Source organism: Grampus griseus (genome assembly GCF_964374135.1).
Source record: "Grampus griseus genome assembly, chromosome: 16".
Taxonomy (NCBI): Eukaryota; Metazoa; Chordata; class Mammalia; order Artiodactyla; family Delphinidae; genus Grampus; species Grampus griseus.
In genome coordinates, this window is record NC_139010.1 from 66,311,090 (window position 1) to 66,383,178 (window position 72,089).

Sequence of the window (72,089 nt, forward strand, 5' to 3'; positions counted from 1 at the left end):
CACTCTGGCTCGTAACCAGGCTCCTGATGTTCCTGGAGCTCTTCATCTCACACCTCCATCCAATGGGCATACGCATTTGCTTTCTAATTCATCTTTCTTTATTTCTATTACTCTGTGATCCCCACGAAAAAAGCCCATTCGGAAAATAAAAGTGTTTTAAAATTCCTCACCACACAAAAAGTGTAAGACTGCACAATACAAAGAAACTTCAGTCACCAACCTAGGAGTATTGATCTATTTGATAACACTGAAAAAAAATTAAAGTCTTTTCAAATGGCCAAAGGAGCAAAAATCATACCATCGAGGGAAAGAAGTAAGAAATTTGTTTGGAAGATGATGGAATAAGAAGGGACTGTGAATATAAAAATGATGGCAGTATATCGATCAATATTTCTATAAAAATATAAACATTTACTACCTATATGATGGTGTGACTTACAGGATCTATAAGAGTGTCTCTGCATAAAAACTCCTCTGATTTCACTTGGAGAGGGCTGTATATATTAATTATAATATTGAGAAAATACTATATTTTTAAAATATATTGCCATAATAATACCTAATTGTAAAAATCATTGGACAGGGCTTTTAGATATGAGTTAAGCCAGCCCACTCTCTCCACACATGACAGTCCACAAACTATTCCAATAATCATGTCCCTTGTGAACATTAACATGTCCACGTAGCCTGGGATAAGTTGTGTCTAAAAGGCAACGTGACACACAACTTACCAGATTTCAATCACCATCATCAGGATGTCCCATGGTTACTAGCTTCTGAGGCTCTGTGACGTTATTATGACATCAAGCCGTCTCTATCTGGTAATCAACATTACTCAGGAAAAGTCATCCTCTTGTGCATAAAAATGTGTCCAGCATCACTTATCCTCTTTTGCTCTCTTTGTTTCTTTCCTATCACTTTTTTGTCCACTCTGTCAAGAAGCCCTTGGATTTGCATGACACCAAAAAGAGGTTGGAAATTTATTACATGTGCATCTCGAAGAGTTCAAAACATAAAACCACGCATATATTCATTGCTCTCTTGTTCTAAATCCATAAATCTCTAGCCCCAGCGTGCCTTTGTGATTTTCCAGTGTTGGTTCTCTTTAAATCACTTGCTTTCTCTCTAGGGTTTCTTTATTCCAAAAGATGTAGCCCTTCACTTCTATTTTTACATCTTGCTATCTCTTAGATCACCAGCTAGTAGATAACATGGCAAAAATTCAAATGTGGCTCCCTCTTTCATTGAAGGGAGAAGAGGTTGGAGCTTTAGCTACATTACTCTAAACGTAGCCCCAATTCTAGTTGTCCCGAAAGGGTCTCTGTTACTGCATGTCCCATTTCCTCTGGGAATGCTATTTTGTTCATAGTAAATAAAAGGAAATGTATATGAGTGTCTCTGCTGATCTTCAGAAGTCAAAGCAGCCCTCATGGATAAAGGATGCATATTTATAAATCTGAGCCTGGTGGAGGAAAGGAGGAAGCCATGTGAGTTCTGAGTAGAGTGATTATGTCACAGTCCTCCAACCTCTCTTCCTAGCCACAATCATTTAAGTAAACCACTTCGGGAGTATGTTGCTGACGGTGGTCACCTCGACTACCCCTTGCAACCATGCCTGATGGGACAGTGGAAGCTCAATGCCTTTGGCATGGTGTTGTCTTATTATGTGAGGGATTAAATCAAATTTAAAAAACCAAAGCCACCAACTGCTGATCCTTTAATGCTACAACACTATTAGAGTCCAGTTCTTTCCAGGAGCTGGGGTGAGTGCTTTCATTAAATAGACTCTCTACCCCAAATACCTAGATATACACATGAACACCCTGGGTTCCAAAGGTCCATGGTGGCAGGGAGCTCTCACAGCGATGAATACTATGGTCTCCCAGCTCGACATATAACATCCAGAGTAAACTTTAAAAAGTAGGTAATGTAATTCCAGTGTCCTTGACTTGGAACGAGGTCAAAACTTCATGCTGTGTCCTGTATACTCCGTTTGATTTTTCTACTAGCTCTCAGAACAAAGGTAAGCGAATATGTTATCTGCCTGTGTGGCCCTGGTCTGACAGGTTTCTCCTGGAAAGTGATCAGCAAGTTTCAAGCATTAAACTCTGCAGTAACCTCTCCTCTCTTGCTGCTGCCCACTTGTGCTCCTTATCCATATCTAGAATAAACCTAATTCTTTCTTTGTCCTAACTTGAATTGTCCCTGACATCTGGAAAATGAGCAATATCTCTGGGGCTAAAATAAGACTTAGTTCACACTTGAATGAAGCATAATTTCTTTCTCTGGAAGATGCATAATTTTCACTCTGATAATCCGAGCATTTGATATTTTGCATCTTTTATCCAAGTTTCCAAATTTTTAACCAGCCTGGACCAGAGAGACACATAACATGGAAGCAAAACAAGTTCATTACAGATCTAAGCAACCATGCTGTGGATGGGGCTTAGAGCTGGACCTGAGCCCCTTGCTGCTGATTCAGCTGTGTTCCTTACACCCTGGCTCATCTGCGCCAGTCCCACAAGCTCTCTGATACTCAGTTTCTTCTTTGATAAGTGCCTTGGTCTGCTGATGAGAACCACAGTTATTTTATAGGTCTTGTGAAAGATGGGCTAGAAAGAGAACTCCTGGAAGAGGACTCACAATGGCCCAGTATAGGCCATCCACAAAGCTCTGAGGATCCAAGGCACCAGGGAAGATGCCCAGAGGGAGATTTTGAGCACTGGGGCACAACTGGGTCCTTCTGAGGAAGCCGTAGTAGTGATTGCTGGAGCATCAGTGCTCAGTGAACATTACATGGCATCTGCCCAGACCTGTTCATAAGCTCATATAAGACTCCCCCTAGGGACACCAAAATATTTTAGGGAACTTTCAGCAAACTTAAGTTTTATAGGAGAAGCAGGGATGAGAGACAGTGATATGTGTGGTTTTAACCCAACTCAACCTGTAGGCTGGTACAGTTTCAGGGGAGCCTGGGCTGCATGCAAGGTAGATTCCAACAGCCTGAGACACAGAATATCTTGAGCAGTGTTTGTAAAACGGCAAATGTCTAATACCCAACTCCAAAAATTCCAATTCAGTAGGTCCAGAAAGGATCCAGGCTTCTGTATCTTTATCAAGTTCCATAGATGACTCTAAAGGACAGCCAGGACTTGGATCCATTGGACTAGATGGTCTCAAAAGACCAGCACAGATATAAATTGAAGGATTTTTAAAAATATTCTACAAAATCATTTCTTTATTTTTATTTGCTGTTTGCTTATTTCTTTGTCTCTATTGAATCTTTTTCTGTGATCTAGTATCTATACTCAGGGCCCACCATTGCTCACTCCCATCTTTCTACCTCACACCCATTTTTGGAAAGTGCATTAAAAGAGTGAAAGCCCACTGTGAAAGTCCTGACCTATAATATCCTAAAATATGGAAAACCTCTTGAAGAAAAGTATGGACAAGTTCTTTCCTTCTCTCCTGCTTATTGTGATTTCCTTCCTTTCTTCTCTCCGTTCTCATTAGTCTGTGGCTTCCCAGGATTTAACCACTAGTATAAACTCCATGTCTCCTATCTGTCCAGATAAGAGGCTGTTTTGGTGAGACTGAAGGCTGCAAGGAGTAAGAAGGCAACCATGAGGCCAACCCCTTTGTGGGGTTCCACCCTGTCCCTCCCTTCACCCACAGCCCAATACAGGTCTGGTCATCACTTCAGCTCTCACGTAGAAATGCCCAAAGGAGAATAGATTCTAATTTTCCTCTGAAACTTAGAAATGTTCAGTACTGCCTAAATTCAAGAGCTCTCCATTGGCACTTAGTTACATCATTCTCTATCCTTACAGGGACTATGTGAAAATGAGGGAAAGTGGGGAGTATAAAATAGAGCCATTACAACCCACCAGTGTCTTAAGGTAACTAGCAATGTAAAAGTGTAAACACCCTTCAAAAACATCCAAAGTTAACGGGAAATATAAACCTTTCTGATTCAGTAATTGGTACTGGTGGGCACATGACCCAAGCAGGGTCAATAAGAGTCCCTTATTTGGACTGACATGGATTCTGGATGGCAAAAGAGTTGTACTCTTCCACTGAAATAATAAATTTGTAAGCCTATATATTCTAGGGATCATCTCACTGCATAGTAGGAAGCCTTCTCAAGAAGGAAACCAGCTTAGAAGGATGAAAATTCAAGAGATGAAGAAAGATAAGAACCTAAGGCCATTATCTGAAATAGCTGCACCTGAAGACAAATCCACCCGTTGGACTTCCCAGTTATGACAGCCAAAGCTAAAAATGACAGCCTTCTATTGCTGGCCCTAAATCGAATCCATTTGTTACAAAATCCTATCTGTACTACCTCTCAAGTGCTTCTTGACTGTGTCACATTACTCTCCATTCTAACTTCTAAAGCCTTAGTTCAGGTCTGTGTCCTCCCTGCGCAGACTCTTTCAACAACCTCCCCCTCCCCCCACCACATCTAGTTCTTTCTTTCTCCTCCAGGGTATCCTCCATCCTGTCACCAGTATTATCTTCTAAAACCCAAATTAAACCATTTGTTTCCTTCAAAAATACTTAGGGATCTTCATTGCTGACGGTTATAATTTTACCTCTTTCTCCAGCAGGGATCTTTTAAATTTTTTAAAATCAAATATTATGTAGACCTTCAGTGTATAAAACCAAAATATTATGCAAATCTCAAGGCATATAAATGAATGCAGGAAGAGAGAAAGAAGAAGGCAATAGAAAAGAGGGCAGTAAAACTGCACTCACTCAACTTCCCCATTTCCCAGGTAGTGAACCCAGAGATATCTCTAAGGATCCCTGGTTCTCTAAAGAATACAATTTCAAAACATTAAAATAAATAGATATTTTAAAATTTGCAGAAAAATCCAGTATACTCTTTCCCGCAATCCATCCCCAAATCACACATACCTACCTTCTCAGCTTCACTGATCATACTTTAAATTGACTCTCATTGAGCTGTCCTTAGGGGTGCAATGTTGGTACACTGGGTGCTGGACTCAGGCCTCAGTTAGTTGTTTTGCACCTGAGAAACTTCTACTCCAGAAGGAGAGAAGATTAAAGCCAAAACAGGAAATAAATACCAAAATTAAACCTGGGAAGGAATGGGAAAAAGCCTCTAAACTGAAAGAGCAAATCAGATAGGAAGCTGAATAAACGTAATAAAAAACATATCTGGAGAGCCAGCAATGAGATCTCTGTACCAGGAAACTGAACTCCAGTTTGAGAGCTTACTTCTTGATCACAACCATCTGCAGAATTCTTCCTCTTATGATGTATTCTTAAGATAGCCAAATTATAACAAACTATACCAGATACCATAACTTGTTCCCAAAAGGTACTCCAAGTTCTCAACTGATGAAAGTTCATTAAGCATCCTTGGAAATGTTATTGCCTCTGCCTGAAATTTCAAATCTCTTTCTCTAAATTCCCAGTCTTTTTTTTAATAAATTCTGTTTTTATATTTATTTATTTATTTAAATTTATTTTTGGCTGTGTTGGGTCTTCGTTGCTTTGCACAGTCTTTCTCTAGTTGTGGTGAGCGGGGGCTACTTGCTCTGAAGCATGTGGGATCTTCCCCGACCAGGGATTGAACCGGTGTCCCCTGCATTGGCAGGTGGATTCTTAACCACAGTGCCACCAGGGAAGTCCCCAGTCATTCTTCAAGATGTATTTACAAGAAAAAGCTTCCTGAATTCTCCAGGCAGCTACAGCTTTCCTTCTTTCTGAATATTGTAGATCACCTTCTTAACATACACTCATTGTTACTGTGATTATTATAATGTGTCCTTTCTCTTGATCTAAATGGCATTTAATCTCATTCTTCTTCCTAGCTCCTACAGCACCCAACTCAGTGCCTGACACTTTATCAAACTCTCAACAAGCAAATGTTGAAAGAAGGACCCATGGAATCATTTATTACGTGAGTTTCATTTCTTAGCACAGTGAACAATATCTCTATAACTTGATTTCTTTTTATCCTTCATTATTCTCAAACATTTTTGAGTTTAGCAATCCCATTCAGCTATTAATCTTAATATTATATTTTTAAAAATATACAAGAACATATTGAATAATGAAATCCCACTGTGGCAAAGTTAATTGGAAATATCTGTCAATGCTGGAATCTGATGCCCAGTCCAACACACTTCTCTCTTACAGACTTGATCTCATGGAATTCATCAGAAGACCTAAATCAACGGGAGTCCAAAGCTCAAAGAAAGAAGTCAAGTTGAGGGGAAAGGAGATCTAAACCACCCCTGATTCAAAGTAGACTAAACCCAAAGAATGCAAAAGGAAGGAAATAATGAAAACTAGAAGAGAAACAAACAAAATAGAGAGTAGAAAAATGACAGGAAAAATCAACAAAACCAAAAACTGGTTCATTGAAGACATCAACAAAATTCACAAACCTTTCAGGTAGACTGGAGAGAGAGAGACAGAGAGAGAGGGGTCAAACTACAAAATTCAGGAATCAAGAGAGGACATCACAACTGAGTACACAGAAGTAAAATATATAATAAGGGAATACTATGAACAACAGTATGTTAATAAATTAGGTAACTTGGATAAAACTGATAAATTCTTGACACAAATTACTGAATCTGACTCAAGAAGATTTAGACAATCTAAATTGACCTATAAAAGCAAAGAGATCAACTTAGTAATTTAAGAACTTATCACAAAGAAAGTCCAGGCCTAGATGACTTCACTGATGAATTATATCAGAGGTTCATAGAAAAATTGATGCCAGTACTTCACAAAGTGTTCCCAAAAAAAGAAAAAAGGAAGAAACACTTCCCGACTCATTCTATGAGGCCAGAATTATCTTCATACCAACACCGGACAAACATACCACAAGAAGAAAAAAAATATAAAACCAATATACCCTACAAACACAGAATCAAAAATTCTCAGCAAAGTACTAGAAAACCACATCCAGCAAGATATAAAAAGGATTATCGATCAGAAAACTTGCACAAGCCTATCAGATAGCCTCATACAACAGAGGGCAGACAGCAGAAGCAAGAAGAACAACAGTCCTGCAGCCTGTGGAACAAAAACCACATTCACAGAAAGATAGACAAGATGAAAAGGCAGAGGGCTAGGTACCAGATGAAGGAACAAGATAAAACCCCAGAAAAACAACTAAATGAAGTGGAGATAGGCAACCTTCCAGAAAAAGAATTCAGAATAATGATAGTGAAGATGATCCAGGACCTCAGAAAAAGAATGGAGGCAAAGATTGAGAAGATGCAAGAAATGTTTAACAAAGACGAAGAATTAAAGAACAGACATGAACAATACAGTAACTGAAATGAAAACTGCACTAGAAGGAATCAATAGCAGAATAACTGAGGCAGAAGAACGGATAAGTGACCTGTAAGACAGAATGGTGGAATTCACTGCTGCAGAACAGAATATAGAAAAAAGAATGAAAAGAAATGAAGACAGCCTAAGAGACCTCTGGCACAACATTAAATTCAACAACATTCACATTATATAGGTCCCAGAAGGAGAAAAGAAAGAGAAAGGACCAGAGAAAATATTTGAAGAGATTATAGTCGAAAACTTCCCTAACATGGGAAAGGAAATAGTCACCCAAGTCCAGGAAGCACAGAGAGTCCCATACAGGATAAACCCAAGGAGAAACATGCCGAGACACACAGTAATCAAATTGACAAAAAGTAAAGACAAAGAAAAATTATTGAAAGCAGCAAGGGAAAAACGACAAATAACATACAAGGGAACTCCCATAAGTATAACAGTTGATTTCTCAGCAGAAACTCTACAAGCCAGAAGGGAGTGGCATGATATACTTAGAGTGATAAAAGGGAAGAACCTACAACCAAGATTACTCTACCCTGCAAGGATCTCATTCAGATTTGATAGAGAAATCAAAAGCTTTACAGACAAGCAAGAGCTAAGAGAATTCAGCACTACCAACCCAGCTCTACAACAAATGCTAAAGGAACTTCTCTAACTGGGAAACACAAGAGAAGAAAAGGACGTACAAAAACAAACTCAACAAAATTAAGAAAATAGTCATAGGAACATACATATCGATAATTACCTTAAATGTGAACGGATTAAATACTCCAACCAAAAGACACAGGCTTGCTGAATGGAGAAAAAAACAAGACCCATATATATGCTTTCTACAAGAGACCCACTTCAGCCTTAGGGACACATACAGACTGAAAGTGAGGGGATGGAAAAAGATATTCCATGCAAATGGAAATCAAAAGAAAGCAGGAGTAGCAATACTCATATTAGATAAAATAGACTTTAAAATAAAGAATGTTACAAAAGACAAGGAAGGGAACTACATAATGATCAAGGAATCAATCCAATAAGAAGATATAACAATTATAAATATATATGCACCCAACATAGGAGCACCTCAATACATAAGGCAACTGCTAACAACAATAAAAGAGGAAATCGACAGTAACACAATAATAGTGGGGGACTTTTAACACCTCACTTACACCAATAGACAGATCATACAAAATGAAAATAAATAAGGAAACAGAAACTTTAAATGACACAATAGACCAGATAGATTTAATTGATATTTATAGGATATTCCACCCAAAAACAGCAGATTACACATTCTTCTCAAGTGCGCATGGAACATTCTCCAGGATAGATCACATCTGGGTCACAAATCAGGCCTCAGTAAATTTAAGAAAATTGAAATCATATCAAGCATCTTTTCCGATCACAACGCTATGAGATTAGGAATGAATTACAGGGAAAAAAACGTAAAAAACACAAACACCTGGTAGCTAAACAGTACGTTACTAAATAACCAAGAGATCACTGAAAATATCAAAGAGGAAATCAAAAAATACATAGAGACAAATGACAATGAAAACACGAGGACCCAAAACCTATGGGATGCATCAAAAGCAGTTCTAAGAGGGAAGTTTATACCTATACAAGCCTACCTCAAGAAACAAGAAAAATCTCAAATAAACAATCTAACCTTATACCTAAACGAACTAGAGAAAGAAGAACAAAAAAACCCCAAAGTTAGCACAAGGAAAGAAATCATAAATATTAGAGCAGAAATAAATGAAATAGAAACAAAGAAGACGATAGCAAAGATCAATAAAACTAAAAGCTGGTTCTTTGAGAAGATAAACAAAACTGATAAAACATTAGCCAGACTCATCAAGAAAAAGAGGGAGAGGACTCAAATCAATAAAATTAGAAATGAAAAAGGAGAAGTTACAACAGACACCGCAGAAATACAAAGCATCCTAAGAGACTACTAGAAGCAACTCTGCCAATAAAATGGACAACCTGGAAGAAATGGACAAAAACTTAGAAAGGTATAACCTTCCAAGACTGAACAAGGAAGAAATAGAAAATATGAATAAACCAATCACAAGCACTGAAACTGAAACTGTGATTTAAAATCTTCCAACAAACAAAAGTCCAGGACCAGATGGCTGCACATGTGAATTCTATAAAACATTTAGAGAAGAGCTAACACCCATCCTTCTCAAGCTCTTCCAAAAAATTGCAGAGGAAGGAGCATTCCCAAACTCTCTCTATGAGGCCACCATCACCCTGATACCAAAACCAGACAAATATACTACAAAAAAATAAAATTACACACCAACATCACTGATGAATATAGATGCAAAAATCCTCAACAAAATACTAGCAAACAGAATCCACCAGCACATTAAAAAGATCATACATCATGATCAAGTGGCATTTATCCCAGGGATGCAAGGATTCTTCAATATATGCAAATCGTGTGATAAACCATGTTAACAAACTGAAGAATAAAAACAATATGATCATCTCAATAGATGCAGAAGAAGCTTTTGACAAAATTCAACACCCATTAATGATAAAAACTCTCCAGAAAGTGGGCATAGAGGGAACCTACCTCAACATAATAAAGGTCATATACGACAAACCCACAGCAAACATCGTCTCAATGGTGAAAAACTGAAAGCATTTGCTCTAAGATCAGGAACAAGACAAGGATATCCACTCTCACCACTATTATTCAGCATAATTTTGGAAGCGCTAGCCATGGCAATCAAAGAAAAAGAAATAAAAGGAATACAAATTGGAAAAGAAGACATAAAACTGTCACTGTTTGTAGATGACATGATACTATACATAGAGAAGCCTAAAGATGCCACCAGAAAACTTCTAGAGCTAATCAATGAATTTGGTAAAGTTGCAGGATACAAAATTAATGCACAGAAATCTCTTGCATTCGTAGACACTAATGATGAAAAATCTGAAAGAGAGATTAAGGAAACACTCCCATTTACCATTGCAACAAAAAGAATAAAATATCTAGGAAAAAACCTACCTAGGGAGACAGAAGACCTGTATGCAGAAAACTATAACACACTGATGAAAGAAATTAAAGATGATACCAACAGATGGAGAGATATACCATGTTCTTTGATTGGAAGAATCAATATTATGAAAATGACTATACTACCCAAAGCAATCTACAGATTCATGGCAATCCCTATCAAATTACCAATGGCAATTTTTTACGGAACTAGAACAAAAAATCTTAAAATTTGTATGGAGACACAAAAGACCCCAAATAGCCAAAGCAGTCTTGAGGGAATAAAACGGAGCTGGAGGAATCAGACTCCCTTACTTCAGACTATACTACAAAGCTACAGTAATCAAGACAATATGGTACTGGCACAAAAATAGAAACATAGATCAATGGAACAAGATAGAAAGCCCAGAGGTAAACCCACGCACCTATGGTCAACTAATCTATGACAAAGGAGGCAAGGATATACAATGGAGAAAAGACAGTCTCTTCAATAAGTGGTGCTGGGAAAACGGGACAGCTACATGTAAAAGAATGAAATTAGAACATTCCCTAACACCATACACAAAAATAAACTCAAAATGGATTCGAGACCTAAATGTAAGACCGGACACTATAAAATTCTTAGAGGAAAACATAGGAGAACACTCTTTGACATAAATCACAGCAAGATCTTTTTTGATCCACCTCCTAGAGTAATGGAAATAAAAACAAAAATAAACAAATGGGACCTAATGAAATTTCAAAGCTTTTGCACAGCAAAGGAAACCATAAACAATACGAAAATACAACCCTCAGAATGGGAGAAAATATTTGCAAATGAAGCAACTGACACAGGATTAATCTCCAAAATATATAAAAAGCTCATGCAGCTCAATATTTAAAAAACAAACAACCCAACCCCAAAATGGGCAGAAGACCTAAATAGACATTTCTCCAAAGAAGACACACAGATGGCCAAGAAGCACATGTAAAGCTGCTCAGCATCACTAATTATTAGAGAAATGCAAATTAAAACTACAATGAGGTATCATCTTACACCAGTTAGAATGGGCATCATCAGAAAATCTACAAACAACAAATTCTGGAGAGTGTGTGGAGAAAAGGGAACCCTCTTGCACTATTGGTGGGAATGTAAATTGATATAGCCACTATGGAGAACAGTATGTAGGTTCCTTAAAGAACTAAAAGTAGAATTACCATATGACCCAGCAGTCCCACTACTGGGTATATTCCCCAAGAAAACCATAATTCAAAAAGACACATGCACCCCAATGTTCACTGCAGCACTATTTACAATAGCCAGGTCACGGAAGCAACTTAAATGCCCATCAACAGACGAATGGATAAAGAAGATGTGGTACATATATACAATGGAATATTACTCAGCCATAAAATGGAACGAAATTGGGTCATTTGTTGAGACATGGATGGATCTAGAGACTGTCATACAGAGTGAAGTAAGTCAGAAAGAAAAACAAATATCATATATTAACGCATGTATGTGGAACCTAGAAAGATGGTACAGATGTACCTGTTTGCAGGGCAGAAATTGAGACACAGATGCAGAGAACAAACGTATGGACACCTAGGGGTGAAAGTGGCAGGAGGTGGTGGTGGTGTGATGAATTGGGCAATTGGGAATGACATGTATACACTGATGTGTATAAAATTGATGACTAATAAGGACTTGCTGTATAAAAAAGTAAATAAAATAAAATTGAAGAATTACAAAGAAAATCAACTATCTAATAGAATAAATTAATTTTGTGCTATAGGTAGACTATATATAAAAAAAAAGGATTATCCACCATGACTAAATGGGATTTATCCCAGTAATGCATAGTTGGCTTAACATGTATAAATCAAATAATGTAATACACCTTATCGATAGTATAAATGACAAAAACTACATGACCATTATTAATTGATGCAAAAAAATTTTATAATATCTAACCCCATTTCACAATAATATTCAGTGAACTAGGAATATAAAGGAACTTCTTCTGCATGGCAAAGGAACACCTGTGTAAAACAATGACTATAGTATTTAATGGTTAATGACTTAATACTTTCTCCCTATGATCAAGAACTATTCAAGAATGTCAACTTTTACCATTTTTATTTAATATTGTGTTAGAGGTTCTACCAGGGAAATTACGCAATAAAAAGAGACGAGAAGACAGAAGTAAAACTATCCCTGTTTGCATATGATATGATCATATATGTATATATGTATAAACATATATGTTTAAATCAACTAAAAATTAATACTAATAATAGTAAAATAATTAATATAAGCTAAGTAATACTAATAAACTAATATGTCCAGAAAGGTTTCAGGATACAAGATCAATATATAAAAATCTACTGTATTTCTACACACTGTCAATGAACATTTTGAAAATGAATTTAAGAAAACAATTCCAGTTACAATAGTATCAGAAAGAATAAAATACTCAGGTATAAATTCAACAAAAGAAGTGCAAGACTTGTACACTAAACACTACAAAACATTGTTGAAAGTAATTTAGAAAGGTTTAAATAAAAGGAAAGACATTCCATATTCATGAATTGGAAGAAAGTATTGTTAAAATGTCAATACTCCCCAAACAGATCTATAGATTCAACACAATTCCTATCAAAATTTCAGCTGCGAAGTTTGCAAAACTTGACAAGCTGATCAAAACATTCATACACAAATACAAAAACAAAATACAGAAGAGCCAAATCAATCTTGAAAAAAGAATAAAGTTGGATGACTCACATTTCTTGATTTCAAAACCTACTACAAAACTACAGTAATCAACATAGTGTAATACCGACATAAAATAGACAGATAGATCAATGGAATAGAATTTAGAGTCCAGATGTAAACCCATGCATTTATGGTCAACTGATTTTTTTTACAAGGCTGCCAAAACAATTCAATGGGGAATGAATAGTCTTTTCAACAAATGGTGCTGGTACAACTGGTAGCCCCATTAAAGGAACAAAGGTGGACCTCTACCTCACAACATATTCAAAAACGAGCTCATAATAGTTCTGAGGCCTAAATGTAAGAGATAAAACTGAAAAACACTTAGGAGAAAGCAGACATAAATTTTCTTGACCTTGTTTGTGTAATAATTTCTTAGATACAATACAAATAGCATAAGCAACAAAAGAAAAAATATATTAGATTACCTCAAAAGTTAAATATTTTATACTGAAATCTATCATAAACAAAGTGAAAGTATAATCCACAGAATAGGAGAAAATATTTTCAAATTATATATCTGATAGAGACTTTTTTCCAGAATCTATAAACAACTCTCACAACTCAATAATAAGGAGGCACAGAACCCATTTAAAAAGTGAGCAAGGTGGTGGGAATGTGAATTGGTTCAGCCGCTATGGAGAACAGTATGGAGGTTCCTTAAAAAACTACAAATAGAACTACCATATGACCCAGCAATCCCACTACTGGGCATATACCCTGAGAAACCCAAAATTCAAAAAGAGTCATGTACCAAAATGTTCATTGCAGCTCTATTTACAATAGCCCGGAGATGGAAACAACTTAAGTGCCCATCATCAGATGAATGGATAAAGAAGATGTGGCACATATATACAATGGAATATTATTCAGCCATAAAAAGAAACAAAATTGAGCTATTTGTAATGAGGTGGATAGACCTAGAGTCTGTCATACAGAGTGAAGTAAGTCAGAAAGAAAAACACAAATACCGTATGCTAACACATATATATATGGAATTTAAGAAAAAAAATGTCATGAAGAACCTAGGGGTAAGACAGGAATAAAGACGCAGACCTACTGGAGAATGGACTTGAGGATATGGGGAGGGGGAAGGGTGAGCTGTGACAGGGCGAGAGAGAGTCATGGACATATACACACTAACAAACGTAAGGTAGATAGCTAGTGGGAAGCAGCCGCATGGCACAGGGATATTGGCTCGGTGCTTTGTGACAGCCTGGAGGGGTGGGATAGGGAGGGTGGGAGGGAGGGAGACGCAAGAGGGAAGAGATATGGGGACATATGTATATGTATAACTGATTCACTTTGTTATAAAGCAGAAACTAACACACCATTGTAAAGCAATTATACCCCAATAAAGATGTTTAAAAAAAAAAGTGAGCAAGGAATTTGAATAGATATTTCTCCAAAGAACATATACAAATGGCTAGTAAGTAAATGAAAAGAAATTAAACATCATTAATCATTAGAGAAATACAAATCAAAACCACAACACAATACCAGTTTACAACCACTAGGAAACTATAATAGAAAAGAGAGACAATAGCAAGTGCTGGTGAGGATACAGAGAAATTAGCACTTTCATGCATTACTTGTGGAAATGCAAAATGGTACAGTCATTTTGGAAAACAGTTTGACAGTTCCTCAAAATGTTAAACATAGAGTTACATATGGCCCAGCAACTCTACTCCTATGTATATACTCATAAGAAATGAAAACTTGTCCACACAGAAACCTGTACATGAATGTTCACAGCAGCATTATTCATAATTTCCAAAGAGTAGAAAAATCCAAATGTCCATCAATTGATGAATAGATAAACAAAATATGGCATAACCATGTAATATAATACTATTTGGCAATAAAAAGGAATGGAATACTGATATATGCTACAACATTGATGAACCTTGAAAGCATTATGCTAAATGAAAGTAAAAGAAGCCAATAACAGAAGACATTTTCTGTGATTCCATTTATATGAACTTGAATAGGCATATTTTAGAGCCACAAATTATGTCAGTGACTGCTTAGGGCCTGGGAGGCTGTTGGTAGAGGAGAATGGGGATTGATTGCTAATGGGTACAATGTTTATTTTAAAGGGGACAAAAATGTCTAAACTTACATTTTTGTGATGGTTATACAATCCTGTGAATATACCAAAAAGCACTGAATTTTATACTTTAAGTAGATAAATTGTATAGTATGTGATTTATATTCAATTCAATGTGGAGTATGTACTCTGGTATGGTTTCTCTATGAGAGGGCATTCATAGCCTTTATTCATATTTATAGTTATATTATTGAGTTTATGATTTTCTACACAATCACAGAACAAATGGAACCATGACAATTGCTATTTCATAACAGATGCAACTTGATTTAACATGTTTTTGACAGTCTACACCTATTTGAAAAAGTTAGTCTTATTTTAACCACTGAAATAAAAAGGGAGAAAAAGAAAAAACAAAAATTCCTGCTAACCCAGATTTTCTACCAGAAAAAAAACAGAGCAAATCTATTTGACTCAGTTCAGGGGATCTGAATTTGTGAGTCTTCTCAGCTGAAGGGTCTTCTATACTAACTTTCTTTCTGCCCTGGGTGCCAGGATTCATGCCAGATATTTTGTGTAGTATTTCTAAATTCAATATTTCTACAAAAGTTAAAACATTTGCTGTCTTACACAGACACAAAATTTGTTTCTCTTTTATACATTGGTTCCTTTAAAAATATATATATATATATATATATATATATGGCTTCCCTTGTGGCGCAGTGGTTGAGAGTCCGCCTGCCAATGCAGGGGACGCGGGTTCGTGTCCCGGTCCAGGAGGATCCCACGTGCCACGGAGCGGCTGGGCCCGTGAGCCATGGCCGCTGGGCCTGCGCGTCCGGAGCCTGCGCTCCGCAACGGGAGAGGCCACAGCGGTGAGAGGCCCGCGTAATGCAAAAAAAAAAATATATATATATATATATATATCTCAAAACCATATTTGATATTATATTTAAATCAACATAGTGATGCCATTGTCTGGAATTTCATTTTTATATTCCTCATGAAATACTGCATATGTTCATATTCTGGATTAGAAGATTGAGAATGTCATTAGGAAAAAAGTACAGCACATTAAAGCTAAAATAGGTACTACATCTCTGACTCTGGAAAACAGCCAAGGGTTACTGAATGAGAGAGACTGCACTGTATGAATGAGAGAGAGAGAAGATAGAATATGCAGATAATACACAATTCTTGTATAGGGAGAAAATAGGACAAGTGAGGTAAACAAAGTAAAAAATTAGTAAAAAAAAAATAATAACAGGATAGGAGGAATGTTTATGGGCTTGAAGAGACCTAAGTTCGAAATCTTGGGCTCATCAAGCACTTTACTCCAAGAATTCTCATATCTATCTCACGGAGGTATTCCAACACATATTAAATCTCATTTCCACATTTAACCTTCTTAGTTTCATCCCACAATATTTTGCTTCTCTGATTTTCCCTCCATCCCATGATCACCTCATAAGGATTACAGAGGCCAGTGTATCTATTATATGTAACACATGTAACAAACCTTCACTGATGTCAGTTTCTACCCTGAATCCTGCCACCACCACTCCCAGCCCCAGACTCTATAATTTATATACAAATTCAGCCATGAAAAAGAGCTCTAACCTCTGGATGCAGATCCTGGGAAAAATTAGACTGGGCATAATAGAAAGGTTTCACAGGGGCTTAAAGAAGTTCATTTCACTAAATCTTCTTTACCTGTTTTCCCTTCTCTCAGCAGGTATATTCAGTTAGCACATGCAGTGGAGGTTGCTCTTTTCCCCTCTACATGAAGGGCATTTATGAGCATCTGGAAAGATGCCACGTGCTTGATAAGATATATATGCCTGACCGATGAATAAATGAATGAATTATGAATGAATGAATCAGGGGTAACTGGGGTGTTAATCGATATTAAAAAGAAGTAGAAAATCTGGACAGACTGATTACCAGTAATCAGTAATTGGATCAGTAATCAAAAACCTTCCAATAAACAAAGTCTAAGACCGGATGGATTCACAAATGAATTCTAGCAAACATTTAAAGAAGAGTTAACACCTGCACTTCTCAAACTATTCCCAAAAATTGAAGAGGAAAGAATGTTTCTGAACTTATTCCATGAAGCCAGCATCACACTGATACCAAAACCAGAAAAAGACACCACACACAAAAAATTACAGGCCAATATCACCAATGAACATAGATGAAAATATCCTCAACAAAATATTAGCAAACCAAATTCAATTATACATTAAGAGGATTATACACCATGATCAAGTGGGATGCAAGGATGCTTTGATATCTGCAAATCAATCAACATCTACACCAAATTAACAAAATGAAGGATAAAAATCCCATGGTCATCTCAATAAAAACAGAAAAAGTGTTTGACAAAATTCAACATCCACTCATCATAAAAACTCTCAACGAAGTTGGTACAGAGGGAACACACCTCAACATAATAAAGGTCACATATGACAAACCTACAGCCAACAACATACTCAATGGTGGTAAGCTGAAAGCACTTCTTCTAAGATCAGGAACAAGGCAAGGATAACCACTATTGCCACTTTTATTCAAAATAGTACTGGAAGTCCTAGCCACAGCAATCAGACAATAAAAAGAGACAGTACATTCTTTGACATCAGTCTGAGCAACATTTCTTTGGACCTGTCTCCTCAGGCAAGGGCAACAAAAGCAAAAATAAACAAATGGGACTGCATCAAACTAAAAAGCTTTTTCACAGCAAAGAAAACTATTAGCAAAATAAAAAGGCAACCTACTGAATAGGAAAAGATATTCACAAATCATACATCAGGTAAGGGGTTAATATCCAGAATATATGAAGAACTCATTCAACTCAATATCAAAAACCAAACAATCTAATTAAAAAATGGACAGAGGACCTGAATAGACATTTTTTCAAGGAAAACCTACAGATGGCCAACAGACAATGAAAACATGCTCAACATCACAAATCATCAGGGACATACATATCAAAACCACGGTGAGATATTAATTACCTCATGCCTGTCAAAATGGTCATCACCAAAAAGACAGGAAATAACAAGTGTTGGTGAGGATATGGTGAAAAGACCCTTGTGCACTGTTGGTAGAGAATGTAAATTGGTGCAGCCACTTTGGAAAAAGTATGGAGGTTCTTCAAAAAAATAAAAATAGAACTATCATATGATCCAGCAACTCTATTTCTAGGTATTTATCCGAAGAAAATGAAGGCACTAATTTGAAAAGATATATGCACTCTAACTTTTCATTGCAGCATTATTTATAATAGCCAAGATATGAAAGCAACCTAAGTGCTCAATGATAGGTGAATGGATAAAGAAGATGTGATACATATAATGGAATATAACTATTAAAAAATGAAATCTTGGGCTTCCCTGGTGGCGCAGTGGTTAAGAATCTGCCCGCCAGTGCAGGAGACACGGGTTTGAGGCCCTGGTCCGGGAAGATCCCACATGCCACGGAGCAATTGGGCCCGTGCACCACAGCTACTGAGCCTGAGCCCTAAAGCCCGTGAGCCACAACTACTGAAGACCGGGTGCCACAACTACTGAAGCCCGCGTGCCTAGAGCCCGTGCTCTGCAACAAGAGAAGCCACCAAAATGAGAAGCCCGTGCACCACAACGAAGAGCAGCCCCCACTTGCCGCAACTAGAAAAAGCCCACGTGCAGCAGCAAAGACCCAATGCAGCCAAAAATAAATAAATTAAATAAGTTAAAAAAAAAACAAAAACAAAATCTTGCCAATTGCAACAGCATGGATGTACTTAGAGGGGATTATGCTAAGTGAAATAAGTCATACAGAGAAAGACAAATATTGTATAATTTCGTTTACATGTGAAATATAAAAATACAAAACAAATGAACAAATAAGAGAGAAGAGAAACAAACTCATAGATACAGAGAACAAACCGTTGGTCACCAGAGGGGAAGGGGGTAAGTGTTTGGGCAAAATAGGTGAAGGGGATTAAGAGATACAATCTTTCAGTTATAAAATAAATAAAGTCATGGGGATGTAATGTACTGAGTAGAGAATTTAGTCAATAATATTGTCATAACTTTTTATGGTGACAGATGATCACTAGACTTATCATTGTCATCAATTTGTAATGTATATAAATGTCAAATCACTATGTTGTACACCTGAAACTAATATTGTATGTCAACTGTACTTTAATAAGTTAAAAAAATTTTGAAATACTGAGACAATTTCTAAGGTTTCTTCATTAGATGTAGACATTATTATTATATAAACCCCATTATTAAAATTACTTCTTTTTCCAAGGTCAAATTTGGAGCAAGAGCAAACTATATTTGTCTTAATTCAGATTCCCCAGAAACAAGACACTGAGACAAAGATTAGTGTCCCAGTGATTTATTAATAAATGCCACCAGGAGAAACCAGTAAAGGAGTGGGAGTTGCAAGATGCATAGGGGGATGAGGCCAAACAAACGTATGATATCAGGTGAAGTCCCATTCTCTGCCTGATCCAATAAGGAGCTCTGGAGATCAACTCCTCTGTAGTTTATCACAGTTGTCTGTCCCAACCTGATGCAAAGTTGTTAGGTTTTCAGGCCGCTACACCAGTCAGTCACTGGTTTGGGGTCATACAGGGGGCTGTAAATTACTAAACACTTCCTGCTCTGGTCAAAGAGGCTCCAGTAGCCCAAGGATAGTCCTCAAAAGAAAGTTGTGGAAGTGAGTTCTTAGGAGAGGCACACAGAAATTAGTAGCTACACGCCCAGAGCAGGTAAAAGTGATAGAGGGTATCTGAGCAGTGTACCTACAGTATCTACTACAATATTTAAAATAATTGAAAAAAGAAAGACACATACCATGGATCAGTTAGAATTAAGTCAGAATCTCAGCTCTGTGTCCACTACCTGTGCTGCCCTAGGCAAGCTATTTCTCATTCCTGAGCCTCAGCTTCATTACATGTGACATGTTAATAGCATATACTTTGTAAGTTTGTTATAAGATGCAGATTAGAAAGATATGCAAAGCAATTTAAAAGTACGCCTTGACTACAATTACCACTTAATAAATGTCAATTATTGTTATCATCACCATCATCATCATCAAAATCATCATGCTTTCCTGGGCCAGAATTGTCCTTTGTATTAAATAGCATGGTAAGTCTGGATTTCTTGACACTTCTTTACACCTAAATTCTAACCTCTTCTAGTCTTAAAATCTTCAACTCTCTGCTCTGCTTTTCAACTATAGAGGATGTCCTTTTCCTCTTCTTCATCTTCCTCCTTTCCTCCCTCCTCATTTTCTGACCCTCATGCCTGAGTTCCTCTTCCCCTTGACTTTAGAGGCAGATGACTCAGACAATACTGGCCAAGCCAGGAGAATGTGTGACTCCAAAACTAATGGATTGTGTCAGGTATCTGCATTCTCAAATTTATTAGAGTACCACTAGCTCCCAGGAAGACCTGCCAAGAAGCAGTGCTGACAAGGACTCCTGGCAGCAACAGGGCTGCAGCAAATAGGGCCTTACTGAAGGAACGCAACGGACTGGCTGCAGAACAGGACTGCTGGGCTCAGGCAAAGGACAAAGGACTTGGGAAGTCCTGAGAACTTTAAGATGTGATTCCATATGTCTCAGTTGGGTAAATTCATTTTTTATTTGGGTAAAATAAAAAGATAAAATCTAGGGTGAGTTTAAGGAGAACCATTACTCAGAGGCTTTTTAGCAGACAAGTTTTCACTCACCTAGAAATCTTGACCTTTTAAAGAGACCTGCTTCTCAGTAGCCCTACCTCATAGGCTGCTCCTCATGTATTTTTCTTTGGAAAGGCAAGGCTGCTCCATTTGACCACTTTGTTGACTGCCACTTTAGGACATCATTCGTGCCAAGCAAAACAGACCCCAGTTCCACATAATAGCTTCTCAGAACCAGGTTTTTCTTTGCCCAGAATGTAATACAAAGGCCTCCAAAGAGGTACCTAGATGACTCAGCAGGAAAAATATTAGCCTTTGACACTTTTCTCATGCTATCAAGATGTCTAATGATAAAATTCCTTGAAGATGAAGTGAATACCAATAACATACTGAATCTGAGAGCACATTTCAGGTTAAAAAGTGAAAATGATTTTGAGTCAGTTCTTCTCTTGTTTATGTTGATCCATTGGCCTCCATTTCCATTTTTTAAACGCAAATTTAATATAGATTAGAAATTTCTTGCTGAAAGATTGTTCTAGGAGGTATGCTAAGTAGACCAAAATTGGTTTTTACATGATAGCTCATTTCTATTCATTTGCTAACTGATGCTCCTTAATTAGCAGATTATGCACCAGGTAACAGTTTGATATCTCCCAAAAGCCTTAGACCTTAGATGATGGTGCTAGAACAAGAGATGGCTCTAGAACAATAAACCATTCTGTTACTCATTTAGGCACACCAGCACTCAACCTACAACGGTGTCAAAGCAGTGAGTGGAAATGTAGAAAATTATAAAATATTCAACACTGTTACCAGCAGTAATGTAAACAGGCGAGATGGGAAGCATCCATCAGTTACAAATGTTCAACTCTGAAGATACCTAGGGAGAGATTGATTGTGGGGTCAAAGGAGGTCCATGACTTGAAACATTACATCTCAGCCCCTTGCTCCTTTACTGGCTAGTAACAAAGATGAAAAGATTTATAGACACAATTCAAGATTTTTGTTTTTCCCTTTGTATAAAATGTCTGAGTACATAAAGTGAAAAGAGCTGCAATGTCAGATATCTCTGAGAACTGACGAATCAAAAAACCAAGAAATCTTATTTGAAAAACTATTATGTCCTCTAAACTGTACTTATGACCAGGGGGATACAGGACTCTATTTCAACTAATGTGCAATCTAGTTGATATGACAAGACTAATCTGTATGAAAATATCAGGACTGAGAGTTTGCTGCAATAAGAGAGAACAGACTGAACTTGTCAAAAAAGATGCTGCAGCTGGGGGGGGGGGGTGTTGGTAACTGGCAAAATCCTGCAAAAGAGCTCAATAAATCATCTTGTTTGAAGGGTGTTCATAAAATACAAAAAGGCCTGCATCCTGTTAGACGCCCCATGTTTCATACAGAAGATCTATAATATAGCAGAGGGCTGCCCATCCTGAATTAGACTGGATATGAGCAAGAAATTAAGCTGTCAGGGAGTATTTTTTTCTGCAGCAGAGTCCAGTCTATTCTGATTTCTAAAAACACTACTTTCCCATTTTTTAGCACAAATCTCAGGCCTAATCCTAATTCTACTGGTTTGAGTCATGTACCTACTACAGAACCACTCCCCAAGAGGACCAACACAGGAAAAACCAATTGGTTGCATTATGTTCCATGGCCTTAGTGACATTCTGGTAAATAAATTATTATATAATGCTGCCAAATTCCTGGATGATTTGATATAACACATGTCCACAGTTCATCAGCAGCTGCAAGGACAATGATTCTAAGAACACAAGTTTGTTCTCTTGCTAACTCAAATTCACTGGATATCTTATAGTTTAGTAGCCACATATTTCTTCAGTCAAAAATTTTTTCTCTCATTCACATCACCTTTCAGGTCTGGGAGTTAGCACTATTTAATTCAGTGGTCCTATTCAAACAGAGAAGGGCTCTATGTAAATTCCTCATTTTTTCACTGGCACAGTCATCTGGCTTAGTTTTATTAAATAGTAACGCTTTTGTCTTCGGATAAAATTAATTTTTTCTTTGAAAATCCTGGAGAGTTGGAAAGTTAAACTTCAGGGATTATGACTGGTATAGTTTTAGGCTAGTAACTCATCAGCATTAGTCCCATATGGGGGCCAATTTTCATTATAGAAAATCTTTTTTCTCTTTGTAAAAAGAGCAGGAAATGTTCCTATTCTGAAACCACAACGAAAACACATACTAAGCATTTTGCAATGATATCAGAGAGATCTTTGAAAGCAACTTGTTTCTCTCATTTTGAAATTTCATATTTTTTAGAAAATTTCTGCTTTCACAATTGGGCATAATCTTATAGAACAGCTTCTGTCATAGTGCCAGTTCTTCCTATTGCCTGCAAGTACATTTTCTTTATGATTTAAATTTTATGGAATGGGACTGTTGTGGTGCCCTAAAGAATACATATATAGGGCTTCCCTGGTGGCGCAGTGGTTGAGAGTCCACCTGCCGATGCAGGGGACGTGGGTTCGTGCCCCGGTCCGGGAGGATCCCACATGCCGTGGAGCGGCTAGGCCCGTGAGCCATGGCCGCTGAGCCTGCGCGTCCGGAGCCTGTGCTCCGCAACGGGAGAGGCCACAGCAGTGAGAGGCCCGCATACCACAAAAAAAATATATATATATAAAATATATATATTATATATATTGTATATTATATATATTAAAAAGACCAATAAAAAACAAATAGCAAGATGCTGCAATTAACTCCAAATATGTTAAGTGAACAATCCAATTTAAAGACAGAGATTGTCAGGCTAGTACCAATCAGATCCAACTTTACTATTTATAAGAAATACACTTTAATATAAAGACACAGATAGGTTGAAAGTAAAATGATAGAATAAATTATACCATATAAACGCTACATAAAATATTCTGCCTCCATTAATATCAGTAACCTAGACTCTAAGGTAAGAAATATTACAAGAGATGAACAAGAACATTTATTGTTGAAAGAGAATTTGATAAGTTTTATTATATATTTATGATAAAAGCTTTCAGCACACTAGAAAAAGGTAGAAATATTTAACCTGATAAAAGTATCTACAACAGACCTATAATTAACATCATACTTAAAGGTAAACTATTGTTATCATTTTTCCCTAATGTCAGGAATAAGACAAAGATGTCCACTATAATCACTGCCATTCAATATTTTACTGGAACTTCTAGCCTGCACAATAAAGCACGATAAAGAAATGAAGAGCATAATAATTAGAAGGAAAGAAGTGACATAGTCTTTTTCACAGATAACATGATGTTGGATATAGAAAATCTGAAATTAGTAAGTGAATTTAGAAAGGTGCTAGATACAACATGAATATTCTATAATCGATTACTTTACTCTTTGTACTTTTTCTTGAGTCCCAAGTGAATGTTTGGCATGTTAAAAAGGTCTCTTCACTCTGGCTAGGCTCAGAGTCAAACAGCTATCAGCATGGTGTTGTCTCTGAAATCACATTGCAAAAAAAATTTGGAAATAAAATTAGAAAAGCAATATGATTTACAACAGCATCAAAAATTATTAATATATATAGCAATCAATCTAACAAAAGATGTGAAAGACCATGGCACAAAAAAAGTACAATGAATTATTGCTTAGAGAAATTTTAAGATATCTAGATAGGGTGAGATTCTAAGTTCATGAATTTCAAGACATGATATCATTACGTTATCAATGCTTCCCAAATTTCAAATTGATCTATAAAAGCAAAGCAACTGCAACAACAAAAAAAAACTTTGCTTTTTTTTTTAATTGATGAGCTGATTCTAAAATGTACTTAGAAATGCAATGGACCTCAGAGAAAGATGTTACTTTGGCAAGTTGCTGAGCATGAGGGATGGCAGACAAAAGAGAAAGGTTCCAAGCTTCTGGGAATCAAAGGCGGCTTGGTCAGCCTCATGTGATCAAAGAGGGTCAACTATTCATGTATAGGTTTGTGACATCAAAACAGACCAGAAGGCATGTCCCCATGCCTCAAACTGCCCTATATAAAAGGCCAAGAAGCTTTCTCTCCTATGGGAATAGCTTGATACAGTCTTGACTCTCAAGAGTGGCTAGCATGCAAAGTCTATTTACCTACACACAATTAACCCAGCCATTCCTCCAAATTATATTGCAAGAAGCTGAACACACACACATTTTTCACACTCATCACCTGCACCAAAATTCAAATTACTGCCTCATAACAATGTATCATGAGGCTATTTATATCTTAGGACCTACGATTTTCAACTAACTTAGGGGACAGTTTAGTGACAAAATAAAATCTCTTTACAAGGTGACACTTGTTTGATGCAGTACCTACACAAGTATATTATCCTGGAACCCCAAATAATATAGTGAGAAAATGAATGTGACTTTATTATCCAGCACAATGACTTATAGATGCTTGCTACATTAACTCTTATTATTGACAATATAATAATTGTGGTTATGATTATTTCCATATAATATCATGTTTCTTCCCTTGGTTAGCTAAAGCTAACCAATATTCAGATTATTCAAATATAATGATCATAAGGCTTTTAAAAAGTGAGACTCATTAGAAAACTTTAAAATATGATTCAACTTGCACATGGTTATTCAAGGAACACAGAGAATATGCTGTGTCAAGTACACATACTAATGGATTGCAGGATTTTTAAACCATAGTGTCAGACTAGTACCTAGATTTCATGAACCAATTTGGAAGCAGCATATTGAAGAATGCGCGGTTGTCAAGCACAGCTTTTATGCCAAAGAGCAATCCATCTCTGCCGCCACAGGGAAACTCTTCTCAGTCTCCAGCACCAACCCTGCTCTTGTTCTTAGAGATCCTCAGAAAATATTTAAGAAGCACTTGTGAGGTGGCAGCTCCTGGTGAGGTATGTTTAAAGGAGAGAAGCAGAAGTTCTCCATGGAGTATTTGGCTAAAGAAATCCCTCAACCCTCCTCCTGGTTAAATATCAGTAATAACAAATTTTGGTCATGACAAACCAGCACTTAAGTTCTTCACACCCTTTTAACTCAATCTTTCAACTCCAACAATGAAGATGGTGACACCCAGGACCATTCTCCTAGCCCAGCCACCGATACGCAGGTACTCACTTATATGAAGCTTTGACAAAGGTTCTTTGCTTGACCAAACTTTAATCAGCCTCCCGAACCATCTCCCAACCCATCTGTACACTTCCTCATAAAATTCAGTTTTAGCAATAACCCTGCCAAGTTAGTTAGTAAGAATCCCTAATCCTCTCTATCTGATCACTCTTTTTTTTTTAAGATTTGATGAAAGTTCATAATAATGCAATTGACAAGGAAATTTAGTTATTTCTGAGACATACATTTTAAAATAATAATTAGAATTAAGACTTATAACATATACTAGAACATATAAGATTTTTAGGAATTTCATGTAATGTCTGAAACATTTATATTAACATATTTCCGTACAAATAACCCAAAGAAAGTTTAGTATTAGTTTTTGTCTGTTTGTTTTTCGTTTTTTGAATTTTTGGATTTTATTTTATTTTTTATACAGTAAGTTCTTATTAGTCATCAATTTTATACACATCAGTGTATACATGTGAATCCCAATCGCCCAATTCATCACACCACTATTCCCAACCCCTGCGGCTTCCCCCCTTGGTGTCCATATGTTTGTTCTCTACATCTGTGTCTCAACTTCTGCCCTGCAAACCAGTTAATCTGTATCATTTTTCTAGGTTCCACATACATGCGTTAATACACGATATTTGTTTTTCTCTTTCTGACTTACTTCACTCTGTATGACAGTCTCTAGCTCCATCCACATCTCAACAAATGACCCAATTATGTTCTTTTTTATGGCTGAGTAATATTCCATTGTATATATGTACCACATCTTCTTTATCCATTCGTCTGTCAATGGGCATCTAGGTTGCTTCCATGACCTGGCTATTGTAAATACTGCTGCAATGAACATTGGGGTACATGTGTCTTTTGGAATTATGGTTTTCTCTGGGTATATGCCCAGTAATGGGATTGCTCGGTCATATAGTAATTCTATTTTTAGTTCTTTAAGGAACCTCCATACTGTTCTCCATAGTGGCTGTATCAATTTACATTCCCAAGAACAGTGCAAGAGGGTTCCCTTTTCTCCACACCCTCTCCAGCATTTGTTGTTTGTACATTTTCTGATGATGCCCATTCTAACTGGTATGAGGTGGTACCTCATTGTAGTTTTGATTTGCATTTCTCTAATAATTAGTAATATTGAGCAGCTTATCATATGCATCTTGGCCATCTGTATGTCTTCTTTGGAGAAATGTCTATTTAGGTCTTCTGCCCATTTTTGGGTTGGGTTGTTTTTTTTTTAATATTGAGCTGCATGAGCTGTTTATATATTTTGGAGATTAATCCTTTGTCCGTTGATTCGATTGCAAATATTTTCTCCCATTCTGAAGGTTATCTTTTTGTCTTGTTTATGGTTTCCTTTGCTGTGTAAAAGCTTTGAAGTTTCATTAGGTCCCATTTGCTTATTTTTGTTTTTATTTCCATTACTGTAGGAGGTGGATGAAAAAAGATCTTGCTGTGATTTATGTCAAAGAGTGTTCTTTCAATGTTTTCCTCTAAGAGTTTTACGGTGTCCAGTCTTACATTTAGGTCTCTAATCAATTTTGAGTTTGTTTTTGTGTTTGGTGTTAGAGAGTGTTCTAATTTCATTCTTTTACATGTAGCTGTCCCGTTTTCCCAGCACCACTTATTGAAGACATTGTCTTTTCTCCAGTGTATATGCTTGACTCCTTTGTCATAGATTAGTTAACCATAGGTGCGTGGGTTTACCTCTGGGCTTTCTATCCTGTTCCATTGATCTATGTTTCTGTTTTTGTGCCAGTACCATATTGTCTTGATTACTGTAGCTTTGTAGTATAGCCTGAAGTCAGGGAATCTTATTCCTCCAGCTCCATTTTTTTTTCCTCGAGACTGTTTTGGCTATTCGGGGTCTTTTGTGTCTCCATACAAATTTTAAGGTTTTTTGTTCTAGTTCTGTAAAAAAATGCCATTGGTATTTTGATAGGGATTGCACTGAATCTGTAGATTGCTTTGGGTAGTAGAGTCATTTTCACAATATTGATTCTTCCAATCCAAGAACATGGTATATCTCTCCATCTGTGGGTATCATCTTTAATTTCTTTCATCAGTGTCTTATAGTTTTCTGCCTAAAGGTCTTTTGTCTCCCTAGGTAGGTTTATTCCTAGGTATTTTATTCTTTTTGTTGCAGTGGTAAATGGGAGCATTTCCTTAATTTCTCTTTCAGATTTTTCATCATTAGGGTATAGGAATGCAAGAGATTTCTGTCATTAATTTTGTATCCTGCAACTTTACCAAATTCATTGATTAGCTCTAGTAGTTTTCTGGTGGCATTTTTAGGATTCCCTATATATAGTATCATGTCATCTGCAAACACTGACAGTTTTACTTCTTCTTTTCCAATTTGTATTCCTTTTATTTCTTTTTCTTCTCTGATTGCAATGGCTAGGACTTCCAAAACTATGTTGACTAATAGTGGTGAGAGTGGACATCCTTGTCTTATTCCTGATCTTGAAGGAAATGCTTTCAGTTTTTCACCATTGACAATGATGTTTGCCATGGGTTTGTCATATATGGCCTTTATTATGTTGAGGTAGGTTCCCTCTATGCCCACTTTCTGGAGAGTTTTTAACATAAATTGGTGTTGAATTTTATCAAAAGCTTTTTCTGCATCTACTCAGATGATGATCTTATGGTTTTTATTCTTCAATTTGTTAATATGGTGTATCACATTGATTGATTAGCATATATTGAAGAATCCTTGCATCCCTGGAATAAATCCCACTTGATCATGGTGTATGATCCTTTTAATGTGTTGTTGGATTCTGTTTGCTAGTATTTTGTTGAGGATTTTTGAATCTATATTCATCAGTGATATTGGTCTCTAATTTTCTTTGTTTCTAGTATCTTTTTCTGGTTTTGGTATCAGGGTGATGGTGGCCTCATAGAATGAGTTTGGGAGTGTTTCTTAATTGTTTCGGGTTTGCTTTTGTAGGTCCTTTTCTTCTCTTGTGTTTCCCACTTAGAGAAGTTCCTTTAGCATTTGTTGTAGAGCTGGTTTGGTAGTGCTGAATTCTCTTAGCTTTTGCTTGTCTGTAAAGATTTTGATTTCTCCATCGAGTCTGAATGAGATCCTTGCCGGGTAGAGTAATCTTGGTTGTAGGTTCTTCCCTTTCATCACTCTAAGTATATCATGCCACTCCCTTCTGGCTTGTAGAGTTTCTGCTGAGAAATCAGCTGTTAACCTCATGGGAGTTCCCTTGTATGCTATTTGTCGTTTTTCCCTTGCTGCTTTCAATAACTTTTCTTTGTCTTTAATTTTTGCCAATTTGATTACTATGTGTCTCGGCATGTTTCTCCTTGGGTTTATCCTGTATGGGACTCTCTGTGCTTCCTGGACTTGGGTGACTATTTCCTTTTAGTAATTTTCCATTTACTGACCGTCACTTTGCTCCATGGCTATAAATTCCCACTTGCCCATGCTATATTTGGACTTGAGCCGGTTCTATACTGAGGTCTCATTTCTCCTATTGCAGTCGTCCTGAATAAAATCTGTTTTTACCACTTTTACTACTGCTCAGCTCTGGTTTTTCTTTGAAGCCTTCCCTGAAGGTCACTAGAAACCATTGAGTGCCTAAAGAATCTCATTTTTTGCTCTGTGACTGCCCCTTACTGAGCTCCTTCCACCCACCCACACCCTCCCAACTCACACTGCTCAGAATTCAGCCCAACCAGCATATCCATTTATTTACTGGGGGTGATTTCCCCCTCTTCATCATGTAAATTCAGCAAGTGCCCCATTTCCCAATTATCTCCCTATCACTAAGTCACAGGTCTGAATTTCTTTTGATAGAGCAGGGAGAAAACACCATACTCAGAAAGCACAAGTCTCCTTGCTCTTTAATAACATGCAAGGTCTTCATTTTTATTCCTGAATTATTTTCCCGTTTGACTTTTTAAATTTTCAGCCTTATAATGGATAATTCCCTATTCAGAAACAATGTTTAGCCCTCATTCAAACATTTCAAGTATCAGCCTCTCTTTTTATTCTATTTACAACAAAAGAAATTCCTCCCTTCCACCAGAGGCAGCTTCCTATAAGGGAACAACACATGGTTCTTCTAAAGGTATAAGCTCATGATATTTTAAGAATCCCACTTCTCTAGAGCTGGCTAAGTTCCACTAGAGTAAACTGCAGATGGCCTCAGGAAAATTCAATCCTCCATTTTAACTGTAAAATATATATTCCTGAGAGAAGGAACAGCATTGCCTCTTATTTCATAAATACCTTTAAAGACAAGAAGTTAGAGTGAATGAATGAGAAAGAATTGAACAGAAAAAAAGAACATTTATTATTCACATTCTGTTTACGTTTCCCTTGCTAACTCTCTTTGGTTATTTGTCTAAAACTTAAGTCTTTTGTTTTTTTAGTAATTGGAGAGAATTATAAGTGAATGATAATACGCTTAGTTTTTGCAGGTATCTTGAGTGCTCCCACAAAAAGATGATAGGGGCTGACGGGGGTGACAGACAATACATCCTAGCTAGCAGTTACAGATGTATTTCAAAGAGTAACTGTGAACAGAAAAGCTGAAGAGGTCTGTCATTTTTCTCTAGGCCCTTCAGATGTTTCTCTTTCTAGCTGAGTGTCCACTAGGAAACACCAGGTTTTCTATTTCCTCCTTAGCAGAGGCACTAGAGCCAAGTGACAATGTGGTAAGCTATTACTGTGATACATAGAAGGATTCCTATGTCCCCTTGGGGGATGCTTTGTCATAGGGACACCCAAAGAATGTTCCTATGCACAAAGCCCTTGCAGAGTTTATTTCTGTTTTACCCCAGTGTGCTATACTAATCATATAAATAACTCCTTCAGGGGCTGGCTCAAGAGACAAAGCTAAGTAATGAATTCCACCTGTATACAGAATTGTCACTCACCTCCAGCAATGGAAGCTTTCTTCATCCCCAGACCATTCTTCCTTAGGGTTCTCTCTCAGGCACTGCTTCAGGCCCCAAGCAAATAAATTCTTGACAGGGCATGCCACATGGCTCCCACTCACAAGCAAGCCTGTTCCATCCCCTGCTCTCTACTATCCCCATTCCCAACTATAAAATGAAACAGCAATTGTATTTTCCTTGCTGTTTCATCCAATTAACTCTGTCTTTGCTATCTTAAATCTGGGGCTAGTTAGCTCATTTAATTACCATGGGACACTAATGAGGTTCAAGTCTTGAATTCATTTGTCAAATGGCTCAGCCCAGTCAGGCCATGGCCCCTAGGCCTAGGTAAAACCAATAATCCAGCCTCAGTATTACAGTGTAGCCACTGGTGAAAGGGGAAGCCAGAAGAGGATTCCCTGAACAGTGCCAAGGATACTTGACTTTTTCACAGAAACCTAGTCAAGCCATGTGGAGGCATCACTGCCTCTGCTTTTGAAGAGTTTGAAATTCTTTGAGGAGGATGAATTTTCACTCATGAGAGAATAAGCAAACACCATGGAATAGCACAGAATCAAGCAATCAATCGAGTACTGCTTTGGGAACTGGCTGGGACTTGGGTGATCCTGGAAGACAGAACAGAGGCCAAGGAAAGTCTTCAGGGATACATAGAATTTGAATAAGTAAGAGGAGTGGTGGGTTTTCAACAGTGAGGGAAGAGAAAATTTCACATTTGAAAAACACATAGTGATTCAGATTTTGATGTTTGTTTCTCATTAGCAATGATGAGTTTCAGAAAGTATTTAAGTCATTATAAACCCATAGGTAACAAGGGGAAAAAAAGCTTCCCCATGACAGATGTCGCCAGAGATTTCTTAAAGGGCCAGGGTCTAGGATACAAGAACTTATCCCTTTCTGTCATCTATGCCTTTTGGGGGGCATGGGGCGGCACGCTGTGTGGCATGCGGGACCTTAGTTCCCCGACCAGGGATTGAACCCGTGCCCCCTGCATTGGGAGCGTGGAGTCTTAACCACTGGACTGCCAGGGAAGTCCCCTCTATGCCATTTAGACACAAAATTATTTCCTCACATTTTCCGTCTTCTCACCCTAATTCAAGACCTGAATTTCCTTTCAAACCCAGGATTCCTTTTCATACAGAATGAGAGTTAATTTGCTAAGAGTTCCAGGTATGAAGCAAATGCTTTGCTACTTTTAAACGAAATTAGCTTTGCTTAATAAGCATTATGCCTATGAATTTTTTAACCCTTAATGACCTTAAGCACCTATTCTATAGCTCAAGTACTTTAGCAAAGCTGAGGGAAATCACAGTTTGTTTTAATATATTCTTAATTTAGCAAAACAATAAACTTACTAGTAAGTTGCAATAATAAGTCATTTTTTGGACTAAAACCAACAATCTAATTACCCTGGTGTACCGTTGGGATACCAAAGTGTAGCACTTGGTAGCACTTGAAAGCACGTGGGCTACAGAATAAGGTCATTAAAGGTTAAAAATAATAGCTATCATTTATTCAATACCCATCTTATCAGACAATGTGATAAGCACTTGACATATTTAATCTCATCATCTCACAATAACCCTGTAAGGGTATACTATCATTTTTCTCATTTTACAGATGAGAATACCAAAGTTTAGAGAGGTTTAAATGACTATTATCATATAGCTGGTGAATTGCAGAGCCAGGATACAAAATTTCATTATCTTGAATGGGTTTACAAAGTGCCCCACTTTGAAACATGGGTCTAAAGACTAACATTCAGAATCGTTATTCTCCTGTGCTTATTGCCTTGTGAAATTCTGATTCATGTGAGCATGAATACCTATCTGATAGGATATCTATAAGCTCCTTGAAATCAGATGCCACATCATATTCATTTTTATGTCTCCTACACAAAGCCCTGGGCAGCCCCATCCAGCAGATCGCTAACTCTGCTTTTAGTCTGACCCAACAGAGCTACTGAGGAAATGGTAGAACCCTACTGAAACTGAGCAGAACCCTGAGCCCCCTCCCAAGTACAAAGGCCCCTCCATGTCCCCTGCCTCTTGTTTGTAATAGAAAAGCTGAAGTCTCCCAGGCCTCCCTGAGTTATAAAAGAGCAGGTTCAAGCAGTTAATGAATAGGACAATAGAGTCACAGAATCTTTCAATGTTTGATGCACATTCCTGAGCTGTTTTACAGATACTATAACTGCCACCAGAGGGAAAAAGCTAACTGCATGATGAACAGACTGTAGCCACCACATAAGCTGCTCCATCGTGAGCAGTACTGAATCTATGGCTAGCACAATTCTAAGAACTAGCCTCAAGCGAATGGGATTAACACTACTGCTCACAATAATCTGTCCCTCTGTGAGGAAAACTAACTGTAACTTGCTTGCCCATGTATGTAAGCAAGCAACTAAAATTGTCAGCAAAAAGATGCTACAGACCCGCGTCGACATCTCCCACCCTAAGGATAGGGTGCCCTGTAACAACATGAAGAAGTTATTTTCACCCATAATTCCATAGACATGAAATAATGTCTGACAGTGGGGAACTGTAAGCAGCTCTTTGCAGGCAGCTTTTTTTTTTTTTTTTTGCAGGAAACAGACCTTTGCAGGAAGCAGCTCTTTGCAGGAGGCCCTTTTGTCTTGTCACTTTAGCAAAGCTCTCTTTTAACTAAAGTCTTGCCTAAGCACAATTTTCAAATCTTTTGATCACAGAATGCCTCGCCTAACCTGTTGATTCTTTTCTTGGATTAAAGAAGTAGAAATGAAGAATAAGTAATTAACAGATGAATATATCTTTTCCCCCACTTACCCTTCTCACAAGCAAATTGTGTGAATGAGAATAGCATCTAAAGAAAGATCACAAGAAGCTGACAAGTCTGCACGCAGTGGGAGATGGCAAAGAATCCTACTCCCTACCTTGATGATTAACTGAGATTACTTCCCCTTTTTCCCTTTAAAAACTCTCATGGCCAGCAGAATCTTCGGAGTTGGTTCTGGGACATGAGTCTGCCTTCTCACCAGGTTGCCAACCTCTTGAATAAAGCAAGCTTTCCATTCCTACCAGCACTCGTCTCTAGAGTAATGGCTTTCCCGTGGGCAAGCAGCAGAACCTGAGTTTGGTAGCACCGTGTTCACTTGGTAAAGTCACTGCTCCCTGCAGAGAAACATCCTGACGTTTCCTGTATGTCAGGCAAATTCCTCAACTCTGAGAAGCCTTTGGAGACCTAGGAAATTCTACACCAGGGGAGGGACCAATTTGCCAAGACTGAGTTGCCTCGGGTGAAGGACCTTATTTGACAGAGAAGTCTTATTGATCCTGCATCCTGTAACTTTGCCATGAAACTCAGCACAACAGACACTCAGAAAAATTAAGTAAGGAGAAAAATACATGGATACAGTTTTTTTGAAATGCATTATTTTCTTTGTCCTAAGACATGGCAGCCTATGCTCTTCTATATTAACACAGAAAGCCAAAATCAGTTTTTTGGGAAAGGATGTACCAATAAGTCATCATTATCTTTTCACATTTCATTCCCTTCTGACTCTTCTCACTTGTCCAAACTACTTTTATCTGTTTGTTCCCTTAAATGTCTAGTTAGAGAAGAGCTGGTTTTGTACTTGTATTAGGTTCTTGTTTCATGGAGAAATTCAAATTGTTAGGACAGTGTGGACACTGTCTCAGAGAAATATTCAGCCTGGTTGTAGAACAAGACATGTAGCTGTTAAACTAAAGGACACTCCCAAAGCAATCATCAAGTGCAAGATAAGATACTTTCCATTACTTAGTTACATATTTATGCTATCATTGTGGTTTTGTTCTACCATCCTGTTAGTCCATTCAGAGTTTACAGAAATACTTAACGAACATTGCTACAAATAACATCCCTCAGAGACACATATGACTTACCTTGATAATGGTGGTTTCATTGCTTCTTGTATTTTATTTGTGCAGCAGGTGATCATTAAAATTAAGCTCTTCATTAAAATTACCCAGGGTAATTTATCTCAGGCTGCCTTCTCACTTAACAAGAAATTCATAATTACTGATGGGGATGAAGTTTTCACCATCCTAACATAATTCCTTGGGATTCCCAAGGTGTTATGTTAGCATCAAATCACAATAATTAACTAGAATAATCCAACCCCTGGGTATCAACAGATAATTCATAGAGTCATTGGCAAATGTAATGAAGAAATTGTCACTATTATGCATACTTGCTATAAGGTTTAATTACCAAAGTATGAGCCTGGGCCTTAAAGGATTTCTTAAGACAGGGTAGGACCTTTTCTTACTTAGCATTATTCATCTAAAATGTTCATTAGCAACAATATTGCGTAGTGTAACAAAATTCTCCCATCTAAGAAAAGCAGTAGAGATAATCAAACTACAGTTTCAAGAGTAAACGTGATGAGGATTTGCTAAATATTCCCTAGACTCCTCCACTGCTTTCATCAAAGAGATGGAACCCAGTGCTATTTTGCCCTGTTCTCATTATTCTGTACAATAATAGCCCTCACTTCTGCAAAAGGGAGGACTCTCTACATGGTACTCTACATGCTACTATGTGCTGCCCTACATGATACCAGGACTAGTTTGGATGCTGCCAACATGGAAGATCATGTCCAGTTGAGAAAGAGCCAGAACCAAACTTATTGCTTCTAGGACTCCAGAGACCTCATTACCTGGCTCAACACATTTCTAAGACCATTAAAACTTGACATGGTGACCCAGATGGTCAAAGGGATATGGCTCTATCCAGAATCAAAAGCACTACAGACACTTCAATGGAGGTAGCTGTTGAGTGATATTTTCAGACTCACTATTTTAAAGAAATAATATATATTAATTCTAGGAGAGATGCAGGATCTTGGTCTCTGCAAACTCTAAAAGAAATTTCGAAAGAGCTGATAGTCTAATCGCTCATGTCTTACTGAGCCCAGGCCCTCTCCTAAGCTACTGCTCTTCTGTCCATCCTTCCTATGCAATGTACAAGCAATACTGAATTTTAGAATTACATCAGTGTGGAATTCCATTCTTCATGGTGAAATCATTAAGTACATGTGCTTTTGAAGTTTTTCATCATACGTATTGAAAAGGAAATAAATTTTCACCCTATCAGAGATGTTCTAATGTTATCTAAGCACATTATTTGCACATTTGATTGTAAGCCATCAATAAGCCCTTTCCAAAAGATTTTTTTCTTAGCAGGAAGAAAAGAGACAGGAGTGTGTTTGTAATTATGGAAACATGCACAATGTACTTGAAAAACCCAAGGTAGGTATAATTTCAAAATGCCAAGTGATAAGAGATATATTGAAATAATTATCTCTTTCTTATTAAAAATTGCTATTTCTATAAGGGAGATAGATGGAGAAATTCATCTGGAGGTTATACCTTTAAATAGCTATATTAAAAGCAGTTATGAAATGACTTTTGAAGTCTGGATGCAATTGAAGCAGATTTGGCCAGGCCATTTCCATCACAATAGGATTTTTGAAGTGACTGCATAGGAAAAAAAGCTCCCATTACAGACAGGTCACCTGATTCAGCCCTAGAGATAATATGAAATTGTTCCAGACAGTAATGTCTGCAGTGCTTTATCCAGACTAGTCTGAAATGGATACTCAGAAAAATGCACAGTTCTGATAATCCCCTTCTTTTATTTTCAGCTTGAAAGCCTATTTCCTAATGACTAGACGGCCTACCCCTTCACCTTCCATTAAAGATGTAAATGAAAACAGTATTTTGCAACCACCAGGCATGAGGGAGAGTTGCTCACAGGACCTTGGTGATAAAAAGGGGGGAGCTGAGGTTACATCATGTGCTTTTTAAGCCCCAGCTTATCTGGCATTTGTGGCGGGAGAGGCCACAACAGTGAGAGGCCCGCGTACCGCAAAAAAATATTTAACCTCTCTGGGCCTTAAGTTTCTTCATGTGTAAATAGGAATTTCTATACCAAAAACCTCATGGGCTTGAAGAAAAAATTATGATAACTGATTAATAGCCTTTAGCACAGTGCCTGGCATATTGAAGCATTTAATAAGTGCAGGTCGTTATTAATATTTATTATTATCTTAGTTCACTATCATATAATGATAGCCATCTAAATATATTAAATCCACCAAATTTTTCTTCTCTCTTCCCTTGAAACCCTTTCTCCAAAATCTTGTAACCAAATATGAAAAAACTATGAATTGGGGAAATAATAAAGAAAATTTTAAATGCGCAACAGAACAAAGCTGAACAAGAAAAGGCTTTTGATATCCCTTGTTTAAAAGGAAAAATCAAGAATCAGAGATCACTTGTTATAAGAATGGTTCTGCCAGTAAATGACTGTTTTAAATTGGAAAAATCACTTAACTTTCTTAGCCTGCTTCTCAGCTATAAATGGGGGAAATAATATGCAATTTGCTCACATCACTGAAGTTGTATTAAAACCTAAAACATATGACTTTTTCATATTTTTAACTAGTGATCTAGTAATATAATTAATGAAGAAATAATTCAAAGAAGAAACCTCTTAATAATATCAAACAATAGGAAACCACTGATACGATCTTTATTTTACTTAGTCTTTTTTTAAGTAAATTATGCTAGTAAATTTACTTTTTTAAGTAAGTGTGCAATTGAATGCTATGATTAAAGATTATTTCATATAGACTATGCTTCTCCGTGAGAGATGTTAATGACAAAATAATAAGTAGAAAGTTGGTAGAAAAAACTTTATTATAAAGTATAATAATGCAAAAATTATGGTGCACTTGAACAAAAATGATAAAGAAATGCAAAAAAAGATGAGCCAATTGTGTTAAAGTCTTCGGATTTTTTTCTATAAAAATCATAACGAATAAAAATTAAATATTCAAAATATATGGAAAATAGGTTTTTTATTTTTAATTGAAGTATAGTTGATTTACAATAGTGTGTTAGTTTCAGGTATACAGCAAAGTGATTTGATTATATATATATATTCTTTTTTCGATTCTTTTCCATTATAGGGTATTATAAGATATTAAATATAGTTCCCTGTGCTATACAGTAAATCCTTGTTGTTCACATATTTTATATATGGTAGTGTGTATCTGTTAATCCCATACTCCTAGTTTATCCCTCTCCCTACCTTCCCCCTGGTAACCATAAGTCTGTTTTCTGTGAGTCTGTTTCTGTTTTTGTAAATAAGTTCATTTGCACTGTTTTTTAGATTCCACATATAAGTAATATCATATAATATTTATCTATCTCTGTCTGACTTACATATTTAGTATGATAATCTCTAGGTCCATCCATATTGCTACAAATAGCATTATTTCATTCTTTTTTATGGTTAATATTCCATTTTATACATGTGCCACATCTTCTTTATCCATTCCTCTGTTGATGAACACTTAGGCTGCTGCCATGTCTTGGCTATTGTAAATAGTGCTGCTATGAACACTGGGGTGCATTACCTTTTCAAATCAGAGTTTTCATCTTATCCAGATATATGCCCAGGAATGAGATTGCTGGATCATATGGTAACTCTATTTTTAGTTTTTTAAGGAACCTCCATACTGTTTTCCAGAGTGGCTGCACCAATTTACATTCCTGTCAGCAGTATAGGAGGGTTCCCTTTTCTCCACACCCTCTCCAGCATTTATTATTTGTAGATTTTTTGATGTTGGCCATTCTGACTGGTGTGAGGTGGTACTTCATTGTAGTTTTGATTTGCCTTTCTCTAATAATTAGCGATGCTGAGCATCCTTCCATGTGCCTGTTGACCATCTGTATGTCACCTCTGGAGAAACGTCTATTTAGGTTTTCTGCCCATTTCTTGATTGTTTCTTTGTTTGTTTGATATTGAGTTGTATGAACTGTTTGTATATTTTGGAAATTAATCCCTAGTCAGTCACGTTGTTTGCAAATATTTTCTCCCATTCCATAAGCTTCCTTTTTATTTTGTTTCTGGTTTCCTTTGCTGTACAGAAGTTTTTGAGTTTAAGTCCCAATTGTTTATTTTTGCTTTTTATTTCTTTTGCCTTGGGAGACTGACCTAAGAAAATATTGCTACAATTTATGTCAGAGAATGTTTTGCCTATGTTCTCTTCTAGGAGTTTTACAATATCAAGTCTTATATTTAAGCCTTTAAGCCATTTTGAGTTTATTTTTGTGTATCATGTGAGGAAGTAGTCCAACTTCATTGATTAACATGCAGCTGTCTAGCTTTCCCAACACCACTTGCTGAAGAGACTGTCTTTTCTCCATTGTATATTCTTGCCTCCTTTGTCAAAGATTAATTGACCATGTGTGGGCTTGTTTCTAGATTCTCTATTCTGTTCCATTGATCCATATGTCATTTTTTTGTGCCAATGCCATGCTGTTTTGATTACTGTAGCTTTGTAGTATTGTCTGAAGTCTGGAAGGGTTATGCTTCTGGCTTTGTTCTTTTTCCTCAGGATTGCTTTGGCAATTCTGGGTCCTTTGTGGTTCCATATAAATTTTAGGATTATTTGTTCTGGCTCTGTGAAAAATTTCATGGATAATTTGATAGGAATCACATTAAATCTGCAGATTTCTTTGGGTAATATAGCCATTTTAACTATATTAATTCTTCCAATCCAAGAGCATGGGATATATTTCTATTTATTTGAATCATCTTCAATTTCCTTTATCAATGATTTATAGTTCTTGGTGTATAAGCCTTACACTTCCTTGATTAGGTTTATTCCTAGGTTTTTGGGTTTTTTTGATGTGATTTTAAACGGGACTTTTTTTTACTTTCTCTTTCTGATATTTCACTGTTAAGAAATGCAATATATTTCTCTATATTAATCTTGCATCCTGCTACCTTGCTGAATTCATTTATCAGTTCTAATAGTTTTGTGTGGAGTCTTCAGGGTTTTTTATATATAGTACCATGTCATCTGCATATAATGACAATTTTACCTCTTCACTTCTGATTTGTATACCTTTTATTTCTTTATTTGTCTGATTGCTATGGCCAAGACTTCCAATACTATGTTAAATAGAAGTGGTGAGAGTGGGCATCCTTGTCTTGTTCCAGAATTTAGCAGGAAGGTTTTCAGCTTTTCACCATTTAGTATTATATTGGCTGTGGGTTTGTCATAAATGGCTTTTATTATGTTGAGATATGTTCCCTCTGTACCCACTTTGGCAAGAGTTTTTATCATGAATAGATGTTGAATTTTATCAAATGCTTTTTCTGCATCTATTGAGATGATCATTTGGTTTTTGTATTTTCTTTTGTTGATGTGGTGTATCACACTGATTGACTTGCATATGTAGAACCATCTTTGTGACCCTGGAATGAATCCAACTTGATCATGGTGTATGATCCTTTTTATGTGTTGTTGGATTCAGAAAACGATAAATTATTATGTGGTAATAAGGTGCTAATGGAAATCAGCCTCATTGAATTCCAGTAAGTAGGAAGACATTCACTTGTGCGGTCATTCCTTTCACAGTGACTCTCTGTGTTTGTGTCCGTATCAGACCCAGCTATTCTATTATTTACTTGACAAAGGTAATTTTCCTGAGCCTTGTAAGCAGGAAAAGGAGGCAACTTCCTTAAGCTAGAAATATGTTTAAATATGAGCTGCTGGCAGACCTGCTCAGCCAGGAACAAACACGTATCAGAGCTCTGGCTCAAGCAGTCTTATGCTTGGGACCACCACTATTCTGGTGGAAAGACATTCCAGGCAAAGACAGACCTTTCTTCTAAATTGAACTGAACAAGGTGTTCAGATGACGGATGTATAGGTTTTATTTACTGTCTGCCAAGATTCTGGAACCTTCATTCCTTGACCTCTGATTTGGATTCCCTGAAAATTCAGGCTGCTTTGCTTGCCTGAGCACTGGACCACTTTTGTTTTGATCTCTTGCAACTGTACGCCTTCACACAACTCTCTGCCTCCCCAAACTCCATGCATACCTAAGACACACAAGTCAAAATTACTTGGGTGCCTTATAGCTAATGATTGGAAATACAAACTCAACCTTTGCTTTCTTCTTGGTCTGACTTCCCATTACCTCTGCAGAGGAAATCTCAAAGATTAAAAAGTCTGAGTCATGGAATATGCAATAAAATGAGGAAGAACAATTCTAATGTCTGAAAGACACAACAGAAAACCCCTGTAGCCATCCAAAGGCTTCAACTAAGAGTTTGCAAATGTACATGCCTATCAGGCATGTAAATATCAGCAGGAGAAAGGTTGAAGCTCCCAAGGTCCTTGTATTAAAACAATCCCATTTACAATAGTTTCAAAAAGAATAAAATAGGAATAAATTTAACCAAGTTGATAAACAATCTGTACACTGAAAACTATAAGACTTTGATGAAATAAATTTTAAAAGATACAAATAAATGGAATGATATCTTGTGTATATAAATTGGAATAATTAATATTGCTAAAATGTCCATACTACTGAAAGCAATCTACAGATTCCATACAATCCCTATCAAAATTCCAATGGTACTTTTAACAAAAATAGAAAAAAAAATTCTAAAATTCATATGGAACCATAAAAGACCCTGAATCTTGAGTGGGTGGCATTATACTGCCTGATTTCAAACTATATTACAAAACTATAGTAATCAAAACAGTATAGTACTGGCATAAAAACAGACACAAAAAACCAATGAAACAGAATAGAGATGCCAGATATAAATCCATGTATATATGGTCAACTAATATTTGGCAAGGGCACCAAGAATGTAACATAGAGAAAGGATAGTCTTATCAATAAATGGTGCTGGGAAAACTAGATATCCACATTCAAAAGAATGAAATTTGGCCTTTATTTCACACCATACACAAAAATTAACTTGAAAATCGATCAACTTACATATAAGACCCAAAACCATAAAACTCCTAGAAGAAACCATAGGGAAAAAGCACCTTTACATTGGTCTTGGCAACAACTTTTTGGATATGACCCCAAAAACATAGGAAACAAAGTAAAAATAAACAGTAGAACTACATTAAACTAAAAAGCTTATGCACAACAAAGAAAATAATGAAAAAAATGAAAAGATAATCTACAGAATTGGAGAAAATATTTGCAAACTATATATTTGATAAGGCATTGGTATCCAAGATATATAAGGAACTCATATAACTCCAGCCAAAAAAAACCAAAAAAAACAAAAAACTCAATTTAAAAATGAGCAAAAAACCTGAATAGACATTTTTCCAAAGAAGACATACAAATGGCCAATTTGTATATGAAAAGGTGCTCAATATCACTAATCAGGTAAATAAAAATCAAAACCACAATGAGATATTACTTCACACCTGTTAGTATGGCTATTATCAAAAAGATAAGAGACAAGAAGTATTGGCTAATTTATAGAGAAAAGGAAATCCTTGTACATTGTTGGTGGGAATGTAAATTGGTATAGCCATTATGGAAAACTGTATAGAGGTTCCTCAAAAAATTAAAACTAGAAATACCATATGACCCAGCAGTCCCACTTCTGGGTATATATATCTGTACCCGCATGTTCATTGCATCACTATTTACAATAGCCAAGACATAGGAACAACATAAATGTCTAACGATGGATGAATGCATACAGAAAATGTGATATATATGTCACTTTGTGACAATATGGTTGAATCTGGAGGATATTGTGCTAAGTGAAATAAGCCAGACAAAGACAAATAATACATGATCTCACTTATATGTGGAATCTAAAATAGTTGAACTCATAAAACTGAAAGTAGAACTGTGGTTTCCAGGGGGCAGAGAACAGGGAAAATGGGGAGATGTTGTACTGTATTGTATACTTGAAATGTCCTAAGAGAGTAAATCTTAAGTGTTCTAATCACACACACACACACACACACACACACACACACACACACAAAGGTAACTTTGAGAGTTGATAGATAAGCTGATAATTAACTTGATTGTGGTAATCATTTCACAATGTACATGTATATCAAATCATCATGTCGTACACCTTAAATATATACAATTTTACTTGCTCAATTATACCTCAATAAAGCTAGAAAAAAATAAAGTAAAATAAAATAAAAACAAAGACCTGGAGTGATTCCTGCCTGATTGCATTGTTATTTAAAACACTGCATTAGTATTCTGTCTTTGCATAACAAACTACCACAAATTTAGTATCTTAAAACAACACACACATATTATGTCATGGTGGTGGTGGGTCAGGAGTCTGAGCATGGCTTATTTGGGTCTTCTGCTCAAAGTCTCATAAGGCTTCAGGACAGACATCAGCAAGCCTGAATTCTCAGGTGCAGGATTAACTGGGGAAAAATCTGCTCACTCAGATTCATTTCCTTGCAACTGTATAAGCCAGATTTTTACTGGCTTTGGCTGGAAGCTTGCCTCAGATCTTCAAGGTTGACCACCTCTTCGCCACATGGGCTTCTCCAACATGATCACTTACTTTGTCAAACCCATGAGGACAGCCTCTCACCTAGGGAAGGACCCCGTTTCTCTTTTAATGGCTTTCACTCCAGACCCACCCAGGATAGATCAGAATAAATCATTCTGTTTAAATAAAAATCAACTGATTTGGATCCTTAAATACATCTGCAAAATCCCTTGTCACTTTGGCATGTTCTACTGGCTAGAAGCAAATCACAATTCATGCTCACGCTCAAGGGGAAGAGAGTACACAGGACATGAATATTAGGGCATAGAAATCATGAGGTTACCCTAGGATCTATCTGGCACAAACACTGTGTGTACTATTTTAAAAATGACATAAAACATGCCTATGAGCCTCCAGTCTGCCCTGACTTCTGCCTGCTTCCCATCTCAGTGGAGATAACAGCAGGGGAGCTCATCCAGTAGTGCAGTAAGTTCAGTGGGGACAGGAGTCCAGCCCCTCTGCCTGATCTCCCTTGCTCTTCATCTCTTGAAGAACACGTCTCGTGCACTACCACTGAGGCCACTGTCCTCCCATCTATAGGTTCAGTTCTGCTCTACTTCTAAGATAAGTCCAGGCTTAGAGCACAAAACACTTGTGTATTTTCATCCTTTCCCCTTACTCTCCTCCCCAAATCCAGTGAACCTTAACTAAGGCCAAACCATTCTTCTTTGGGATTTCCAGAAAGGTAAGGTTCAGCGCTGACCATTAGACATCGTCACTCCCCAGCCACATTCCTTGTTATTCTGATACTATTGAATGACTTCTCGTTCCCCAGCTGTGTCACAGTCCTGTTCTCTGTGCTCAGACACACTCTCCTGACACTTTCTACCACACTCCCTCAGTATCTCCAGTTTGTAAAACGTGGCATATGCATTAGTCCTTTCAGAAATGATATACAGGCACCATCCTCAAAACTTATGCACAGCTTGCTTCTTGAAGTCCAGGATAGCCTGGAATGACTCAGGACACATTTATCAGTTCTCCAAATGGAATTTCTAAACTGATGGGCTTCACAGACTGATTATTAAAAAATGTCTCTGTAGCCTAGACACAGATGAACAAATGCTCTTAGGATCTTATTGAAATCTGTGGTTAGTCTACCAGAATGCAATTTTGGTGTTTATAAATGCATTTGACAAAGCTGAGCTGATTTTTAATTTCAGTTCTGTCAAAAAAAATCAATCAAAAAATAGCTTTTATGAACTTATTTGTTAAATGCTCAGCAGTATACTAGAAGCTGTAGGGGATTAAAAAGAAGAGTAAACCACAGTTTATGACCTCAAAGACTTTACAATCCAGTTGTGGATACACACACACACACACACACTATTCATGAAACAAGAGTACACAATAAAAGATAAAAATAAATAATAATAGTTGCCACATTTTGAGGATCTATGGAACTAGTCACTTTAAAGAGTGATTTTGCAGCCTCACAACAATTCTGAAAGTTCTCACTTATTTTCACAGCAAAATGGGCAGAGCCAAGTCTTTCTGATACCAAAGTTGATGTCCTTTCCACCTAAAACAAAACCAAGCAACACAAAATAAATGCAAGATCCTGAGTTCCTCTTAAGATTCTTATTCAGTTGCAGTCTGGCATTTAATAGTTTTTTAGGATATCACGTGGTGTACTATACGGCCAAGGAGTAGAAGTGAACTAAAACAATAATTCATTGCATGGCCCAAGTACTAAAGAATATACATATTAAAAGCTTTTAGTAAGGGAAAATTTCTAGCAGGTATGCTGGGAAGAAATAATGTGCCCTATAACAGGTGTTTCCCAGCCACCTGGGACTTAAATGTTAATCAACTTGTTCCATAGTCATAGCTTGACTTCAGGTCTAAGAAAAAGTAAATGAATGGATAATACTAATATATACATATTATTCACGAAAGCTTACACTGTATCTTCACAAGCATCATTTCATTTTAAGTATCACAAGAATTTGGGAGCAAGTAGGGGTAGTTATTTTATTTATTTGTTTCCTATTGAGAAAACCAAGGATCAAACTTGCTGCAGGTCATACAACTACCCAGTTAGCAAGCTCTGTGCTCACTTCATTACTCGACTCTGACTAGCCCACCCCCATGTCCCTGCAGCTTGATGACACCCAGGACAGGATACCTATCTGTGGGGCCCAAAGCAAAATGAAAATCAGGGTTCAAAGTGTATTAAGAATTTCAAAGTGTATTAGGAATTTCAAAACAGTAACTGCAGGGTATTAAAGCAGCATGGGGCCCTTCTAAGTAACTGCACAGGTGGCATGCCCGTGAAGCTGGCCCTGATGACACCACTGCAAATTAAACTATGAAATCAATAATTCAAGGAGCTACTAATTGAATAAGGCAAAGGGTATGGATGTACTAAAACTAATCACTTCTCCAGGAAGCACTGCAAAAGCACCTGTGACAAATGCAATCCAGCAATCCAAGCTGTATGATCATAAATTATTCAGATTAGGAAATGCACGCCCATCAGCTTTTGGGGGAATGAGATAAACACATTTCTTCCCAAGTTACTTACTGAACACATTAATATGTATTTTCCCAAATGTAATGAACTGACATGCTTCAGACTGTGAGAAAGTGAAGGCATCAGAAAGTTCATTCAAGAGCAGGAAAACCATCAAATTAACTTGTAGCTTTCAGCAAACTTACTCTATTTGGCCTATGCTTCTAGCATGCCATTTCAGAACAAACAACTTCAGGAAGGCAGCTACACAGGTGCTTTCACAACCGAGTGAAGAGCTGAAATAAGAGACTGGCAGTGCTATCAATGAACAGCAGATGTTTGCAGGCGAGCTGGGATCTGCTGTTTGAATTTCCAGAGTAACATGAGATTCCGGAATGTATAAAAAAGCCCACTGTTGTCAGTCACCTCTGAACACCACACCGGAGAACTATTTGGGTGTGAGAACCAACTCCGTTCCTTATGAGGGAGGAGTGAGGAATCAGCAGATTGCCTTCTTGTCCTGTTATCTGTACTTTGATCTTACTAGAAAACTTCTGAAAACTGGAAATCTTGTCAAGAAAACTCCAGAAAGATTTTTGAACCAGGAAATGCGCATTTGGGGGGTGGAGAAGGAGAGAAGGAAACATTCCTGCATAAGTAACATGTTTCTTTCTTTTTTTTTTATTAAAAATAAGCTAAATGTGATCTAGGAAAAAGAAAGCATTTAAAACAATCAAACATGAATAAGGGAAAAGTTACACAAATGTCGATTTTATTCTTCAAAACAAGTGTGCATAGATTACAATATATTGTTGGACAGCAGTTATCATCTACTCCATTTGAACATGAATATAAACAGTTGCTTGTCCTGGAGTTCAACCAGTCTGTATTTAAATCCCCAATAGCTATTTAATATCTGGGTGAGCTTAATTAGGAATATTGGGTTCTTTTGATCTGGAGTAACAAAAACCAACTTAAGCAAATAGGAAAAGATACTAGAGTATCTTACTAAACCCAGTAAATAGTTGAATAACCAGGTTATACGAAGAGTGAGAACAAGGACAACTCCAAGGACCTCCTCAAATAAACTTGGTAGAACTTTCCTCTTGGTCTCTGCCATCACAGCAACGTGGTTTCTACTGAAAGATTCAGTGAAGTTCATATATCCACACTCTGAACTCTTCTAATACAGGCATATTCACTTGGATGGGTTTTATTGATAAGTATCAGTTGAGGCTCACACATCCAGAAGTACTAAAACGTTCACAAATGTCCAGAAGACGTGGAACACGAATACTAGTCCTAAGACAGAAGAGTTTTACTCTCAGTTTCCTTTCACTTGCCCCACTCATTGTGGATGGACAAGAGATAACATGTTGGAGTGCTGCAAGACAAAAAGAACTGTGTACTATGAGTGTGCTTAACTAAGACAAGGGTTTGCCCAAAGATTATTACAGGGAAACAGCACAACACAGTGATAAGGATGTGGGTTTTCTAACTGAGACACCATTGGATTCAAATCTGAAATGACCCACTCCTTGATCAGCTGTTTGAGACTGGGAAAGTTATAAAATATCTTTGAATCTCAGTTTTTTAAATTAATATCATTTTCTCTGAATGTTAAGAAAATGAAAGGTCTTTGTGGAAAACTGAAAATTATGGGAAGTGTCAAGGCATACATTGTAATTGCCCTGTAATCTAATCCCCTGGGCTAGAAGGTTAACACTGTAATATAATTCTTATAAATTATATATATATATATATATATATATATATATATATATATATATATATATATATATATATATTTCCCACAATCACTGCTTCAGCTGCAGGCCACAATTTTGAAGTTTTGTTTCATTTTCATTCAGTTAAAACTATTTTCCCTTGTGATCTCCTCTTGGATCTGTTAATTATTTAGAAGCATGTTATTTAATTTCAAGTTTCATGGATTTCCAAGATATCTTCCTGTTATTGGTTTCTAATTTACTTCTGTTGTGGTCACAGGACATACTCTGTGTGAGTTCAATCTTCATAATTTACTGAAAATTGTTTTATGGCTCAGTATGTGGTCCGTCTTGAATATCCCATGTGAAAGGATTGTTTTCTGCTCTTACTGAGTGCTGTGTTCTATAAACATCAATTAGCTCGAGCTGGTTAATGGTGCTATTCAAGTCTTCTACATCATTACTGTTTTTCTGTGGCAATTATTAAATCAAATTTTAGAGTAATGTTTTGAAATATCCAATCATAATTATAGGTTTATCTATTTCTCCTTTCAGTAATGCCAGATTTTGCTTTATGCATTTTGAAACTATGTTGTTGTGCTTACACATTTAGGATTGCTATGTTTTGTTGATGAATTAACCCTTTCATCATGAAATTTTCTTCTTTACACGTGCAAATCTTCCTTGTTATGAAGACTATTTTTTTCTCATATTGCACAGCTACTCTAGCTCTCTCATGATTATTCATTGTATTAAATATACTTTAGGGCTTCCCTGGTGGCGCAGTGGTTGAGAGTCCGCCTGCCGATGCAAGGAACACGGGTTCGTGCCCCGGTCTGGGAAGATCCCACAGGCCGCGGAGCGACTAGGCCCGTGAGCCATGGCCGCTGAGCCTGCGCATCCGGAGCCTGTGCTCCGCAACGGGAGAGGCCACAAAAGTGAGAGGCCCGTGTACCGGAAAAAAAAAAAAATATATATATATATATATATACACACACACTTTAAATGCATTTTTAGTCCTTTTCATTAAACCTCTCTGTGTCTTTTTATTTATGTGTTTCTTATAATAAAGTCACCCTAACTGGATCTTCTTTTTAAATCCAGTTTTACAGTCTTCACTTTTAATTGTGTTTTTAGGTCATTTGGTTATCAACAGTGTTGTTTTTTGTTTTTTAGGAATCCAAATTTTTTATGTGAAATATTTTGACCTTTAAATATTGCCAACTCATTTAAATACATTTTTAAAGCATTACATGTGTGTGTTCTGGGGGTGGGGTGCGGGTGAGGGGAGTTAGCTCCTGGTCAGATTCAATCATCCCACTTCCAATCTCTATCCTCTGGTTTAACTGTTAACTGATCAACTAATCAGTTGATCAGTTTAATTTTCTCTTCAATTAAATCATAAACCCCTTGAGTACAGGAACACCCGCTTTGTAACCATGACAGAAAAGCATATGATAAATGCTTGATAAACCATTGATTGACTGTTGGTGGACAGGTGACATCATATGCATACCCCGAGGCACAGTCCTCTCCATGACAGAGTGCTAGGGAGAGGTCTGGAGGGGATCCCACAATGGGACACTATGACCAAGGTGCTGCCTATCCAGTGAGTGTCATTCCAGTGAGACACACGTGCACAGAAAATAGATCCTCCCAAAGTCAACGTCATCTGCCCCCAAGGGATGGGATGCCAGGTCACATTCTGGACACTCTGCCAGGACAAATTCAAATTCAAGAGCTTTTAAATTCCAGTGGTCCGTGTAGTACAAAGAGAAGATGCCCAGTTCTCAGACAGGCAGAGCTGTAGAGAGAAACAGAAAAGGCTTCCAACCCCTCTGTCTTTTAGGAGAATAATATCCTGACTCTTAGTAAAGTTGTGGCATGGCCATTGTTGTTCATTCATAGTTCTGGGTCCTTACCCTCAGAATCACCAACTTCACACCATCAAGTTCACAAAAAGCCTAAGGAATGAACCAAAGGTCCATCTCTGTAGTAAAGGCAGGTTCAAACCAAGGAACCAGACACTCAGATTCAAAGCTTTAGTTTATCCCTCAAGAGCCCTGGCTAAGGTGCCTAGCCTCTCTGACCCTCTGTCTTCTCAGCTGAAGAGTAGGAACAGTCAGCTTGCAAATACCTCTCAGTGGAATAGGTAGCAGTGTCAGGAGTGGAGAGGAGCACAGCCTCAAGTCAGACGTGAACTTGAACCTGTTAGCTGAGTGACCCAGGGAAAGTTACTTAACTAACCTCTTTGTGCCTGACTTTCCATACCTACAAAATGAGGGCAAAAAATAGAACTTAGCCCACTAAGTTGTTCTAAAGATCAAATGACATTATACCTGTAAAGTATGCTGCAAGTGATAAGTTTGAGTTCAAAGGTGGCAGGGAAATTGGTGCACTGTAAGGAATTACTATTACAGGATCTTTTGTTCTAGTCTCCAGAGCTGCCAGCACCCCACAGGGGTCATCTCGTTGTTGTTGTGCTGTTGTTGTTCCTTCCCCAAGATTGCAGGGCCCTGCGAAGGAGAACTTCTCGGCAGAATCTATTTCCATCGAAAGCTAGTGTGTTCACTCCTCTGAGGCTACACAATTTGCATGCTTCATGCCCACTTGGAAACAGATCTAGGCAAAGGCACTTCTATGCTTCAAGATCTTACCACAAAATGTCCTAACATTGCCTGAGAGTGCTTTTATGAGCATGTGTGTCTTCACTTCAGGGTGCCTAAATGGGCCTCTATGTTGCCTTCCATATCTCTGTGAATGTAGGTCTCTTTGTGTCTCTGTGTGTATCCTTGGCTACGTCTATACACGTGAACTCTTGTGTGTGTGTCTCTTTCTGTGTATAACTGTTTGTCTCTCCATGAAACTATATGTCTACCTCTTCTTGAGTGCATGTTTCTCTGGATATGTATCCAGAGTCTATGTTATGAATGTGTGTGGGTATGTGTCTGCACCTGTGTTCTTTTTTATGAAGTTCTAGGATTGTCCTTCTGTACCAGGATACATGTGTATATGTGTGTCAGGAGCCATAGTCTCTAACCATGGACCATGGGGGGGTGTGTGCATGTGCCTCTGTCTGTGATGTGTGAGTCGCTCATCAGGGTTGTATACATATCTATGTTCTCTCTGTGCTGTGTCTGTCAGTGAAACTCCTTGTTTATGTCCCTTACCAAAGGGGCCACAAGCATGTGTTTCTGTGACAAAAGACAGAACGGAACAACTTCAATGTGGCCCATCAATGCTCCTTAATTACTCTGTGCTATTGTCAAACTCTTGGAAAACACAGGCCACTGGTTTTCAATCTATCTGCACGGGTTCCGGGGAGCTTTTAAAGAAACACTGATGCCCAAACTCCAGAGATTTATAATTGCCATTTATTACTCTGCAGTGGAGTCCAAATATGAGATCTTTGTGAAGCACCCAGGCAATTCTAATGTGCAGCCATGGTTGAGAAAGACTGTATCAGGGAAATGGACAGGCCTCTTCCATTCTCCCTAGAAAGATGCACACTGCTTTCCTTGCCTGTGACATCACTAATATCAGGGGGAGAAGGAGGCAAAAAAACCAGACCTTCCCTCTTTCTAAGGAGGAGGCGCTACCACGAAGGACCCTGTGAGTCAACAGTCTGCAAATTAACCTATGAAAATAACTGAGGATAAACTCTCCTTCAAGCCCAATCCTTCTTCCATTCCAGTAGACATTTGTTTCGTTTTACATATATGTCTGTCTAATTAAAAGATGTAGAACTACCTTAATTTCTATATAAACTCATTGTGTTTACTAAAAATCTTTCACAAACCAAAAGAGGATTTATTAGTATAATAAACCAAGAGCTTCATAAAAATTTAAATGCATTTTTGAGCATTTTTTACCAAGGAAAAGTGTTAAATGAGGAAGGGTCCATGGGGCTTCCCTCGTGGTGCAGTGGTTAAGAATCCGCCTGCCAATGCAGGGGACATGGGTTTGAGCCCTGGTCCAGGAAGATCCCACATGCCGCAGAGCAACTAAGCCCGTGCACCACAACTACTGAGTCCATGCACCTAGAGCCCATGAGCCACAACTACTGAGCCCATGCGCCACAACTACGGAGTTCGTGCACCTAGAGCCAGTGCTCCACAACAAGAGAAGCCACCACAACGAAGAGTACCCCCACTCGCCGCAACTAGAGAAAGCCCACATGCAACAACAAAGACCCAACGCAGCCAAAAATAAATAAATAAATTTATTTATTAAAAAAAAAAAGGAAGGGTCCATCATGGGTCAAAATCTCTCATTTGTGGGAGTGGAGATCTAGAGTTGAATATGAGAAAGAATCCAAGAAGGAGGAGGGAAGGAATAAAATCTCAGATGTTTAGACCCTGGAAGCAGAGCCACCACATTCCATAAGATGCTTGTGTACAAATTAGAAAATCCTTTGCCCAGGATTGTCCCACTCACCTTCAGAGCAGCGTGCCTTATGATTTAAATCATAAGGGTGGGAGCCTGTAGGGAAGGTTCTATTGAGGGACTGCCTATTCCCTCACTTGCAACTCCTGCCTCTAGGGAAGTTCTGAGACTCTGAGGATCTTCCACCCATGTAGACAGATTTGTTTTTAGGCAAGAGAAAGGTAGTAGACTCTCAAACAGTCCTTGGGAAGCACTACTGAAGCTGGCAGAGTACCTGCAACTCAGTAGATCTCACTGAATATTTGTGAGAATATGAATAATGAATGATTGAATGAATGAATGAACTGCTCTTTAGCGATCTAATGGAGCTGAACAGGCAATTCAGAGGGCTCTCTCAGCCAACTAAAGGAAGCACAAAAAGTTGACAAGAATACTTTCTGAGCTCACTAACTTTCTCACCAGGAGAACCTTCCTGTGGAGCAAAATACACACAGAGAAGTAAGACATATGCTACTGTCCCCAGTGAGGGAAATGTGAAGAAAATATACAACCTGTTATGTATCCAGAGCCCATTTTAAGGAAATATTAATTTTAAAAGATGGGATTGGATTGCCTAAGAAGTTTAAGACAGGAAAGATGGAAGCCTCACAAAATTTTAGAGCAGGAGTTGACCCTGGAGACTGTCCAGCACAGTCCTCCCTTGTTGTAGTTGAAAGTCTGGTACCCAGAGAGACATGAAAGTGTCCACCTAGTCCCTCAACCAACTGGTGGTGGATTGTGATCAAGAACCCCAGTTTGGGGGCTTCCCCGGTGGTCCAGTAGTTAAGACTTTGCCTTCCAGTGCAGGTGGTATGGGTTCAATCCCTGGTCGGAGAGCTAAGATCCCACATGCCTCTCAGCCAAAAAACCAAAACATAAAAAAAAGAAGCAATATTGTAACAAATTCAATAAAGACTTTAAAAATTGTCCACATCAAATAAATCTTTAAAAAAAAAATAGAGAACCCCAGTTTAGTTAATCATCATTTGTTGCTCTTTCCATGCTCTCCAGCTCCTTACCTCCCTGAAGAATGGCTTAGGCAAAGCTATTTGGAGGTGCAAAGACAAACTGAGAGACCTCACTAACCAGTGTATGGACCATTATAGCTCTGGGAGTTCTGCTTCCCCAATTCACCCAAACTTTTTATAAAATGATCATAATTACTTCTCCTCCAGGAATTAAGGAAAAATCCTCCTTTTTCTCTCAGGCCCACTATTTAACACATGGATGAAATGGTCACAAGCATGATGCAAACCTTAACCTTAGCAAGAGGAGTTTGAGATTACCCCATTGCTACTTATCCTCTGACTCAGGGTGGTGGACTCCTGGGGTGGTAGCGGGGAGGGCCAAGTGCTTGTATCTTCTGATGAAATCAAATCTCTTTGTGAGAGTTTGGAAGCAGAAAAAAAAAAAAAATCAAATAAACATTTTTCTCTGTAGGGTGCCCCCCAAAACTTCCCAAGAGTAATCCTAAAGCTTATGCAATATGTTTGTATAAATCAGTCATCATTAAAAACTGTTCAAGCAAAACTGCCAAATCGATCCTACTATCAAGTAGATTCAACAGCTTTTATCTGCCCCCAAATTCCAGTTATCTCTTACCCACCATATTCCTTCCACCCCGCCCTCTACACGCAAAAGCTTCTTCCTGCTTCTCTTGAAAGCAACAGGCTGCCACCCCCTGGCAAGAAATCATCTTGGAGAAACAAGGTTGGATCTTAAGACCCTTGAAATGAAGGAAAGAAAATGTCAGGCTAAAACGTGTCAGTTCTAAAAGGTACTAATCAGAAAGTGACCATTAGAATGTTGCCAAGATTTAGTTTCCTAGGATGGGCAAAAGAAAATATGTAAGAAAAGAAGTGAGAACATTGAGGCAGAACCTATAAGAGAAAGAATTTTTCCTCGGTAATTCTGCTACTCTGAATTGAGCACTTGCAGGTACAGCATGCTTCTGCATTTCCTTCCCCCCAAGAATAAAAAAATAAAAAAAAAAAAAACTCAGGACTGAAAAACTTTATTGCATCTATACCTCTTGAATCCCCTGCCCCGCATCACAACTTCATCAATTTTCCCACTCTGCTCAAATAGATGTAGCGATTTTGTATTTGTAACCCTGTTAAGAAGCACATTCTACAGTTTATATATGCCTATTTTACCTTCCTGCCTTGTGAACAGAAAAATCAGTTGGAAATCCCAACTAAATAGGGGATTTCCCTTAAACAAAATAAGGGAACAATGTTATTCTCACTAGTAATCAGAGAAGTGAAAATTAAAACATGAAAGTACTGTTTTTCACCCAGGATGATAGTAGAAATATTTGTCACTGATAATATCAACCACGTAAATAAAGATGTAATAAGATTAGCACTTTCATACACTGTGCGCAGCAGTATAAATTGTTACTACTTTTCAGGAAAGCACAATGACATACAGAATTCACATTCTTTGACCCAGTGTGCATATTTCTTGTAATTTTCACATAAAAAAATAATGCAAGGAATAAACAAGTAATAGACACAAATATATCCTTGCAGGTTTGTTTTGAAATGACCAACTTATTTGTAACACTGCAGAGTATGCTTATGATACAATGTTAAATTTAAAAACAGGAAAACCAGCCAGAATTTTCCTGATAAGCAGTAGGAATCCATGCTGGTTAGTTTCACCCTCAAAATTATATTAAAACAACAGTACAAAAGTGTTCCTGCAAAACTGCAAGAGATTCATGGAAAGGACTCTGACAAGTACTGAAAAATACAGGTTTCTGATAACTTTTCAGATCATACCACTGAACTAGGTAAGAATTTACAGAACTCTAATGAAGAAACTGATGGCTTTGCAAAACTTCTAACAAAAGATGAAGACCGGGACCTCCCTGGTGGTCCAGTGGATAAGACTCAGCGCTCCCAATGCAGGGGGCCCGAGTTGGATCCCTAATTGGGGAACTAGATCCCACATGCCGCAACTAAAAGATCCCACATGCCACAATGAAGATCCTGCGTGTTGCAACTAAGACCTGGTGCAACCAAGGTAAATAAATAAATAAAAATAAATCTTAAAAAAAAAAGATCAAGACCAACAAGAAGTAATTGTATGGGACTAAATGAACTGAGGAGAATAATTATGACTTTTTTATTTGAAACATTGCTGAATTTTTTAACATTTTAGTTTTCCATATTTAAGGAAACTTTTTCTCTTAGGCTATCTATGATTCACAGCAATTTGATAAAATGCACCTTGTAAACAAAAATGAAGCATTTACTTTTTCTCTCTGCCTTATCTCTCCAGAATTTGGAAACTCTCATTTGAGTATTCTTATTTTTATGGCAGTATAGTCATTTGCATGAGTTCAATAAGAACCTGTTCTCCTTGTAACAGGACACAATCGGAAATACAGGCTACAATACCAAGAATTTGACTAGAATGTCATATTGGAGAGAGATATACAAAGACTCAGATATGACCAAACAATTTTAAGGAAGTGCTGGGAAAAATCAGCCTAGTACCTTGCTTGTAAACTTCCAGCAAAGTAACCTTAAAAAGGGCTTATATGGTCAATCATTATTCTTGCCGCATTAATGTAAATAATCAGGCCATTTCAGTGTAAACAAATTAGTTTTACTATGATCATCTTTGATAAAAAGAAGGATAATTATGGAGGGAGAAATTAGTTTTGCATCTTTGTAGATATTAGGTTCTTATCCTATTAATTGTCTTTAAGGCTCTGTTATACACCTGTAAACTGGACTGGATACTAAACTCTTCTGGTTTCCTCAAATATCAGACTAGAAATCTCTAAACTGTTTCCAATTTTCTCCCACCCTTTTGATTTGGAATCAGTAAGAACAAACACTGCCCTTAAATTTCCTTGGAAGTGACTATACCAGGTCCTCCTCACTTTACCCAGATGGCAGCCAAACTTTAGAGACTCAAGCCTTAGGTGCACATCTTATAGGTAAAGAAGGCTCCACCTGACATCTAGTCCTATACAAGCGCTGGAGACTTCTGAATCACATTCACCTGCAGGAATCGAAGCAGAAGACAGCTGAAGGAGACAGCTTTCTCAAGATATCAGGACCAGACCTGTATACCTTTTTCCCACAGTTACTTATCTTATCCTCTCCCTTTTTTTCTTGGAAAGAAACACCCTTATCTGCATTTTTCCATCTATTACAAAAGGGTGAAACTTACCTAATTGTTGGGCTTGCCACCAGAAATTTCAATCAATTCTTGACAATGGTGACCATTTAGTCCATCCTATAACAAATTTTTTCACTTGTCACAAGTGTTACTGCTAATTTCACCCAGTGTCCCCTTGACATCAGCTACAAAGTAAGACTTTTGAAGCCTCCCACGGTCCACCCCATTAAGCCTCCATGGCCACCTTAAACAGGAACTACCCAGGGGCATACATGACTGTAAGTGTGCCTTCACAGGAAGAGCCTATCTCCTTAGGATCAGAATAAGTGCCAATGAACACATGATCACAAATTTCTCCCTAACATTAGGAGAGCAAGACAATTCCACGGCCAAAGCAGTAGCAGGCCAGAAATGACCACGTGACTCTTTGGATAAAGTAGTTTTAGACAATGGCATGGCCCTTAATTATCTACTTGCTAAACAAGGAGGTATTTGTATGATAGAAAATACCACCTGTTGCACATGGATAAATACCTCTGGAGAGGCAGAAATTCAATTACACATGATCAGGGAACAAGTGCACTGATCACAACAAATTTCCCCGATACTCTATGGTCTCTTGATCTGTTTATCTGGCTAACATCATACAAACTGGACTTATATTACTTTTAACTCTGCTTTGCATAATTACTGTTTTTGCATAGTTATTTTTAAGCTCTGTACCTGTTGCCTGTCAAACCTTTAGAAATGACATACCCAATAGGGTGACGCTAGCTCAGTGCTTCAAGATGATCTCTAATGCTTACAACCTAGATGGGATATAGACTTTAGATGGGAAATCCCTGAGAGTTCTTCCTCATGCCCCTCCTTGTTACTCAAACGAGGCTTCAATGGTTTCCAATTGCTATGCACTTTCCCTCTGACATGAAACATGACAACCACTAAGGGTCCTTCCTGGTACCAAAGCGATAAAAACCACTAAATATGGACAACCTGACTCTTGATCAGCAATGCTTTCGAGGAAAGATCTTGACCAAAATAGGGAAATGTGAAAATAAATAAAAGAAAACTTCATTTAAAATGGAGTCAGGAAGCCCTGAAGGGAAAGCTCTCATGCATGTACCACTTGTGGCTGCCTGCATAACCAGCAGGAAGAACAACAATAAAAATCATTTTAACAAGGTCTGTTTGGATACAATTAATTCTTTGTGTAAAATTCTCTCAGTCTCAACTTCTTATCCATGATGATAAGAATACTACTTTTCTTCTAGTACAAAGGAGGACATTTTTCACATGGAAATTTCATCTCTTGCTTTTAAGCATCTCCCTGCCTCAGCAACAATGCTTTAGCCACCACTTGCAGCCAATAAGAAACTGCCACAACCTCAAATTCTTGTTCCTCTCCAATGAACTTTTATCCAAAACAACACTCCCCAAGTTCCTCCTAAACCCTCATAAAAGCTGACCTTCCCTTTGTCTATTTGGATTTGCCTATAATTCATCATAGCTTGCTGTCACGAATTGCAATTCTCTGCTATTCCCAAGTAAACCCATTTTGCTGGTAAAATAACTGGCTATTTTATTTTTGAGGCTGACAAGTTCTATATTCACCACCCTTCCTCGGTGGTTTCCTCACTTTTGCAGTTACTCCTCACACAAACTACCAGTTTTCAAGGCATCTTGTAAAAAGCATAACATAAAGGGGAGGGGGTGGGATGAACTGGGAGCTTGGGATTGACATATATACACTAATATGCATAAAATAGATAACTAATGAGAACTCCACTTTGCTGTACAGTAGAAACTAACACAACATTGTAAGACAACTATACCCCAATTAAAAAAAAAAGCATAACATATGCATAACGTAACATAACATAAAAATAGCTCTCCCATGGTGGGAGAGCTATGTCTTCCATTCTTGATACCATCATCAGAGGAATTCCTGGCACATGGGTTGTGTTCAATAAGTATTGATGAATCTATTTATAGTTAATGATGATTGCTATCTCTATATGCAATAGGGACGGGGTGGGTGTGCAGCTATTGGCAGGCAGCCTTTACCGCGTGACTGTTACTGGGCAACCACGACAGTGTGATAGAAGAGGTGCAGTGCAGAGCCGTTAGCAGGCCCACTGCCACTACCATTACCAGGCAACCGTTACTATGAGACCACTAGCGCTTTAGGTGGAAGGCCCAGGTTAGGCCAAAGGTCGGGGGGGTAGCTGTCCTCCAGCAGCAGACAGTTGGGTGAGAGGCACATCGCAGCCTTCTCCCCGGGGCCCTCTAGGCCTTCCAGCCTCAGGCCAGCAGGTGTGCTGGGGGGGGCCTGGGGAACAGGCTGGGGGCTGTGTACTTCAGGGTTCCAGAGCCCTCGCCAAGGCCGCCCACAGTCCAGGCCCAGGCCTTAAAGTGGCAGTGAACCTCTCCCCCATCCCCGCCTCTGCAACCTAATGGCAGCGGCAGTCTGCATGGGTCTCAGTCCCTGGGACCTGGCCCCTGCCGTTTGGGCAGACTGGGGAGGCTGGGTCCTGGGGGCCTGGCTCCCTCAGTGATGATGGCTGGGTAGAGTCTAGGGACCTGTCCCGGAGGATGCCACCAGCTGAGGTCTACCTCCTCAGCTGGGCCTGGGCACTGGCGGGAGGATGCAGACTGGGTGCTGGATGAACGCTCCCGGGCAGGGTAACGAGCCCCCGCAGAGCCAGGACCTCGGAGGGTGAAAGTTGTGCCTTGGGACCTTGCCCTTTCTTGTCAGAACAGAGAATACCATTTGTTTGGTGGAAATTTACAGGAACACCGTGACCTGACCGTGGCCTGACCTCAAGAACAAAGGATCTGACACCAAGAAGTTTGCAACAACTTAACCACACCCCTCCCTCACCTCTCCTATAAAAGGGCTTTCCGAGAGTTCCGGGGTTTTTAAGACATGCAACACCGGTCTCCTTGCAAGGCCGTGCAATAAAACTTTCTCTCTTCCAAACGCCGATGTCTTGGTATTACTGTTTGGCCTCACTGTGCTTCGGGCACACGGACGTGCATTTGGTAACATATACAGCACTCTTAGCATGAGAAATGTATCGTAACAACAACTCCTTAGATCTCACCCAGAAGCCCGTGAGGGTGAGTAGTGCAGAACATCTCACTGTGACAGAGAAGGAATCTGGATTCAGAGACCACATCTCAAGTCTGGTTGACAGAGCCAAACTGAGACATCTTCCTATAACAACCTCCAAGTTTCCATCTCAAATTTCTACTTGGCTGAGCTGTTACTCATCCTTCAAGAACTAGCAGATATTTGCCTCCTCTGTGACAATGACAATGCCCTAGAGAATGTGACCCCCAATCAGCTCTGTGTTCCTATCACTCTTACACATATGTTCTGCAACATTTGTCACAATGTAATGGTCTTGGGTTAATAAGACTCTCAGACTGATAACCCTTGGGGAGCAGCTTCCCTAACTTTGTCATCTATGTCTCCCTAGTGCCCAGCACAGAGCCTGGGTACACGGTAAGAGTCTGATAAAATATGTTTGACATTTTATTTCTGTTGTACCACACCAACAAGTTAAAACCAAACCAAGATATTCATAGGATTGTTACTCTTTAGCAAGCAATACTTGCTTGCTAAAAGGACAGCTGCACATGAATCTCACAAACATAATGTTGAGCCAAAGAGGCCAGATCCAAAATAGTACATATTTACTTGAAGTTCAAAAGCAGAGGCAAAATTAGCTGATGGTGTAAGAACTGCTATTGTGATTTGTCTTAATACAATCTGTGCCTGGACACCAAAGGGATTCACAAAAACTTTTAATGTGTTCACAAATTTCATTACCAGCTGGCAATGAGTCACAACTAAAAGTGACACCCCTCTGGGAACGTTTCTGGCAATTACATGACAACTGAAAACACCATGAAGGATACCTTTATTTGGTATTAATGTTCTCAATGCCTGGAGAACACTTTAAAATAGTCTTTACCTATGGCATCCAAGATTTTTTTTCTCAAGAAGTTAAAATTTCTAGGATCAGCTTAAATTATAACCGTTCTTTCAGGTTGAAAAGATGAAGAATTTTCTCAAAAACATAAAACCTCCCCGGAAAAGATCAAAGATTACTGGCTTCCACCTGCTCTGTGTCTCGCCCAAGCCTACTCATGCCTCTCTCCCCAGTTTCAGCCTGCAGGAATACAGCAATCCCTTTCCTCCATTAAAGCAGGGAGGAGGCCTATGATTTTGTTCTCTTCATTACAGGAGGTGAGGCAATGGGACAAGAGGGGGTTGTTGTCACTGGGATATCTTTTCCTAGGAGTGATCACACCAGGGAACGGCGGCTCATGCACAGGCTGGACAGTCTGACCACACTCTCCATGAGATGAGAAGATGCCACAGAGCTCCCTCCCTGTAACGCCTGTGGTGAGTTCCCGCAAAAAGGGAATCTCTAAGGGCAGACTGTCCACTGGCATTCTCCTCCCCTCTGAGGGAAGAAGGTAGAAGGGGTGGGAACCCTCATCTAAATTACCCTACAAACAGGAGAGTTTTGGGTCTAACTTAAGCCCACAAGAAAGCCCAGCAAGTAAAGTCCCTGGAAGGAAAGACAGCCTGTTGAAATTTAACTCTTTCATCTCCATAGCCCTGACACTTTGTGGCTCCCAATTTTTGGCCTGGTCTTCACACCCCTGTGAGCAGGGAGACAGGTCACACTGTCTGCTCACTGTGAAGTTTCTGTCAGGTTTGGGCTTTGGAAAGGAACATGGGGATTGGGTGGGATGGAGGTCACTTCTGTAGAAGATGGTCTCAAAGGCTCTAAGTTTGCAGCAACTCCGGAGTTTAGAAGCCCCATCTACTCACATTCTCCAGGAGATCACCGTTAACAATTTCACCCCTCACCTCTCCTCTCCTCGGGCTGCTGTCGTGGCCACAACAGTGCACCAAGTCTACAGACGCGTTTGGAGTCTCCCTGTCGAGAGCCAGTTCGATACTGACTAGCCTTAGCTCTCCAGCTCCAGGTGGGTGGCTTCGCCTGGGTACTGGTCCTGTGCTCCGGCTCTCGGGGGTCGCAGTCCGGGCCCTCGCCTTGGTCCCCTCAAATTAGGGAGCGCACGGAGCGAGGCAAAGAAGTGGCAGGAGCCCGGCCTCTTGGCCTTGGTGAGGGACAGAAGTCCCCTGGGGGTGAGGACCCTAGGCCCGAGGGACCCAGCAGGAGCCGCCGCCGCAGGCACCCAGTACCTGGAGAACCCAGAGCCCCGTGCAGGCGAGGAGCGCGCTCGGCCCGGCTGGGGAGCCGCCGCCGGCGCCAACTTTTCCCATCGTGGGAGCGGAGAAGAGCGGAGTGGATCCCGGACCAGGGACGGCGGCGTGGGGCTCTCTGCTGGCCGGCTGTAGGGGTCAGTCTCTCAGAACCCCAGCTCCAGCCAAGTCGGGCAGCGGTGTGGATGGACCGAAGCTTCGCGGGCAGGCGGCGACCGCCAGCGAGGAGCAAGGCGCCACCACGCGGGCTGGAGCTGGGGTCTCGCGACGCTAGCCGGACGCGCCGCCTGCGGAGCGCATGCGCAGAGCCGGAGCGGCAAAAGGTCCCGCTTGGCGCCAGGCTCCCCACAGTGAGCCGGCATGGGTTGTGGACACGCTGGGTGCACCGCCGCCGCCAAGACCCCCACCCACTAGCTGGCGCACCGCCGGCCGGCTGCTCTAACCCCGCGGACTTTACAGTCTCAAAGCTGGCCCTACATCGTGAGGTGGAGGCTTCCTCCTCTCTGTTTGGGGGCATCTTGACCTGACCTGGAGCACAAAGTGTGTTTCCTGGCCTGGGCAGAAAATGATGCTAATCACTGATCTTGTGTGTGCTTTGGATCCCGACTTCCGAAAGTGCTCCTCTCTCATTGTGCACCTCATCCTATTTAAAAGAACACTTTCCCACAGGCCACCTTCGCAGGTTTGTGGGTGTGTGTTTTGGCTTCCTCAAAATACTGCAGACTTCTTGAAGACAGAAAGACTAAATCGCGAGTTCCAGGAGAGAAAGCCCTGTGTTGGATTTTGCTCACCTTTGCAGCCCTACTTAGAAATATGCGGAAGGCCAAGGATGACACAGATATCCCTCGCAGGTACCAGACAACATTGATCTTGTTTTCACCTTCAGGCGGAGCCCAGAGGTGGTGATATGTGCATTTTAGTGTCTCCGAATGAACCTAAATGGAGTTAGCCAACTTCAGCTCCAGTACTGGATATTCTGCCACTCGTTTGTACAGGATCCATATTCCAGCCACCTCTCGGCTAACTGAGCCTTAAAATGAAGGGGTTGTGTAGATGGCAAAGTCCCCTCCAGTATCTAAAGTTTTGAATTGTAGGATCATATCAGCCCAGAATCTCAACTGCTGTTTAAAGGTTCAGATGAAGATCTTTGGTGGGTGAATTTTAAAAATATGTTTTCAATTACTAAGTTTTTATTTAAAAGCCAGTCTTTTTAAAAAATAGGGATAGGGGGCTTCCCTAGTGGTGCAGTGGTTAAGAATCTGCCTGCCAATGCAGGAGACAGGGCTTCAAGCAAGCCCTGGTCCGGGAAGATCCCACATGCCGCGGAGCAACTAAGCCCGTGGGCCACAACTACTAAGCCTGAGCTCTAGAGCCTGCGTGCCATAACTACTGAAGCCCGCGTGCCTAGAGCCTGTGCTCCACAGCAAGAGAAGCCCTTGCACTGCAACAAAGAGTAGCCCCTGCTCGCTGAAACTAAAGAAAGCCCACGCACAGCAACGAAGACCCAATGCGGCCAAAAATAAATAAATTTTAAAAAAAATAGGGCTATGATAGGGAGGGCGGGAGGGCGATGCAAGAGGGAGGGGATATGGGGATATATGTATACATATAGCTGATTCACTTTGTTATACAGCAGAAATTAACACAACATTGTAAAGCAATTATGCTCCAAAAGAGATGTTCAAAAAAAAAAATACGGCTAAAATGTCTTCAAATTTCTAAGTCGTCATAGACTTTGTAACATTGCTATTTGTATATAGGAATTAGAAAATAGATATCCATGACTAAATTAATGAATCTGAGAACAATTCATGCCTATTACAAAAATAATAATAATAATAATTCCTGTGTGTGTGTGTTTTCCATTGCTATTTTCATGGTAACATCACTAAAAATTTGACCCCTGTGTCTATGACAGGCCTACCTTGAAGACAACATAAGAATAGATCCTCACTGATGTTTCCAGTAGAGTTCAAGAAAACTTCTCTTGCACAAACTCTCCCAAGGTGGGATTATAACAAAGTTCCCTGAGTCATAATTCTTAAGATCACTCCAAGGTAAGTAGGAATAGAAGGAGGGCAGCCTTCTCAGCCAATGAGGTTGAATGTGTTGATATTTAATGGAGGGATGTCTAACATTAAAACAGCCTGGAATTACCTTCCAAATTTCCCTTTTTTGTCCCTTGAATAATGTCTCATCCTTGGAGCCTAGCTCTGTACCCTTCCATAAAGATAACAATATCTGGTGGGATGTGGCCTCTAGATAGGAGAAAGGACAGTGGAGATTCTCCCTCACCCTAGATTACAAGTGTTCTTTGTGAAATCCAGGCTAAGCCATTCCCTTCTACTCAGAAAGCTTTGCAGAATCATTTTCTTTTTTAAAAAAATTAATTAATTAATTAATTTAATTAATTTATTTTTGGCCGCATTGGCTCTTCCTTGCTGCGTGCGTGCTTTCTCCAGTTGCGGCGAGCGGAGGCTGCACTTCGTTGCGGTGCGGTGGCTTCTCATTGCGGTGGCTTCTCTTGTTGCGGAGCATGGGCTCTAGGCACGCGGGCTTCCGTAGTTGTAGCTCGCGGGCTCCAGAGCGTAGGCCCAGTAGTTGTGGCACCTGGGCTTCATTGCTCTGCGACGTGCGGGAACCTCCCGGACCAGGGCGCTTGAACCCTTGTCCCCTGCATTGGAAGGCGGATTCTTTCTCACTGCTGTGGCCGCTCCCTGCTGTAGCCTCTTCCGTTGCGGAGCACAGGCTCCGGACGCGCAGGCCCAGCGGCCACGGCTCACGGGCCCAGCCGCTCCGCGGCATGTGGGATCTTCCCGGACCGCGGCACAAACCCGTACCCCCTGCATCGGCAGGCGGACTCTCAACCACTGCGCCACCAGGGAAGCCCCAGAATCATTTTCTTAATGCCTTCTCTTCAAGTCCATTTTACCTCCTTTCCAACCTGGGTAAGTATGCTGGAGTTCCTCCAAGAGAGGAAAAGCAGATTAAAGAGTAGAACCCAGATAGATCCCTAGTCAAACATACGACTGGGAAAAGCATATATAAAGTGGGTAGGAGAGAAGAAATCAGAATATTTGAAGGCTATGAGCCAATACTTATTTGCCTTAATGTGCTTACATTTCAACTTAGGACTGTTACTGCCTTAAATTATTTTTCCAACCTGAAGTACTTCCTGCAGAAACTTGGTGAAAATACAGCTGATTTTTCTCCCCATTAAGGTTACATTTCCTTTCTTCCTGAACTTCCTCCCTAAGCTCCTTGGAATGGGGAAGTTTGAGATCCATTTGAGAGGAATTCACTAAGGCTTCATCATTTTTTTCATCTCCAATTTTAGTTTTCCATTTGAAGAAGGGTTTAATCAGAAAAATCTAGATTAAATTAGTTCCAAGGTTGGTTTGTGGTCTGCTTGGGTTTTGTGTGTGTGTGTGTGTGTGTGTGTGGTTACTACTATTACACTACCTTTTAATTCATAGATCTCTGCTCCCCTCTGCCCACTGTCAACAGGAAGTGGTTAAAAAACACCACAAATTCCCCAAATACACCTCCTTTAACAAAACTACCAAAGAAATAGCCTAATCAGGTAGAGAAGTGAACTAATATAATCAAGTAGTTTCTAATCCACCCTTTCCTTAAGAGTTTTGAACAGATCCCACTGATGGGATGCTAGAAGGATGAGCTCTGCAGTGGGTGGGGGAGGGGGAGGGGAAGTTGATGTCAGCGGCCAGGCAGTGGGTATAGATAGGTGGTTCCTACAAGAAACCTGAAGACTCTAAACATGAAAAATATATCTCAACTCTTTCTCCTTATCATGTCTACCCTAGCAGCTTCCACACTACTGTCCCTGCTTCTCTGAGATTCCCTCTCTATTTCTTCTGTATAAAATTCATTCGCAAAATGGGTTTATACACCCAGCAGGACCAGACAATGACACAGTGGGGGGGGAGAAGGTGGAAAATAATTTGTTTTTATATATTCTTAGTTTTTATATTCAAAAGCAAGCATGCCCATACTGTACTTTAAATACTCCCTTTGTGACCATAACAAGTTGAGTTTATCTTTTTACTGATGTTCCTTATATAATTATACTTTTGTTATTTCAATAATTCCGTTTTCTTTATAGTATTTTAATAGACATGTTTTAGAGCAGTTTTAAGTTTATCACAAAATTGAATGGAAGGTACAGAGATTTCCCATATAGCCCCTGCCCCTGCACAAGCTTGGCCCATTATCAACATCCCCCAGCAGAGTGGTACATTTGCTACAGTTGATGAACCTATATTGACACATCATAATCACCCAAAGTCCATAATTTACATTACAGTTCATTCTTGGTGGTGTACATTCTGTGGGTTTGGACAAATGTATAATGACATGTATCCATCATTATGTCAATAGTATCGTACAGAGTAGTTTCACTACCATAAAAATCCTCTGTGCTCAGCCTGTTTATCCCTCCCCACCCCCAACTTGATAGTATTTTTATTAGTCATTTCACTCTCAATGGGAATGTGACTCTGCTGCCACCTGACACAGTTGACCCTTGAAAAACATGGCTTTGGACAACATGGCTTTGAACTGTGCAGGTCCATTTATACAAGGATTTTTTCTAATAGTAAGTACTGCAGTACTACATGATCCACAGTTGGTTAAATCTGCCAATTTGGAAGTATGAATACAGGAAAACCACGTATGTGAAGGGCCGACCATAAGTTATAGGCAGATTTTCAACTGCAGGAAGTGTTGGCTCCCTTAACCACCACGTTGTTCAAGGGTCAACTGTATATTAACATAAAGGTTCAATTCATTTGCCAATTATCAAGGATTATAATGTCTAATTACAAATTAGATGGTACTTTCTTTATTTGCTCATTTATTTGAAATCCTTTTTCATGTAATTACCTCCAAAAGTGCATACTTTTCATTACTTATTTTTGCTGATGGGTTAACGAACAAAGCAGTAATTTGAAAATTATAGCCATCTAACATCTACATTTAACAAAGACTCCACACTCTAAGGGATATTATTAACTTGACAGCAGTTAAAAACTACAGCACAAACGCTTCACTGAAAGATACATTATGATTTTAATAAATTTCTAAAATGAGATAAACAGATCTTTGAAGGTTCTTTCCTACTCTGAAGTTTTATAAATCACAATTAGAGAACAAGTTTAAATGAATTTATCTTTATATGAAGGTTATTGGGAAATTTTTAAGATTCTGGGATATTTTTAGGGAAACAAATTTGGTGAACATCTGTTTTGTGCCAGGAGCATTCTGTCTTTATTTTATTTCATATTTTTAACAACTCTGATCTATGGCACTTTCACTCCCACTTGACAGATGAGATAACCAAGGCTTTGAGTGATTAAGTAATTTTCCTAAGCCAGCTGGAGGGGGGCATTCCAGGCAAAGGGACCAGCTTGTGTTGTGCGGAAGCTGAGGTCAAAGGCACATGGGGAGATGGAGGAAGTTAAAGGAAGGCCTTATGGCTGGAGCATGGGGATGGGGCAGAGTCCAATCTGCGGCCCAGGAGGCAGGCAGTGCAGCTCAGGAAGGGGTTAATGGCAAATGTTAAGGAGAGACTTCTTTGTATCTTCTTCACACTCACTGTAGTGTGAGGAATGGATTGGAGGGGTGATTACAAGAGTCAAGGAGAAAGCATGTGGCTTTGTGAGAGACTTAGGGAAGAGTGATAGGCACCAGTTACTGACTGCAGGGTGATGCGGGTGATGAGGGAATGAAGATGAGGGAGTGATTTCCAAGCTTCAGACTTGCTCACCTGTGTGGAATGTAATACTCTTCCTTGGGACAAGGAGTACCAAGAGAAGAACCACTCACAGGATTTTGTGGGTTTGTTCTAAGACGTGGTGGGGTGCATTTGAAATATACAGAATAGGTTGTAGGGTGTAGGGGTATGGAGTTCAATTGGAAATATCTGGGCCAAAGCTCTAAGTTTAGGAGTAAAAGTGAAGACCATTAAATATTTACTGCAGTGTTTCCCAAGCTGTACCTTGGACCTTCTAAATTAGGGGCCCCCACAAATCCATCCTGTCACTCAGTGTTCTCAGACCTTCCTGTGCATTGGAGTCACCTGGGTGTAGCAGAGCAGACAAACACAGTGTGTGCCAGCAGAGCGCCTGGGGTTGAATCCTGGCCCTGGAGCTAGTGATGTACACTTGAGCAAATGATCAACCTATTTAGCTCTGTTAGTCTCCTTCTGTGTAAAATGGGAACAATAGTATCTACTGCACAATGTTTCGTAAAGATTAGATAAGTTAATATACATAAAGCTCTAAAAATGATACCCGATACATCATAAGAACTCAGTACGTGTTAGTTATCATAATTTTCTGGGAAGCTTTCTAAGATGAGGATTCATGGATCCCAACCATTTGTCTGGGATTTAGTTCACACTGTATCTCAACTTATGTCCTTTCAGTCTGTGCCATATTTATACTATCCCTCATTAATTATTTATATCAAAGTAATACAGGCTCATGGTTAAATAAAAATTCAAGATGGGTTTATCATAAAAAGCAACAGCTTTTGATCTCACTGCTCCTCACCTGAAACCTCCCTTCCTAGAAATAAACAATTTTAGTCATTTTCCTGGTTTCAGTTTTCTGATGGTTGTTATAGCCATAGTTCTTAAGTATTAAATTCATGCCAGTGTACCATCATTTATCCCCTTTATATGTGCATTGCCTTTGCTTTCTGTAGTTTTTGCATCTCTTCTTTTCACAATTCTTCTAGTTGTTATTCTGTCTCAGCCTTGTATCCCAAAGGAGCACAGTGAAAGGAGAAGGAGGATCTTTCTGCCTTCCCTTCTCAAGTCCCAGGGCTCCATAGAATCAGTGGCCTTCCAGAGAGAGAGCATTGCCTGAGGCCAAAGTCAGCCTTGAATCCCTCACCAGCAGGGGGCCAAACCTGGATTCCCCATGTGACTGATTTTAGAGGGTTGTTTACTTATCTCATTGTAGGATGCAATTTCGAAGAGATTCCCAGTACTGTGCATTACAAAAAATTTGTAAGAACATGCAAAGTAGCTTGGTGCTCATCTCAGGCAAAATTTGATGACCTTAAGCTACAGTAAGACTTTCTTTGGCAAAAACGTGTCTTTCCTCTTTGCCAGCATGCTGCCTGCCACTTTATTTACCTACGTGAACATGCATAACTGCACCTGTTAAAATAAATGGGACAAAACATGAATGTCATTGCTTTAGCCTGCGACATTTGGGCTTTGTTCTTTGAAGCAATCATTCACAGAATGCAACATTTCACCTGTTTCCTTACAGCAATGAATGACAATTTAGTTTAAAGTGATGTTCCCATTCTCATTTGGAGTTACAAAGAAGGGACCTCTTAGGATATTTGAAGTGTTTCCTAGGAGGAATTTCTGCTCAGCTTGCAGAAGAAAACATTCAGGTGAATGCATAAGAGTATGAGTTAATTAGTAGGAAGGAGGCATCCAACAAGACATCTCTGCTTACCAAATACAGGTAAACGCAGGGAAACACTTTTCATTTGATTTCAAGAAAAACTTTTTGTTGAGTACAAAATTTATCTTACATTGTCCTGCTACAGAGTTAGCAAAAAGAGCATCCAAATTTAAAAGCATTATTTTGGGACAGAATAGAAATGGAAGGATAAATTATGCTGTAAATTTTGCCTTTTCAGCTATGTGTTTATAAAACTGTTATTGTGACAAAGTCTCACCTCCCCTCTAATTTCAGAAAGGCTGTCAGAAAAAAAAAAAATCTGTTCATTTTATGTCTAGGAGGAAGCACATAGTAAGAAATAATGATGCAATCTTCCATTTGGATAGTGTTTTTAGCGTTTCAAAACACTTTGCTCTCCTATTTGAATCTCATGAGAACTCCATGAAAATGTGGGGCTGGTGTAAGTGTCTGTATTTTTCAGATGAGGAAACTGAGGCCAGAATGTGAATGATGGGTCCATATTGTCTTTCATAGGGGCTGCACCAATTTATATTAACATTCACAGCATGCAAGAGTTCCCTTTTCCCCACATCGTCACCAGCATTTGTTTTGGATCCTACAGCTTTACTAAATTTATTTATTCGTTCTAACAGTTTTTGGTGGAGCCTACAGGATTTTCTCGATATAAGACCATGTCATCAGCAAACAGAAACAGTTTTACTTCTATCTTTCTGATTTGGATGCTTTTCATTTCTTTTTCTTGCCTGATTGTTCTAAGACTTCCAGGACTATGCTGAATAGGAGTGGTAAGAGTGAGCATCCTTGTCTTGTTCTTGATCTTAGAGGAAAGCTTTCAACCTTTCTCCTTTCATCATGTGTATAATATTAGATGTGGGCTTGTCATATATGGCCTTACTATTTTGAGGTATGTTCCTTCAATACCGAATTTGTTGAGAGTTTTCATAATGAAGGATGTTGAATTTTGTCAAATGCTTTTTCTGTATCTATTGAGATGATCATATTTTTTTCTCTAATTCTATTAATAGGATGTATCATATTTATTGATTGTGTGTGTTGAGCTATCCTTGCATCCCAGGGATAAATCCCACTTGATAATCCTTTTAATGAGCTGCTGAATTCAGTTTGTTAGCATTTGTTGAGAATTCTTACATCTGTATTCATAAGGGATATTGGTCTATAGTTTTCCTGTAGAGTCATTATCTGGCTTTTGTATCAGGGTAATGTTCCCTCCTCTTCAATTTTTTTGGAAGAGTTTGAAAAGGATTAGTACTAATTCTTTTTAAAATTTTTGGTAGAATTCACCAGTGAAAACATCTGGCCCTGGGCTTTTCTTTGTTGGGAGATTTTTTTTATTACTGATTCAATATCCTTATTCAACTTTGGTCTTACTCATTATTTTCAATTTCTTCATGATTCTGTCCTGGTAGGCTGTATGTTTCTAGAAATATTTCCATTTCTTCTAGGTTGTCCACTTCGTTGGTGTATAATTTTCATAGTAATGTCTCATGATCCTTTATATTTCTGTGGTATCAGTTGTAATGTCTCTTATTTAAAATTTTATTTGGGGGTGGGTCCTTCTCTCTTTTTTCCTGGTTAGTCTAGCTGAAGATTTGTCAATTTTATTTATCTTTTCAAATAACCAACTCTTAGTTTTGTTAATCTTCTCGATTGTTTTATTATTCTCCATTTTACTTATTTCTGCTCTAATGTTTAATATTTACTTCCTCTGCTAACTTTGGGCTTTGTTTATTCTACTTTTTCTATTTTCTTCAGGTTTAAAATTAGGTTGTTTATTTGAGATTTTTCTTTTTTCTTGATGTATACATTTATTCATCAAATTTATCTTCATGCTTTCTTGTTAATATTAACTCATGATAACCTCAGTTTGGCTCAGAATAGTGAGAAGTAGTTCAGTCCCTGCTTAGTCATTTTATCTTCAGATGAATAAGTTGTTTGTTTTGTTTTGTTTTTTTATCAAGAAGGCTCTGTACCTGGATAGTACCGATGGCAGCTGACAATCATATGAATTTAAAGCCCCAAGACAGGCTATCCCCTCAAGAGCTTCCTACATAGACTTAACTTGAGAATCAGAATCCTAAGACAGTTTAGGGGTGTGTTTGTACTGAATGAGGGCCATGAAATAAACCCAAAGGCAATGGCATTTTGTTATATTGTATTTCAGTCCTTGTCTCTAATAAAGTATGAACTTGATTGCCTCTCTGAATGTTATTAACCTAAGGCGGTTCACATTTAAGTGAAGAGATAGCTGGCTGAGTGTGTTTGTGTGTACGCGCACGCACATGTGTGCGATTCTGAACAGCATTTAGTCTTTAATCAGAAAGTCCCTGTGCAACCTAACTTAAATGGCTTAACTGCTCTGAGTCACTAATCTTCTGCATTGCCAAAATAAAGATACAAATATATCTAAATACAGATCTGTAAAGGTGAATAACTCAGATTTCTGCACAAAATAAAAAAGTAACTTTAGAAACCTCATGAAAGATTCACTCATAGGTAATTTCAAAATCACTAGCCATTCCAAAATTTCTAACAACTTGAATCATTTCACCATCTATGCCAGTTTTGGTTCATGATTGTGATTTGAAGCACTGTAAAAATATGAAGTGATTTCAGAACAATCTGTGGTAAATGTATACGCACATGTATTTGTCCTGGAAGGCAGGAAGACTTTGCCTATCTTTCTGGCCCCCCTTTGTATAATAAAGATCCAAGTCTGTTAAAGATAAAGGGTTTTACAGGAAAGTGGAGAGTGGCTTGAAGAAGAGTGCAGAGCTTTTCCAAAGGCAGGAAGCAGTGCCCCCATGCTGGGGGAAGAGAGCGAGCTCTACATCCCTGGGCAGGTGAGGGTAGGGGGTGCTGAGACAGCACCTAGGCAGGCTCTAGAGAAGAATAGATGCGAGGGTCACCAGGATAACACCACCAGCACCAAGGACCTAGCCTCACCCCAGAGTCTCTCATACCACAAACGGAGTCAATAAAAAAGCGCCCCCTACAGGCATGGACAGTGAGGATGTCAGCAGTCAACATGCAAGGAAAGAAGGGGTTCTGCCTCCCTTTTCTGGACATTACCTGTGTCTCGAGATGCTAGAATAGTTCTGTGGATAGAAGGGGCCCCATAATGACTGACATTGATTTTCTATCTAGTCCAGCTGGATGATACATGGGGCTAAATTATGTTGGTTAAAATGAATGAAAGTTATATTTCTTACACTTCTGAGCTAATAGGCTACCATGCATAGCCATTATGAGTACTGTGTGTAATTTCTGCAGTCCCAATCTTTGATAATTAGCAATCCATGTGTGATAATTATTGTAACACTGGCATCATA